This window comes from Cryptomeria japonica, chromosome 3 (genome assembly GCF_030272615.1).
Source record: "Cryptomeria japonica chromosome 3, Sugi_1.0, whole genome shotgun sequence".
Lineage (NCBI taxonomy): Eukaryota > Viridiplantae > Streptophyta > Pinopsida > Cupressales > Cupressaceae > Cryptomeria > Cryptomeria japonica.
Window position 1 is genome coordinate 90407143 of NC_081407.1, and position 72089 is coordinate 90479231.

A 72089-nucleotide genomic window follows, 5' to 3' on the forward strand; every position below is an offset into this window, starting at 1 on the left:
AAGTTACTTGCCCATGGTGCCACCATTCATGTGCTACACCATCAAGATGTAATGATGCATATTTGATTGCTTCATCTTCCAACATAGGATTTAATTGAAAATAGGTGTCAAGTTTTTGCACCCATGCCCTGGTTGTGGTTTTCCCTGACCCATCAAAGTAAGGAATAGACATCTTACCAATTTTCCTCTGTAATTCACTATTATTCCCTCTCTGTCCTCTTGCCCTATGTTTCATTCTGACATCCAAGTATTCTCTAAATGTCATTGTTGATCTAAAATCATCCCCTGATAATAACCAATCATGGTGTATCTCATCCTGTAATTCTCTAATTGTCAGTTCATTTTCTGGTTGCACATTCCTTGCAGTGAAGGTTGGCATAAAGGGTCTGGTTGTTCCTGTTCTTTCCGGCTGATTATTATTAATAGAATGCTCATCTCTACCCCCATTATGTACCCCAACATTTTGATGTTGATTATTATTTTGTGCCATAAATTGGGTCATTAAATTAGTCATTCTGTTGACATTGTCCTGCATATCTTGTTGACTTCTCATTAAAGCTGCTATGAGATCCCTATTGTTTTCAGGTTCCCCCATATTGTTTGTTGCAAAAGTAATCTCTTCGTCAATTTCAGTATGGCTGTCCTCAATTTCAAACTGAATAGAAGAACTACTTTGTGCTAAAGGAAAGTTTTGATATTTTTTTTGTCGGGCCCTAGTATTCCAAAAATTATAATTTCCTTGGTGCATACTCAGCTGTGCATAGATTTTAAATGAATTTTCAACTAGAAAAACACCCTACAGGCTAGCAGGATTCAAAAGCTCTAATACCACTGTAAAATTCCTTAACTGAATTTATTTGCAAGGAAAAGAAATATCATAGGTCAAGCAAAAGATTGCTAATAAAACATACAGATATTGAATCTTTGAATTTCTGAAAATTTCATCACACCGTTCTGTTTTAATTTCATCTTTCCTCTTGCTTAATTCACAACAAATTTATACTTGTTCGATATAATAGGGGAATGATTATTGATCATTTCAAATAATGTTCCTAATTCTGCAAATGAAAGGAAATGAATATGCAGTTTGCAACTGGTAAAGATTTTAATATTTGTGCACCTGAAGCGTTCACAACCAAGTTGGCATTTCGGTGTTGACTCAAATTATAATACTGAAACGGCTCTTTCCGGAAACACCGTCATAGGTCAAGCAAAAGATTGCTAATAAAACAGAAGATATTGAATCTTTGAATTTCTGGAAATTTCATCACACCGTTCTGTTTTAATTGCATCCTTCCTCTTGCTTCGATTCCGCCATGGATATAATAGCAATAGGAAAATCCCAATAGGCCAATTATTTTTGACGAAAGGAATACTTTGTATTTCTTATCGGAAACTACAGAGATGTATATGTATTATGAACTCTCTTCCAGTTATTAAATCTAATGATATTTTCCGCTGCGCCCTTTCCAACAGTGCCTCCATTTAAAAATGAATTTAGAAAGGAATCCGTTCCGTCCCGAAACTGTTTGGAAACCAACCCGAAACTTATTCCATTTCAAAAATGAACAATAGTTTATTGGCTTATTAATTAGTTTATATTAGTGAAGAAATACTAATATAAAATAATTAACCCGAGAATAATTTATTTAATTATTAATTAATTTATATTAATGAAATAGATAATTAATATAAAATAATTAATATAATATTCTAGTTGAATTTAAACTAGAATTTATTAGGTGACATTACACTGATGTGGAACTTCCTTGATTGGTAGAGATAGTGACTAAAATGTTGACTAGGACGCCACCTTTAACTTGCACTTTTATGCTTGATAGATCATCATGAAGGAATATTTCTTGATACTCAACATTATCCAGCTTCCGTGATGATGATGATGATCTTCTAACTTTGATTAACTCTTCTGAAAGTATGCTTTTGAGGACTTCAATCTTAGATGGCAAGGTGTGGATCTTGGTTTTGAAGTATTGATGTACTTCTAATGTCACCACTGTCCCTCTCCTTTGGAATTCCTTCTCTTGCGACTCCCTTCATGTCGTTGATGTTGTAGATCAAGTGAATGCTTCTTGTGTGATCTCCTTATTTCTTTCTTCATCTCCTGCAAAACAAACAAGCAAGTATCAAATACACTTGATATATAGGTTTAATAAGAGTATATAAAGAGAATTCGCCCTCATGAAGGGACACTTGGAGTTGTTTTTTCGCTCTTGGAGAGGAGCTCTTGAAGTTTACTCTACCCTTGCTGTTCATTAAGTTGCCCTTGTCTGTGAACTTACTCTCCTTCATTATATGAGCTTAACCCAAAATGACTCTTTCCAAACTTCAAAACAATATAAGGTAGTAATCATGTAACCAATCTTGCACCTTTGCCTTCAGCTAGGAACACATGAAGTAGAGTTCACTCACTTGAAATTCGCTCTTGAAGCTCGATTTGTAAAATTCACTCACGTGTCCTCATTTTTGAAGTTCGCTGATGTAGCTCAATTCCTGAAGTTCACTCATCTCCTCCATTTTGTGAAGTTCGACATGAAGTTCTTGAAGTCTTGGAGATGAAATGAATTTCAAATGAGCTTCTCTTCAATCTTTTTGTTGTTTCATTGATTTAATCCTTACACTTATACATACACTCAAACATAGCTCTTAAGGAAAATTCGCTCATCTCCCTCCAATCATAAAGTTTGCTCATGTAGGTGAGTTTATGAAGTTCAATTCGCTTATGTATGTTAATTCATGAAGTTGAGATTCGCTCATGTAGCTCAATTTGTAAATTTTGCTGATGTAGTCCAATTTGTGAAATTCGCTCATCTTCTTCAGTTCATGAAGTTATCTCCAAATTGGATCAGCTCGAGGTAAATGTTCTTACACCCTTCGCTCTTCCACTTCCAAACATAAAATTCACTTCTCCAAACATGAATTTCACTCCTATCAGCTACCACATGAAGTTCACTCCAACTTGCTCGCTCATGAAGTTCGCTTGTGTTGTTGAGTTTGTGAAGTTCATTTCAAATTGAACCCATTCAAGGTAAGTGCTATCAAACGTCTTTTGCTTCTCTTTGAATTTTGCTCATGTAGCTTTGAAGGTGTAGTTCGCTGATGTGTGCTCATTGATGAAGTTCGCTCCAAATTGTGAAATTATGAAGTTCGCTCCAAATTGTTTGTTCATGAAGTAAGTGTCCTCAAATTTCTTTCATTCCTTTACTTCCCATTTCGCTCATGAAGACTCAAAGGTGAAGTTCGAAGTTCACTGTTCTATCATGAATCTTGAAGTCCACTGCCGTAGGTGAATTCAAGAAATTCGCGAAATTTCGCTCCAATTGCTGAACTCATGAAGTAAGAAATTTCGCTCCAATTTGTCAACTCATGAAGTGCATTTGGAATCGAATCCATTCAAGGTGATTGCTATCAAACATCCTTCATTTCTCCTTCAACTTCGCTCATGTGGACTCGCTTATGTATGCCCATTAATGAAGTCACTCCAAGAGGTGAAGTCATGAAGTCGCTCCAAGAGGTGAAGTCATGAAGTTCGCTCCAAGGTGGCAAGTCATGAAGTTCGCTCCAACATAGCAAGTCATGAGTAGGAAATTCGCTCCAACATGGCAAGTCATGAAGTTGGAAATTCGCTCCAACTGTTGAACTCGTGGAGTCGCTCCATTTAACATCTTCATAAAATTCTCTCATCCCTTCCTATTTGTGAAGTGCTGAAGTGCGCTCATCTGTTTCCTCAATCACTAAATAACCTAACTTTGCTTCTGTTTTCGTTGGACCTTGATCAGATTGGTGGCATCTCAGGTTGAGTGCGAATTTGGGTTTAGTCTGTTAGAAATTAGGAGGAAATAGGTGGAGGACCATTGGCCAAGGAAGCCCTTGCTATGGGCAACGAGTTCATTAGACTTTGCCTTTGTCTTATGACAAGGCAAGTCTGAGTTTAGTGCATGAGAAGAAGGGCAACATCATCATACAAGAACTACTATATGAGACATAGCGATTACCATCGTCGGACATAGAATCAAGGAGGATATCAGCACACAAGCAATCTGCTAGAAGAAGAGTTGGGATCATTCCAGAACAAAAATTGCATCTGGAAATGATATTGCTTGCACTTGGGAACACAAGCAATAATTGAGATCGTGGCCCTCTAGTCCTACTAGGAACACCGAATGCACTCTGATCTGTATGTTATGGTCACTGTCAAATTCGAATAGACATTTAATTTTATAATCTGATTTCCATCCTGTTTATGAGCGAAGTTGACTCTTAATACATTCTATAATTGAAATCAGAATTATTACTATTAGTTATGAAGTGAATGCATAGCCCTAATGTCATGAAAATTAGTTTTGATTCTGTTACAATACATTCTACATAAGTGGGTTTCTTTTAGTGGTATCAGAGCCTTAGCTCTGCCAACCTGAGGGATTGTTGATGAGCGAAAGGGAACAAAGGTACCCACAGAGAGAGAAGGGTACGAATGTGGGAGACAAAGACGATGACCCCGCTAAAGCCTTTTAATAGGTTTGAGGAGTTCCATATTAACATGTCGGAGACGATGAGGGAAATGGTCCAATTGCTGAGAGGTCATAATCAGCATCAGAATTTTGATAAGCCCGCATTTGACAGGAGTGAAGGCAGCAACTCTAATGGGGAGAAGTATACTGCAAAAGGTGAAAAAACATCAGTAATACCAAGTCATTCAGGGCCAAGTTCTTGTCAAAAGAGGATGTAGGTGTCTTGCTAATGAAATGGACTGACTCCACGCTGAATACGATGCCTTGAGTGAAGCAGTTTGTAATGACATCACTTTCACTAAATATTACAGATTGAAAACAAAAGGAGGGCTTAGGAGGAAGGTGTATGATAAAAGAAAGGATATCCAGCATCGTTTGGGGAAAATTACAATCCCCAATTTTGATGGGGCAAGCAGTATTACAGAAATATCACGGCTACAAAAACTCGATACATATTTCTCCTTGAATCCAATGCGCGAAGAGGAAGCTATTAAATTCGCCACTTTGCATTTGGAGGGAGCAGCTCATGAATGGTGGTATCAGGGTATGGTAACCCAGGGGCATGATTCTATCACCTCTATAGAAGATTTCAGTCAAAGATTGATGAAGAGATTTTATAGGACAGACCCAGAGATCCATTTCAGGGATCTAGCACAACTGAAATAAGAGAGCAAGGTGGAAAGATTTTTGTAGCAGAGTTTCCAAAACTTGTTGTAATGGTGCCCGATGTGACAGAAAGGAGATTCATAGTGCTCTTTGTTGAAGGATTAGCCGAGCCTCTTAAAAGGTTACTTAAAGGCTTTCAATCCTATAGCACTACAAGAAACCATCACAAGAGCTCTCAATTTAGAAGATTCAGTGGCTAGGGACAACTTCAGGAGCAAGAGAACAACACCTCCTATGCTGCCTAGAAGGCCTTTCCATAAGAATGCAATGTTTCCTAAGACACCAATAGCCAAGTCCAAGCAAGTAGATGTCTCTAAAACTGAACTATGAGGAAAGTTATGTTTTTCATGTCGAGAGCCTTGGCAGCCAAGACATTGATGTTTGGGAAAAGGGCAAATACATTATATTGAGGTGGTCTCTGATGAAAATGTGGAAAGAGCTGAAATTGGATCTGAGAAAGAAAAAATGTAGAGCCCATACACCAAGGAGAAGGACCTTCGAGAGGTACCCTTGCAGCCCTTACAGGAGCACCATGTTATAATGCCTTCACCTAAGAGGAGTCTTAAAGGGATAAAAGGTAAACATTCTTATCGATAGTGGAGCCACTTATAATTATGTTGATGAGGAATTGGTGAGGAGACTTGTATTGAATACAGAAGAAATTGAAGGGTTTGATGTGAAGGTTGCTAGTGGAACAATTCTTTCATGTACAAGGAAGGTGCCCCAAATGGAGTTGACAATGTGAGAATACAAATTGAAGGACGTTTTTTATGTGATCAGCATGGATGTGGAAGTTGTTTTGGGGGTCCAATGGCTGCATGCAATTTATAAATTTGAAACAAGCCATCAAACCATGGAGATCTCTTTCGAACACAATGGAAAGAAGATAGTCCTTCATGGGCTTTCTAGTAAAGGACTTACGGAAGTTTCTTCTAAGAGGATGGAATGAGTTTTTTGCAAGGGACAAGTAGCATAGGCAGTCGAATGTTTCATCACCTATACACACCCTACTGTAAAAGAGTGAGTCAACAATGTGCAAATCTAGTCTATTTTAGATAAGCATGGTAAGTTTTTCACATATATTCCTCTAGGACTTGTTGATGTGTTTTTTATGCAGTGCGAACGCAGAATAAAATACCAAGGTATCTTATCCTCTCTTGAACAAAGTTATTCGTATGCTGAAGATTTGCCTAAGGATCAATTGAAATAACTCCAAGGTTCTTATATGTAGGGTCTCTACGTGTGGATAAGCACAGTTGGTTTGATGTGATTATGCTGGAATCACAAGGGGACTTACATTCGAATGCCTGAATGTTTGATTTGTTGGAACTTGATCATCCGATATTTCAATTGGGCGATGCTCTTTGTCCTAGACTAACTTGAATTGAAAAAATGGCAAAGGATGAAGGGTTGAGAGATTCTATTCTAATCCTAAGAATGTAGGAAGATGAGTGAATGATTAGATGGAATCCTATTGAGCGAGGTCTCACCATCAAAATGAACAATTTGACACAAGCTCAGTGCAATCTTTTAAGGACGTTTCAAAGATGTTCAAACCATTACCACCAAACATTGATCACCATTCAAGTTAATGCATAAACAATGAGTGTAGGATGATTCGAGGTTAGGCTCATATCAATCTAGTTGACCACACAAGGCACACTCACAATCAGTAAGAGGCTAGTGGTATGGACTAAATGATTCCACACAAGTACATTCAACAATTTTTTCCATTCAATTTAATTATCTACCATCTAATATGAAGATCTAATAAGAAACCATTCGTATTGCAAGAAACGACACATTTCACCATAACCTCAATGAAAAATGAAGTTTAATTACAATTTTAGGCAACAATCTCTTGCCTTCTCTTCCTACTCTACTCTAATTGCTATCTAAGCTTCTATTCTTCTATCCTATTCACAAACTATTCACTATTAACCTTTTACAAATGAAGAGCCAGAGCTTTATATAGAGAGCTCTTTACATTTCAATGGCTCTGATTAATTTACAATCAATGGCTAGGATTTCAAGATGAAAACTCTAATTAGGGTTTGTTACAACAAAACCTTTTAGCCAATGAGAAAATTACATTCAATGCATGAGAACCAATAGGAAACGGGGGTAGGTATGTCGGAGTTTGTGCCTTCATGCATGAGCCTAGTTCACCGAATCTGGACATGCCGATGTGGACCTTCTCGATTGGAGGAATAGTGACTAGGATGCCACCTTGTCTAGTACTTGCCTTGGTCCATCCTCCATCATCCTTGATGTGCTTGAGGAACGATGTACCTTTCCTTGGCTTCCTTGTGTTTGATGAGGCTTCTTCACAATCAAGTCATTCCTTCTTCTTTGGAAGCTCATCTCGCCTTGAAATGTTTGGATGATCCTTCTTCTGATATCTTGTGATTTCTCTATGTGATATAATGAGGTCCTTGAGGATGGCTAGCTCCATTGCTTGCAATTGTTGATCATTCGAAGTCCTTTCACCCCAGTAGCACCTTGGGTCCTCTCTCATGTATCTAAGGCGTCCTTGATGATGATGAAGCTTGAAGAGGTCCTCCTTGTCCTTGATATACTTGATGAAACGTGTACCTTTCCTTGACTGCCTTGTGTTTGCCTATGAGATCCTCTTGAAGAGGTCTTCCTTTGACCTTGATGTTGAAATATTCATCTTGAGATCCTCGTTCCAATCTCCCTCCAACCTGGTCTTTCTGATTTCTTTCTTTTCCTGCTGCAAAACAAACAAATGAACATCAAACACATGATATATAGCTTATACAATCTCTTAACTTGATATAATCTCTGATTTTATGTGATTTGCAGGTCTCATAGGTGCAGGTTTAGGGGAGATTGTCCTTTGCTTGAGCAAATTTGCTCTTGCTATGATGAATTCTGTCCTTCCTTTGTTGAATTTTGCTGCTGTTAGGATGTACTCTGTGCCTTAAAGTGACTGATCTCTATAATACCTGAAACTTGCCTCCTCAATCACCAATCTGTCTAATGAAATCTACTTTTGAAATTTGCCTTGATGAATTCAGTTGCTCCTCAAATTCGCTCTTGTTGAATTCGGCTTGTGAAGATTGTTGACAAATCTGGAATTTGCTTCTTAACTGCTCAAGGATTCCGCTTTTTGAAGAAGAATGTTTGAAATGAATGATGAATAATTTAAGAATCAACCTCCCTTATATAGGCGCCTTTATGGGAGAGTGCACTTCTTTGATGAAAGCCGACTTTGTTTGGATGAATAAATCAATTGTATTTCCCTTTAGCTGGCTGACTTCTATTTAAAAATTTATATTTGCTTTTGCTGCCAAAGTGAGATTGGTTTATTAATGCATCAAATGTTTCTAGGTTGACTTGCACTTAGCCTTCTCTTGATCTTTTCAGTATTTTACCATAATGCAATTGCCTTTAATAGAATTTCGCCTTGGTACCTTAGAGAGGGACATGAGCGAGCTAGGATATAAGTCAAATTTTCATCAATATTTGATGAAGGCAAGCTTAGTTTTCACGATCTGCATGAAGTTTAGGATGCTTGAACACTTGAAACCACCATGAAGAAGACTTACAACACACCATCATTAGCATATAACTCATCCTCAATGCATTTTGCTCCTGTATCTTTGGAAGGTACCTGAGCGAACTAAGGGTTGATCTTAGTTTTCTCACTCACATACTCAATTTTCATTATCATTAGAAGGCTCATGCTGCAACAAAGGCTTAAATTACCTTCAAGAAGGCTTGTCTTGATATCTTGATTAACAAAACATTCTTCTTCAAGAGATTTCGCTCATGTACCTTTGGAAGGTACATGAGCGAATTTCTTCCTCTTGACTCAATTCACGCTTCATTCCTATCACTTCGCCTTAGACTTGACTTTCCAAATTCTCTTCTCATTGTGCTCAAGTCAATTTGCTCCCAACTTTGCTTAAAACAAGATCTTAGTGTTTTAGGTGAGATAGGAGGTCCTTCCAAGAGATTTCGCTTGTGTTCCTTAGAGAGGTACGGGACCCTTAGGAAAATTCGCTCTTGTACCTTTGAAAGGGTCAGGAGCGAAGTTTGCTTGATAGCTCAAATCCTTAACCTTTTGCCATTCAACCTCATTTCAATGTACTTCAAAGGCATAAAAGAATCATCTCCCCTTCACTCAAGGCCTAAAAGCATGAATTTGATCCAAATGAGAAGGAAGAGGGGAGGTCTAGTAAAATTCGCTCTTGTACCTTTGGAAGGGTTAGGAGCGAAATTGACAATGTTGCTCACATCATCGTTCAACTTGGTTTGAATTCTCTTTTAAAGGCACGCATAACTCAACTCTCTTTTAATCAAGCCCCAAAGGCGTGAGTTTGGATCCAAGTAAGGAGCAAGAAGGTGTTTTTAAGAAAATTCGCTCCTGTACCTTTGGAAGGGTCAGGAGTGAATTTTATGCTTGTGCTCAAATTCTTAACTTCTCCAAATTTCTAAGTTCAAGCTTGTTTAAATTCCTCCCCAAAGGTAAGTTCAATTTGATTCCTCTCCAATCAACACTCTAAAGTGAGATTTCCATCCAAATTAGAAGCACAAAGAGAGCCTAAAAAGAATTCGCTCCTGTACCTTTGGAAGGGTCAGGAGCGAATTTGATGCTCTAGCATAAATTCTCATCTCTTTCTTCAAATCTTCACGTCTAAACCTCATGACCTTGCTCCTCAAAGGGAAATGAATGGAATTCGTATCAAACAAAGCCTTAAAGTGAAGTCTTCGATCCAAATAGTGGGGCAAAGGGAGCCTAAAGAGAATTCGCTCCTGTACCCTTGGAAGGGACATGAGCAAAATTTGATACTCTAGCCCAGGGTCTCCAATTTTCTCCAATTTTACATGCTTAAGTCTCAAGAAAACCGGTGATTTTGTCCTCATTTGCACAAGCAATTGTGCTTAATGAAATTGTCCTAGATTGTGTTGAATTCACTTCTTCCTTGTAAAATTCAGGTTTCCTTTTCCCATAAATCTGTCACTTTCAGATTGATGAAATCCAACCTGAATCTAATATGGACCAGGTCTGTTGAAATACCCCCAATCTGCCCTTCTTTATTCAAATTAAGATCCTTCTGCCTCAACCTTGAATTAAGCACAGAATTAGGCTTCAAACAAGTTGCTTTTGCTTCATCTCAAGCAGAAATTGACCTCAAATCAGGTCTGATTGTAAATTTAGTGTTGGATGATAATGATGGCTTGCATCTAATTAGGTCTGCTCCTTTTGAATCCTGCTTCCTGAATTCATTTAGGTCTGATTTGCTCTGATTTGCCCGAGTCTTTTATTTTTTCACCTGAAAGTAAAAAAACGACAATTTCAATTAAGAAAAATCAAACAAAACTTAACAACATTATTAGCTTTATCAATCTGGAAATGAATTATCTCTCGGTACTACTGTTGAAATCCAATATTCTTCACCTTCCATCAGATTGGACTCTGAAAGATGACACTTGGTGAAATTCACGTCAACATGATTGAGATTACCTTCAAAATAAGTCTAATTCACCTTTCCCCCATGCTGGAAGTTAACTACCTTTATCTCTGCCTTGTTCAAATTGAGAGTTTTATGCTCTTCTACTGTAGATCATATTCGGGCCTGCCCTGCTCTTCTTATGATTTGATTTTGAATTTAAACCCCCCCCCAATGTTTTGTTTATGTGACACATCTTCCACTTTAGAGGCCAGCTTGTTTATATCCCAAGTTCCACACCTTACATTGTGTTTCATCGTGGCATGTGTTGGGAATATTAGGAGCCAAATAAAATGATGAGGTGACTGCTTTCCTTTTAAACAAATAAAAATAAAAAATGTCTTAAAAACTTTTTCCTTCACCTTAGAGTTTGGTGGGGCCCAATCTCTGCTCCTGCTTCTAGGTAAACTGGATCAACAACCGGAATAGGAGCTGCTTATGCCTTTGTCTCTACTACGAGAAAGTATGGGTATGGGTAAACAACAGAATCAACTGCTGCTGCATCACTTACTAAGGCTGGTGCATTGTATATATATATATATATAATGCGCATCTGTCTCTGCGTCTGCATCTGGTAAGGTGGGGCCCAATCAAGGCTACGGTGGTAAAGGAAGTCAAAAGAAATACTATGCCTTAAAACAAGCTTTTAAAATCTCCATTTCAGATTGTGTGGGGCCCAAGCAATATGTGGCATGGTAATTAAAAACACTTAAAATCCCCAGGCTAAAGCTCGGTGGGTCCCAGCAAGGAAGGTCCTAAAAAATCATATTTGATTCTCCATTTTTGAGTGTGTGGGGCCCAAAAGGATGATATGATACGGTGGAGAGAAATATGAGGGGGGAGTGGTAGGAAATGTTAAGGGTAGCTGCTACGTGGAGAAAGAGGGGGGAATGGGATGTCGGAGGAAAGGGGACATAAGGGATATAAATGATGGAAGTAGGAGATACGTGGGGGGGAATGAGGTTTAGGATGTGGGAGGTAAAAGGGGTTGGAGCTAGGATATGCTGGGGAATAAAGTGGAGTGGGAGGTATAAGGGGGTAATGGAAGGGTATAAGAGGATGTAGGCTAGGATGGGGGTAGGTGATAAGGTGGAAAGGTGTGGGTAGGAAGAAGGTAATTAGGAATAAAGGTGGGGAATGGGAATAATTAAGTAGGTAAGGAGGTTAGGATGTGGTAGGCTAAGGGGTATAGAGATAGGAGGGTGGAAGATGTAGGTGTGGGCAAAGGTAGGTGTAAATGTAGATGAAGGGTAGTAGATGAGTATACTAGGATGGGGAGAGGGTTAGGTAGGTAAAGGTATAGGTTAGAAGATGGGATGTAAGGTACGGGTCATGGAAGTGGTAGATATGTAGAGATGTGAAGGAGGTTAAGGAATGGGGTAGGAAAGGTGGATGGAGGATAGAGGATAGGAACGTAGGTGAGCTAGAAGGTATGGTAAATGGAAGTGAAGAGTGTTAGGGGAGGTGGAAATGGAAGGAAATGGAAATGGGATTGATTGGGTTTGGGTACTGTTGATGTGTTTTTTATGCACATAACAATACAGAATAAATTACCAAAGTAATTTACCCTCTCTTGAACAAAATCACCTCAGATGCTAAGAATGAGATCAACTAAAATGATTCCAAGGTTTCTACATGTCAGGTCTTGACGAGTGGGTAAGTTCAGTGGTTGATGTGAATTGTTGTGTTTCACTTTGGGGACTTACGCAAATGTTTGGATTATCATGAATGATGCGGAATAGGTGTGCTGACAACTTAAGATTTATCAATAAGGCTCTAGATTTACTTCTTACTAAAAAAGGGGGAAAAAGAATAGGGTTCAGGAAATCTATTCTAATCCTAGGAATGTAGGAAATGATGAATGGATCTAGTGGAATCAAACCAGGCAAGGTCTCACAATCAAGTATTGACACAAGCTTAGTGCAATCATCTAAGGTATACTTAATTATTTTCAGACTATTACCATCAAACATAGACACCATCCAAGTTGATGCTTGTCAACGGACGCATAATAGTTGAAGTTATGCTTACTCAAACTCCAGTTGACCACACAAGGTGCACTTACCAGTGGCAAGAGGCTAGTGGTATGGATTAAGGATTCCACACAAATGAATTCAACAAATCTTTCACTCAATCTAACATACATGAAAATAAATTCTAATCTAAATTCTAATCTAACTTGGAGGAATTGAGAACCATGAATGCAAATACAACACTTGAAGAGCAAAATCACCAACAATTGAACAATGATTAGGATTCAAATAGCTGTAGCATATACCAACAATTCTACAAAAACTCTCTCTTACAAATGAGAGACAAAGGGGCATATATAGAGTCTCTTACAAAATGGATGGCCCAGATTGATCTAAGATCAACGGTCGAGATCATGCCAACAAAACCCTAGAATTGCCCTAATTAGGATTACATAAAAAATGGCGCCACCAACATATGGCCCAATGAAAAGATACCTAGTCATCATATAGGGAATCTTCTAGAAGATTCCTCCCTGCATCTCTCTCTCTCCTAGCATACTCCAAGAATCGAGCCAATACTGAATCTAACTCTTCCATGGAAATGCTAGGCAAGGTATCCTGCTGTAAATCAATCACATCCAATGAATCCGAGCAAGCATTCAAAGTGTTATCCCATTCTGGCATAAGCTTCTGCGAATTATGAACATGAATCAACAAAGAGACCAAGTCATCAATCTGACTCTTCTTCAAAGAGTCCAACTGGCAAAAATACATGAATTTCATCTTGTCTCTTAATTCGGCTAAGTGTAAACCACTAGCATCACTAACATCAACACCCAATAATTCCTCAATCGAGGCAAGGATTTTCATCTGAATGTCCTGAATTAATCCTTCCATCTTCATACAACTCAATTGGGCGTTCTCATAAGCTGATTTCTTCAAAGCTAGTGCACAATACCAACTATGGAAATTATATATGTCTCCACTATGCACAATGTTCTCGTTGACCAAGGTGGAATTAGGAACCTTCTTCAATGCCAGGAGGCGTGGAATAGTCCTCTCTTGGATAGGCCGAAATTCTTCCCAAACTCCCTCCAAATACTAGATTCTAAATACGAGCGTTGTTGTCTTATCATATGCTTGGACAAACTGAGTAAGGAAATCATCTGCCTGCTTCCTTGTGCTTTCAATCCACTTTTCCACCTCTGAGTGTGTACCTCTCGCTACCTCGCAGTGTGAATGTATTCCATGGTCAACTGCAATAGGGGAAATAAGGGTGGGATTATCACGCCTTGTCCCTGCAATATACTCTCTGAGTCTAATATTTTTTTCTTTGTACCTTTCATTCTCTGCAATCATTGTATCTAACTTTGCATTGATTTCTTGGAGGTTGTCACCAATCTCCTGGAATTCCTGCCCTGCGGATGGACGACCAAGGGCGACTGAAGTGATCTGGAAATCCATGGGAGTAGCAGTGTCCGTTGTCACGCCGGCTCTAGGAACAACAATCTGCGCAATCCGCATTCCTGTCTCATTTCTAGCTATGTGCGACAAAATCTCCACTCTCTTGGGCTCCTTCTTCTTAGCACTCCTAGCTAGGTAGTCATCAATATCATCAATAGGCTGAACCTCTATCATTTGTTTACTTTTTTCCATACTCTTCTTCAACCATTCAAGAATAGTAGTCATCTCCATACCATCATCGAGACATATTTCTCGATCAAGGTCCTTCAGTGCTGAGATAACTTCATCATTATCATCAGGATTATTCCTAGTCCAATCATATACATCTTTTCCCAAACTAACTTCCAAAAGGACAGTAGGGGATCCCGGCTGGTCATCATTCTCATCAGGAGGTGCAGATGTTGCTGTGGCATGAAATTCCTGAGTATTCTCTGGTAGAATCATTGTGTTGGAACACTGCTGAGTCTCCTTATTCTGTTTTGTTACTTCGATCACTTCGATTGATGAGACACTGGGAGGGGGTGAAGGAATGATAAGTGGAGGAATGATAGTCTTCTGTTTCTTCTTCACTTCCTCAATCTTCTTCCCTCTAGCCTTGACTTCTCCAGGCATGTTCTTCCTTCTCTTGGGAGCTTGACTCTCTTCGTTTGCATGAATCCTGACATCACTAACAGTCCTCTGATCATCCTCGGAAGTAGACTCTTCCGGCTTCATCCTTTCATAAGTGAAGGGAACACCCATGTCAACTAATCTGTTCATCTGTATATCTACCCATGTGCGGGAGAAATTCAAGACTTCTCTCATCAATACATTCAGGTCAATCTCTTCTGACTCTGACCAATTTGGCAATAAGATTGCCTTCTTCATTTCATTCTCATAATGTGGGTGTGTATTATCTCTATCATCTAATACTTGATCAGGGATGAGGAAAAATCCACACTTCCTCATGAAATCCACTGACATTCTGGACCACATTCTTCTCTTCACTGCTTGTTCATCCATTAAGTTAGCCCAATAATCCTCTATGTCAACCTTATGAGTGAACTTCTCTCCTCTGATCCTTCCGACCTTCTTGTCTAGATTGAACCTTTCTCTTTTCTTGTATGTTGCAAATCTGTAGAATGCAATCTCCTCACTTGCAGTGCTGGCAGCTATGGTGGATTGGCAAACCTCTGACGTCTTCCCAATTGAAATAGGGAATGTCATTCCTGTCTTGTGCTTCTCTCTCTGGATAACATCGAACTCTTAGAAGTTGTCTTACCACTTCCAACAATATCATTCTGTCAGTTGGATAGCTAGGAAGTCTGTAGGGTTCAGATTGAAACCCATGAATCCTGAGGTATGTGAAAGTGGGAAACTGTATATACCACGATCCATATTTTTCTATTAACTCTGTTGCCTCCTTGGACAATCTTCTGTGGATTCTGCCCTGCAGCATCCGTGTGATGTACATAGTGAGTGCATCATTCACTCTCTTATAGTCTTCAATTCTGTGCATACTCAACTGGGGGTAGCATTCATAACTCTTAAATTGTCCTTGCCCATTCCCGACTTCACCTTTGCATATTAGTCCTCTGTATGAAATAAATCGTGCAAGCAGGTACACCAGGTAAGAAGTCATGGCGAATGACTTGGACCGCTCTACATTCCTCAACTGGAAATCCAGGTTGTCACTTATGATCTTGGACCAATTCATTAGTGTTCCTCTAAGACAATCCTAGATGAAGTAGAACATCCATCCATGAAATATTGCTCCCTACGGCATTCCCATCACTCTATTGAGTAGGGATATCAAATCACTATATTCCTCCTTAAAATCTACGCACATAAGTGTCTTGGGAGCCTTGGAATGATGATTCCTAGGTTCAATCATCCACTCTTTATTAATTAAACTCTTGCATACACCCATCTTCGTGTATCTGTCTGCATAATCCTCCTTGGTCACATCCTTCATGTTTGTACTGCGTGGAATTCCGAACACCTCAGCAATGGCATCCTCAGCAAGGTAGGCGATGACAACGCCCTTCGGACTCTTGATCATTCTTGTGAGTGGATCGTAACATCGTGCACACTCCAGGATCAACTCACTGCACTGTATGGATTGTGGAAACCCAACGGCGTGGAAAATGCCACTCTTCATAATATTCGCATATGCTGGAGAAGGAACCTGATCTTTGGATCCGAACATCCGACGCTACATCTGGTCGAAGTCCAGGAAATGCATGTTGGTATCAGTGATTTCCTTCCATCTGGATGAAATCTTAAACTTTGGATAAAATCCAGTCTCCAACGTCTTCAACAGCTCTTTCATTTCCTGTATCCTGATTTTGACATCGCACCTTTATGAAGCTGGAAGTTAGTCCTAGGATAAAAATAAATACTTGTAATAAAATTCCCGACTTTCTAGAGATTTAGCTAGTTTAGAGCATGGAGTCAGGAAAATGATCCATACACTTGGTAAATTTTAGCAATTACGCTCAACGTGTGACAACACTAAGGCATGGAAGCCTTCCATAAAATTCATTTATACCTCCTTATGCTTAGAAAATATGCAAGCAAAGAATGCAAAGGAGTCTACCGGATTGATGATGACTTAGGAAAGGTGTGAAAGGTTGTGTTTTCACACAATGAATGTCTGAAGACACCTTCCGCAGTCAACAATGGAGGTCAAAATTCTGAAGACAACCAGCAAAATTCAGACTTTCAAAACATGTTGTAATCTTCAAAATGTGCATGAAAACAATAAAAATCAGTTTTATTGATGAAAACAATCATTTTCTGGAATGTAAGTATGGCTGGTAAAATTTAGTTTTCTAAGGACAAGTCTGAAAATCGAACACTTGAGACTTACCAGCACCTTGCAAAGTGGTTTAGATCCCTGAAAATGATGAAAAATTGCTAAGAAAACAACCCCAAGCAAATTCACCAAAATTGGTTAGGTGGCTGGAAATGAAAATTTCTGAGTACAAGTCTGAAAATCGAACACTTCAGACTTACCAGCACCTTGCAAAGTGGTTTAGATCCCTGAAAATGATGAAAAATTGCTAAGGAAACAGCCCTAAGCAAATTCACCAAAATTGGTTAGGTGGCTGGAAATGAAAATTTCTGAGGACAACTGCCTAACAATGGAGTTTCAGACCTGCAACAGCGATAAAACGGTCTAAAAAATGCATAGAAAACTCCATAAAATACCTCCGAATGCTAAATTTTTAAGTTGGAATTGGCTGGGCAATAAAAACTTAAGTCTGAAAATTAATGGCAGCCATTAATGGAGGTCAAAATCTGAAGCAAACCTCAGATCTGAAGCGAATCAGCAGGCTGGAAGTGATGGCAGCCACCAAACATGCATGAAAATCATCAAAATATGGCACCAAAACACCTTCCAAGCAAAATCGAATTTTCCCCAAGTCTAGCGCCAAAATGGAATTCTGAAAATTTGATGTCAATGGCAGCTCTGATCTGCAGCAATGGAGGATGGCAGCACTTTGGAAAAATCGCCCAAGTTGGGGTTGGATACCCCAAACACAAAAAATTTGCCTTAGCAAAAATCAAAATTTTCAAAATTCTGAAAATTGTTGTTAATGGCAGCAATCTGCAGTAATGAAGGTCTGAACAGCAATAAAAATGGTGGAGGAAAAATCGCCCAAGTCTCCAATCATGATTTTGCCAACTTTTACCACAAATTGCTAAATTGGAAAAAATCGCCAAACTTAGTAAAATCGAAAATCTGAAATTGGTCTTTAATGGCAGCCAAAGAGGATAGATCAACAAGCTGGAAAAAATGGAGGAAAATAAATCCTCAATCCCACACTTCACAAAAATGCCTTGCTAAAAAAATTGCCCAAGTTGGAGAAAAATCGCTTTCATGGAGACACCTGACATAAATAATAATAAAATAATGTTGAAGTTCCTCTCATATACTTGCTTTCATCTTTCACGTTCACCACACAAGCAATGTGGGATTAAAAACACTTGTATAAATACTTGCTTGGTGAAACCCTAACTTGCTTCTAGAAGGTTCAAACATTTAATAATTATTGCAAGTTATTAAATTTGCTTTTAAATTTTAAATAATCATTTAATAATTATTTAAAAGCAATCAAAATGGGCTTTTTATTAAAATATTTCAATTTAAATCCAAAATAAAGCCTCTAGGGGAAAATCGCTATAGGTTGGGATTAAAAAATCCCTTCAAAAATCACTTAAGTGTCAAAATTTGCCCCATAGGGGAAATTCGACCCATGCTTGGACAAAAATCCATGCTCAATTTCATCAAAATGCACATAAAAACCATCCCAGGGGAAAATCGATATGAGTTTGGACAAAAATCCAAACAAAAATGCACTCATTTTGCAAAAATCACTCCTCAGGGGAAATTCGATGGGTGTCTGGACAAAAATCCACACTCAAAACTCACTTAACTTGACAAAATACCTCCCTGGTGGAAAATCGGCCTTAGTTTGGACAAAAATCCGGACTCAAAACTCTTCATAATGTTCCCAGTGGAAAATCGATCCCTGTCTGGATAAAAATCCGAACAAAAATCCTTACAAAAATGCTCAGGGGAAAATTGATCCCTGTCTGGATAAAAATCCGAACAAAAATCTTCACTTAGTTGTCACAAAAATCCTGGTGGAAAATAGACCCAAGCATGGAATTATCCTTGCACTTCCAGTCCGCACTCCAGTCCGCACTCCCAGGGGAAATTCGATGGCAGTCTGGATAAATCCTGACACTTAGCCAAATTTTAGCACTTATAGGGGAAAATCGCTCCAGGTGTGGATAAACAGTGGGGGAAATTAGTGGCCAATATGGATTCCAGGGGAAAACCATGTGTAGTATGGATTTTGAGTGGGGGAATGGGTTGGGTAGTCTGGAATGTGAGGGGAAAATCACCTCTAGCATGGATTTTGACCCTTTAACCCTTGGAATAAGGATTTCCCTTAGGATTTTATCATTTTAACCACTCAAAATCACTCAGCGACTTTAAATTTGACTGGACTTATACTAATTTTCCAAAAATATGAACGAAACACTAGGAAAATATTGGAATAAAGTGCGAAACCAACTTAAATATTACCTTAGGAGCGAGAAAACAACTCCAAAAGGTCTGTGAATATCTCGGCACTTTAAAATCATTGATGCGCGTGTTTAAAAACACGTTAACGTTCAATATGTCTATACTTAGCAAAACTTAGGATCATTAAAAAATATCAACTTTTGCAACTTGATCCTAACACTTCAAAAACCCTAGACGGCACTAGGCATGATCAAAATTCCGAGACGAGGGCACGGGAAATGCAAAATTGCCCACTAAGCAACCAAAATCCTAACCTAACAACGCAGGAAGCCGACAAAGAGGGGGTCCCTGTTAGCAATGGGGCGATGTGTGAAAAGGTCACAATAGGTACCCACTGACAGGATTGAGAGAAGTGGAAGGGATTATGCCTTAGCTGGGCAAAGGGAATTTTAAACCTCACTTCATCTCCAAAAGAGAAAGACTTGGCCAGCTCCTAAGCAACTACGACCAAAAGGTTAATAGCAAAGACTCGACAACAACTAACTAAGCTAAGACAACTAACCTAGAAAGAGAAAAAGTGGGGTCCCCATTTGCAATGGGGCGATGTGTGAATACATCACAACAGGACTGCCCCTTGATAGAGGTTTCCAACATATAATTGAGCTTGAAGAAGGAGCAAAACCACTAATGACCACACCCTATTGTCATCCAAAGGTGTATAAGGAGGAAATCAAAAAAGAAATCAAAGAACTCCTGGATGTGGGGCATATAAGACCTAGCTCCAGCCCTTTTGCATCATCCATAGTGCTGGTCAAGAGAAATGATGGAACTATAACAATGTGTATCGACTACCGAGCACTAAACAAAAGAACCATTAAGAACCATTACCCGATACCAAGGATTGGTGAGATAATTGATGAGCTACATGGAGCGAGGTATTTCTCCAAGATTGATTTGCATTCAGGGTACCATCAAATCAAGGTGAGAGAGGAGGATGCGCACAAGACAGCATTTAGATGTCATCATGGGCATAATGTGTTTTTGGTGATGCCATTTGGCGTAACCAATTCACCAACAACTTTTCAATCTTGTATGAATCAGGTATTCATTCTACAATTGAGGAAATTTGTTTTGGTCTTCTTTGATGATATCTTGATTTATAGTAAAATGTGTGAAGATCATTTGAAGCACTTAAATGAAGTGTTGAGCAACAGCATTCCTTCTATGATAAAGCTTCCAAATGTGATTGGGTTGACAGAAATTTTGTATTTGGGGCTCAAAATTGGTGCACAAGGAGTTAGTGTGGATGAAGAGAAGCTCAAAGCTATCCAAAATTGGCGTAGACCAAGCAATCTAACTCAGCTAAGGGGATTTGTTGGGCTGTGCAGCGACTATAGAAGATTTGTAAGGGTTTTTTCACAACTTGCTGACCCCCTAACAAATCAATTAAAGAAGGGAGCATTCGTATGGACTCCAACAGTTCAACAAGATTTCGATAAGCTCAAGGAGGTAATGAGTTCATACCCCGTCTTGGCAATTCCAGATTTTTCACACCCTTTTGTTTTGGAATGTGATGCTTCAGGTAAATAGGGTCTATTTTGATGCAAAATAAACACCCTATAACATATGAGTAGAAAACTCAAGGAAGTTGAGCCTAAGTTCTCAATTCATGATAAGGAAATGCTGGCCATAATGCATGCTTCAACCAAGTTTAGGCAATACTTGGTTTGTGGTAAGTTTTTGGTTAAAATTGATCATAACAGCTTGAAGTACTTCCTTAACCAAAGATATTTGAGTGATAGGCAGCAAAAATGGGTAAGAAAAATTCAGGCCTATGACTTTGATATTGAATATGTAAAGGGGAATAACAATGTAGTGGCTGATGCCCTATCTAGAAAACTTCATTTACATTCGATTACTGATTTATTTGCTTATTGGAGGTCATTAATTACAATTGAGTACATCAAGGATTCATTTGCTGATGATATTTTGGAAGATAAAGCATATGATGACAAGTTTGAGGTGGTAAATGAGTTGATCATCTTTAAGGGACGTGTGTATCTTACACCTAAATCTAAGATGAAGGGAAAGATTTTGCAAGCTTACCACAATACACCCCTTGCCGACCTTCCACGATTATACAAAACATACAAGCAAGGCAACGATTTTCTTGGAAAGGATTGAAAAGGGATGTAAGGCGACATGTGAGAGTGTAGAGTGTCAACAAAATAATGTAGAGCATGTGCTTTTAGCAAGGTTGTGTTGATGGGTGTTTTGTGACCACACCAACACAAAATAAAGTTTTTCAGACGGTCACTTTATCCTCTCTTGATCAAAATCAAATGTATGCTAAGATTGCAGGAAGATCATACATTGACTCCAAGGTTCCAACTACGTACTAGCGACTTTTTGATGGATATAGATTTGTTTGGTGGATGTTGCTGGTAATCCAAGTGGACTTACGTTTGAATCGTTTTTCACTTCGTTTGCAATGCTAGCTGGAACTTCTTTATTAGGTATTGCAATTTTGTGATGCTTCTGCTTCGAACGAATTGAATTGGAATGGACTGAAATTTAAAGTGGAAAGTGTTTAGGAAGACTAAGCTAAATCTAAGAACTCAATAGATAGCAATGCTTCGGATGAGATCAACCACACTTCACTTCGCCACTAGAAGACAACTACATGAAGCGAGTGCAATCTTTAGAGGTTGTGTTTGAAGGAATTTTAAACCAGAGATGAACACCATCAGAGAACAATGTTCATCTAATAATTTAGATTAAGCACGCACATACTAAAGCTCAGTCCAACCTTGCACTGTCAATAGAAATCATCTATTAACAAAAGGTATGAGCAAGCGATCTTCACCTTAAAACATTGCAATCAACTTTGTTCATCTAACTGCTTGGAAAATAAAATTCTACTCTAAGTGAGGAAGGTGAAACCATGCAAGGTGAGAAATAAGACATATGAACACCATCAGAGAACAATGTATCACTGTTTATTACTTCAATAACTTATCGCAACGATTTCATACAAATCTCCTTCCCTTTACAAATGAAGGGGTAAACCCCTTTTATAGGCCTCCAGGAGGAAAATGGACAACCTTGATTACAAACCGATCAATGGCTAAGATTCAACATGCAAACCCTAATTAGGGTTTGACCAAAAGATTCCAAGTTCATGACGCCACATAGTGGGAATAAAAATTAATGAAGCATCATATCCACTATCAAATAATTCCTTTATGCCAAAAAAGGCATCCATTGTGCATTAAATGCACCACTCCCTTCAAACTCACCCTAGCTCCATGCTAAAAATCACCCATTATGTCTTGAATGCTCCATCATCTCCAAAATCCGCTACATGCAATAAATGCTCCATTATTTCCTTAAGTATGATGATTGCCATGCATTGAATTAGTTCCACTTGGTCAAACATTCCCTAACAATAAATGCACCACCACGCCATCATGTAGTCAAAATATTCTCGTCCAAAATGGACAACCATTATCTCGTTTATTTATGGCAAATGCAACGAATCTGGCAATGATGGCCTCCAGCTCTCCTACGGAGACACTTGGCACCGTTTTCATTTTGAATTCCAGCAATGAAATGTCCTCTTCACACTTGGAGAAAAAATTCTCTCGTCTTGATGTTGCTTCGGAAGAATTTTAACAATTTTGTCCACTTTTGAAGGAATCCTGTATGTCTAGAATTCTAGGAGAGAGAAAATCCCTTGTAGAGAGATTTTTGTCTTGAAGGAAAATTTTTGTGTTCTCGTGCATGCTTCATCTTGTAGGGAAATTTTTTCATCAACTAACCATTTTTTCCATGTTTGGGGAATTTTATCCTGTTCAAATTCCTAGAGATAGAAAATTCTCACACAACCAATTTTTCTCGTGCTTTGAAAATCTTCACCTTGGACGCATTTCTTCCCTAAGTAAGGAATTTTTTATAAATTTTGAAATTTTCCTCAGCCTTGAATTCCACGTTCTATTTTGTCCTTGGGCACATTTTGAAGGTGGTGAAGGATTTCTTTAGAATTGACATTTTCCTTCTTGACCATGTTTCTGCATTTTCTACTTGTCCTGGAGCGCATTTGCTAAGGAGTGGAGGAATTATGGAAGATTAGACTTTTCTTCCTTGATGTCACTTTGGCGTCCATTCCTTTCCTAGAACACATTTTCTCCATGGTGAAGGAATTTTTTATGTGAGGAAAATTCCTCCTTAACCTCATTTTGGTGCCCAACCTTGACCTTGATTCTATTTGCCTCGAAAGAAGGAAATTTTTCATGCCTAGCCAATTGTTTTACTATTTCCAAGGATTTTGTCTTGAAGGAAGGAATTTCTAACACATTGTCAATTTCTCACTTTCTTGGAATTTATTCATCTTGGGTGCAATGTTCTCCTTGGGAAGAAATTTTGAAATCTTGAAATTTTCCTCCTTGGCCATGAATTCTTTTCTCATTTCTGTTCTTGGGTGCTATTTCCACTTGATAAATGAATTCATTCTAACTTTGAATTTTCCTTCTACACCCACTTCAACTGTCTTTGTTAGGGGCGCATTTCACCTTGGAGGAGGAATTTGCATTTTGTAAGAAATTCCTCCTAGACTCCTGTTTGGCGCTCATCCTCATCCTAGAGCGCCTTTCACTATGATGCAGGAAAATTCCTTGGAGGGAGAAAATCCTCCTCAGCCTCACTTTAGTGCTCTACACCTGATAGGGCGGATTTCTCATGTGGAGCAAGAAAATCATGCTTAGGAAGAAATTCCTCCTACACCACTGTCTAGCGCAAGCTCTTCAGTTTGGGCGTTGATTCCTTGTGAAGGAGGATTTTGAGTTTTGGACGGAATTCCTCCATGCCACTTTGGCGCCCTCTTCCAAATTTGGGCACTATTTGCCTAGGGAACAAATACTGTTAGTTATGAAGTGAATGCTTAGCCCTTATGTCATGAAAATCAGTTTTGATTCTGTTACAATACATTTTGCATAAGTGGGTTTCTTTCATATGCAGATCTGATCAATGCCAAAACAAGCTTTAGGTGCAAGGGGTTGATCTGCTATAAACAGCAACACTACTATACAACCCAATATTTAAAGAAAGATCTATCCAAAATGACTCCGATTATTACTGCAACAAACAGTATAACATTAATAAAGAAGTGCAACCCTCTCAAAGCTCCAAAAATCACTTCTAAATTCAAGCCAGAATTTGGGACAGTAAACACCAATAAAACTTGCATGCTAAAATCTCTCAAAAACACAAAAATCTCCAATATCAATAACAAATTGGAAAAACTCAGCATTCAAAACAGTGGTGATTTTTGAATGAAATCACTCAGCGATCTAGGAGGGTTTTTGTCCTAGAAATTGGACTCACGAAAAGCAAATGAAATGAATAAGAAGTAACCCTTCTTCTCAAGACCCAACCTCTTTTTATAACCTTTTTGGGTTTTTTTTTTAAAGTTTTTTCTTAAATTTTTTTTTTTACTTTTTTGTTACATTTTTGAATTTTTTTGTTTTTTTCATTGCTTTTTTGAAAAAATAAACTTTTTTGTTTTTATTAATTTTTGAAAAATGTAATACGTGCCCCTTATTTTTTTTTTGAAAGTTGTTTGCTGATTGAATGATAGCAAAAAAAGGAAAGTGCACAGTTTGCTGATTGTTCTTTGGTTTTCAGATTTCATTCATGTTTCTCATTGCAAGTACAATTAAAAACATACATCACATAGCATATTGAAAGTGAAAGGGCATAGAACCATCAAAGTATCTTTTGTCTCATCAAAATCACATTACATAATACAAAAAAGAGATTGATTTCAGTTATAGCAGACCTGTAGAATGCAGATTAAATTCTGATTAGGAACCAGCAACACTCAGAAAGCTTTGGGGTCTAATCTTGCTCTAAACATGGTTCAATTGAGGATATTTCGAGCCTACTCCAGCAATGTATGAACACCATTCTACTTGCAGACTTTAAATCGTTTTCTTCAATGCTTATTTGTTAATCCCACTTTCTGACAATGTCACTAAATACCCTGCTACAGCAACCTGGGTGCCAAAATCATGAAGGGTGATTCACATAAAATGGTATCAATCACTTCCCTTGACCTCAAATTGGTCTGAAACTCTTTCAGAACTATTTTGGAACTCTAGATGCCTCAAACAATAATAATTCAGCAGTCCTCAAAGGCAGATATACCTCTGCAAGCTTCCCATGTGCCAACCACAACCTAGGTGCTACCTGCTGAGGGGGCAATTTCATTAATGAATTCAAATGGGCAGCAAACCAAGCAAATAACATATTGAAAAGCATTTCCCAGCAGCTAGGAATCAATTGAGTCAATACCCACAAGCTGGAAATAACTCCTTAAGTTATGTGCAAAATAGTGATTCTCTGTGTAGCTGAAATAGTACAGCCAGACCTGGATATTCAAACAAAAATCACCACAAATTGAACAGCACTCCAAAGACTAACAAAATCACTCTAAATACGTAGAAGGCAACTCAAAAAAACACACAAATCTTGATCTTCACCAATACCCACCTTGCCAAAACTCAAAAAATCGAAGTATCCTTTGATTGAGATCCAACAACCAGCTAGGTTGGATATTTCACTACCAAAACCAAACCAGTTGCAGAGGGTTTCGTCCTCAACAATCCCAAGAATAACTCTCCAGTTTCATTTCAACAGCATCTTGTTATGTGTGCAAAATCAAAATGAGAGAATGAGAGCCAAAATGCAAATATATAGACTTGGAGGGAGAAATTAGGGCAAATTTGGATATTCAAATATAATATCTCCTCATAAAAGGCCCCCATATGACTTTTTAAACACAACCTATGTCTCCCAAGCCTAGGTGCCCCTTTTGAAGACACACTTTACAAAATAATAAATATCAATCACTTAAGTTATAATATTAAAGTCACTTTTTCAAACACTTAGTGAGAAATATAAAATATTATTTTCATCACCTTAGAAACTTTGCCACAACACTAAAAAGAGAACACTTCACATAGAAGTGTAGTTGGAACCAAAACCAAGGCCAAGTGCCCAAAATGGCATTTACTAAAAATAGCATATGCCAAAAATAGAAATGCTATTGAAACCCACTGTAACTAAGAACTGAGCTAACCAAGAACATTGAAGCCCTCCCAGCACATTAAGAAATCTACAAAAAACCCTAAAAGCTGGACAAGGCTCACAAACAAGATGGCATAAAAACAGGGACATTACAAAAAACCAATTTTTCTTAATAAAATAATATGAAGTGTCCTTATGACCACTTTTCAGCACCTTGAGCTTAGCGACACTTATCAACACACTTAAAACACCTTTTTAAATAATTAAATATAAATTATTTACTTCTACTTTTTCGACAACTTTAATATTTAACCATTTATTGACTGAATTATTTTCCGCACAACCACCAAAGTTCAGAAAAATAATTAAGTAGCCCAAAATATGAATTTTGACCACATCACCAATATCTTAAATGCTTGTGATATTAGTCTGTATGAAAGGTGGCACTCTTTCAAGATGATGGATTTCTCCAATAAGTGTGGAGTGCTCCCATGTTGGATCTACACATGGAAAGAACGGTTGCTCTCATATTGGCATTGTTAGAATTTCTTTCCAAGAAAGTTGACCCTCTCCAAGAAAGTTGAGTTCCCAAGAATGTTGAAATGTATCAAAAAAGGGGACATAACACGTTTCTTTGTACATATCTAAAACCTTGATCTCATATAGCTAAATGAATCCTTTTGTTTTTTGCAATTGGGTGATAAAGGGGTTGGCATACAAAATGAATATTGCTGATCTTTGAGATAATGAGCTTGTATACACAAAAATCAGCACACACTAATATGAACTGATGGTTGGTTGTTTATGGTTTTAAGGAACTTGCAAGACAAATACAGACAATGCACATAGATACATGCAAAAAAGAGAGCAACAAATGCTTTATATTATCTTTGCAGCGCCACTTCAAGGGAGCAACCTCTTAATAGAGCACACACTCCAATTATAAATACCCAAGATATCTTCTACTTGGGAAGTTATTACAATGTAAAGAATCTTACGAGAGACATCTTTTGCTATCCCACATGAGTATTTTATTCTACTACAAAGCATATGCACCCAAACTAATACTAGATAATAACGATTACCTTACAATGTAAAGAATATTTTGAGAGACATTTTCTCTACCCACGTGTGTATTTTATTCTAATTAACAAGTGGGATGACTTACAAAGCATATGCACCTAAACTAATACTAGCTAATAACAATTACATTTACCAAAATGGGGTTGTTAACGTTGCTTCCTATTTCCAAAAGTTGTTTCCTCGAAGCTTGTAATTAGGAAACTTGAAGAGGATGCTAACTAGCTCCCATGTTGCATCTTCAAGATGTAGACCTTTCCACTGGACTAAAAGCTTGTCATTAGAATGAGTGTGAAAGTTCTTGGTACATTTGTCCACCATAACCTTTGGTTCTAAAAGGTTGGATGCATCTTCTTCTAGTATTGGGTAATTCTATTGGTCCTCTTTTGGAGCTCCCAATCAGTTTATTAAGGCAAGAGACATGAAAATCTAGACAAATTTTAGAAGAGCGTGGGGGTGTGAATTTGTGCTTTGTTGGTCGTAAAATGGGCTTTGTACTACTTGTTAAGCTACGTTGGTTAAGTATGTTAGTGTCGTCGAGGATAGTTGTCCATTGCACGACGGTTCCCCACGGGTGGTAACTGCAACCCTCGACCGTGTCTTTATATATGCTTTTGTACTTGTTGTTGGATACACGGATGCAGAGAATGAAACATCTGGCACCGTTTACTAGACATACTCGGGAAAGGAAGGAGCGGATGGCGTACGAACACGATGGGCCTACCCATTGGTGAGATTAACCCAGAGGCCGATGATGCACAAACGAAGCTCTACAACGAAGAAGACACTACAACGAGGGAATTCTCAATCCTGCTTCAGGCAGCCATCGAGACCTACGTTCGAGGGGAGGCCACGAAGGCTGAAGTCCCAACAAGTGCCGTGTGTACCGCACTGGAAGTTAGCCCCGCAGTGAATCTGTTGATGAACCACCTCCCCCGGTTGCTTGCACAGGCATCACTGGCACAACGAACCCACCTGGAGGAGATTGCCCGTGAGGCACAATAATGAGCATCCTTAGTTAAGTTGCTAACAATGACTAAAATGACTTGGTTACTACTTGATTTTGGAAGCCTAAAATGAAGTCCATAGAAATATTTTCCCAAGCCATATCTAGAATAGGAAGGGACTATAGAGACCTTGGCAATTTGATGGTCTCCCTTTTATTATGAAAGGAAAGAAAAGGTGCAGAATATGCTTCTTACACTAATCTATGAGAGGAGGTATGTGCAAAAATTGAACTAATCATACAATTACAAGGAAATAAATACAAAAACAATGTACTGTAACACGGTGATTTACATGGGGAAGACCCCACCCTTTAAAGCAACTTAATGTATTATTTAGCAATCAGTTGTTTCAATACACTTGGGCATTCAGCTTTTATAGGAGTATTATCAACAAGAGATTTGGAGCAATTTTGGTAGAATAGCAATACCTACAATATTCATTATAAAATTCTCCATCTCAAACACTTAAGTAATTAGAGAAGCCATGTATGAAACTATCAAATGATAATTAGGAAATTATGAGTTAAAACCTCCCAAAATGTGGCGCCCAACCCTTAGTTAAAAATTCAATGCCAAAATCGTAAGATGAATGTATAGGCTAAAAATAACATATTCCTTCCACCTACTATAAGTTTGTCATAATTCATTCACCAACTTTGGTGCTCCATTTTGGCTATATTATCTCTAATCAAAGATTCCTTACAACATGGCATGACACAATCATAAGTTAGTCAACAAGTGTACGTTCTTAGAACTCTTTTATGTGTCATAGATGTTCCTACAATTCCAATGTGGGAGGTGCAACTTCTAGATGCCATAACTTTTGATTTGGGAAGATGATTGAACCTATTTTTGTTTAAATTATAAAGCTTGAAGAGATCTATTTTCCCATTATTTGTGAATTGACGAGGACCTATCCAAATTTTTTTCTAGGGCCAAAAACAACCTCTATAGCCCAAAAATTGTTTTTTTCTCTTCTATAGCCCAAACATTGCTATCTTTGTGTTCTTAACATTAGGATGCAAATTTGAGATATCTTTTTTAACATTCTCTCACTTGTCAAACAACTTGCAAGAGCAAAGAGAATCCCAACAATATGAACTAATGCTAAGGGCCAAGAGGCCCATACACTCACAAGTTGAACCTCTTTGTGCTCACTAGCTTCGTCAATGCACATGCAAATTGTTAACTTTTTTCAGCATCTTCCTTCCATCATCTAGCATGTCATGAAAGAAATGGTACTGAACATCAATGTGCTTAGATCCCCCATGAAAAGTTGAGTTCTTTGCTAGACATTTGGTACCTTGACTATCACATAGAATTGTAATAGCTTTCCAACTTAGTCCCACATCTAAACAAAATCTCCTAAGCTAGATGGCTTCTTTATAGGAATGAGTAGCTACCATTTACTCAACTTCTATAGTGGACAAAGTGACCATAGCTTGCCCTTGCTTATCCAACTAATAGCATTATTGAATAAATTTAACAAATATTCTCTAGTGGATCATCTGCTATTGACATCTCTTGTCCAATTTGAATTCACGGCCCATGAATATCCATTGATTGTTGGTCCCTTGTGAATAACCATGATAGCAAACATACTACTTGAAGGCACCTCAAATTTTTGAAGACCCTCTTAACTACATTTGAATGATCTTGTTCAAATTAACGATAAAGTGACTCAAGGCTTCCATTGCTTAGGCATTGCCTTGTCTAGTATAGACCATAGCATATATCACACTCCCAACAACACTAGCATAAGGCATTTGAGCAATGCCCTTCATCTCATTGGGTGAAGTCAAACATTTCTTTATAGATAATTTGGATCGAAATAGGAGAACACAATGGTTTGCAAGTTGTCATGTTGAATCTCTCTCTCCAATATTGAATTCACATACGTGATTTGGCCTGAGTAGAGTTTTATATTTTCTTTATCACTTCTGATCTTCATATCCAAGATATGTCATGCCTCCACCAAAATGCTAGATCGTAACCAATTAAAATTATAAAAAAGGTAGCGCTAGCAATCATAAGGGAATGCTAAAAAAATAATTAATTAAAATTAAATTATGTTTTCCAAGACAGCGATGGTTGGAAAGGTGGTGACTCTTCCACCAACAAGGTATATTGAAGAAATCATTTCAATGTGAAGATTAATCAATTGAGAATGAGTATTGTGGGACTTTGCTAGTACATATTATAGCCAAAGAGGATGAAAACCTTCCAAGGAAATTAAGAGACTTAAGGATGAAAACCTTTACTTCTATCAAGTTATTGGACAAAAACCCATAACTTGTCAAGATATCAAGGAAAAATAGCTGCAATTAGGAAGGAGAATTATAGTAGAAAATTGAGAGAAGTCTATATTCAGAATTATGTCAAAGTGATAAATATGAATATTATAATAAAATTCATAATTTTGTATTAAATTATATTTATAAATATAAATACAATTGTCGTTTTGAGTTAGAAATATTGTTTAGAGGCAAAAAGATAGGAAATGTTCTAGAAAGGGACATTACAAATGGTATCAAAGCTTTGATCCTACCAACCTATGGGGTAAAGCTAAAATGTTGGATACATTCCAGTTAAACGCTTGAAGGTCTACAAAAAAAGGAAGAAACGTGGATCTTATGCAAGAATTATTGTATAAAGGCCCCCAAAATTATTAATTGATATCAAAGTTTGGCAGATCATGCAAAAGCTTGTGTTCCCTTTGTTGAATAGTTGGAGCCTGGAGGCACTCAAGTACTAGTTTCCCAACAAAAGAGGTCTATATGAATATGCAAGAAAATTGGCTAAGGAGATCAAGGAGCATGATCCAATAGAATCATTAATTAAAACAAATGAAAACTTAAAATCAGAATCACAAGAAGTTGCTAAAACTAAAGAAGATGAAGAGCCAATATTGTAGGTTGAAGAAGTGTCAATAATTGCAAGTGATGTCCAAGAAACATCAATCCAATTTTTAGGTATGGGAGTAATTGATCCATGTAAAAATGATTTGCAAGGCATGGAAATGTTTGAGCACGTAATGATGACGTGCAAAATATTAGTTATGATATTCTAAGGAATGATTTGCAATATTGCTGGTGATATTTGTAATGAAATGTCTCCATGACAATTTGTTTATTTTTAGAGAGTTCTCTTAGTTGCAACTAGGGTTTCATCTTCACCATATTTGCTAGCATGAGTGCATTATTGGATTTTATGAATGTAACAACATTCTAATGCATTGCAAACCTTGTAATGGTCTCACTTTCACATTGTACATGGATTAATCCAATTTTGCAAAAGATAATTAAGCATGTTTTGTTATTAATATTGTTTACTTGCATATTCTACTGTAATAGGTTTGCAGAGTTACAATGCATAATAATATAAATTACAAGGAACATTTCACGAAAGATATAGCTTTATTATCAATTGTCAGATATGCAATAAGTACAAAATATCATGAGAGCAGTCCTTGACTATGAACAAGAAGTACACATATATAGTAGACCGATGTTGGTTAAGGCTACCAACCATCAGTATCTACTAACTAACTACTAGGAACCAGGCAGGGACTAACACCTATACATACAAAACACAGTTATTTATTTCATAGCCGACTATAATATGTTTACTTTATTCTTTGTTGACTACATCACCTCCCCAAAAGGAAAGTCATCTTCTAGATGACACAAACAAAATTGGGAAGCTGTACACAACAAAACTGAAGAAATTATTACTGAGGAGGGAGAATGAGAAGATGTTCCTTGATGTACTGAGGATATAAGTGTGGATGTCGGAGAGGGCTGTTGGTGAAGTTGCTAAAGATGCTAATTAGCCACCAGCTCATGCTCTCGAGTTGCCTTCACCATGTGAGCAACCTCCATCAAGTGGTTCTTTGTCTTCTCTAACTCTTGGTCCCTCTCTTGTAACTTGCACTTTGTCTTCTCCAACTCTTGCTACTCCTATAACTTGCCTTATCGCTCAGCTATCTGTCCATCCCATTCTACTAGTTGTATGTCTCTCTCAGCTAGCTATTTGTCTCTCTCAACCAACTGCCTATTTCGCTCAGTCATGGCTTCCGCCTGGACTGTCACCTTTGCATTCTCTATTTCCATAACTTGAGCAAACTGCTCCTAAGACTTCTAGATATGATTGGGCACCTCAGCTTGAGAAGTCTCAGCCTGTCAAAGGGTTCAATCTCTCAGCTGTGTGGCCTCCTCAATCGAAGACATCTATTGGTGCAAACAGAGAAAGATGTCTCTGTAGCTGATCTTCATTCCATGAAGCGCTGAGAGCACTCACCTGTGTCTACCTCGAACTATGGGTCTGCATGGATGCCAATTGGCCAACATCTCAACTGTCTCCACTCCCAGCCATCCATGTGAAATAAAACATCTGAAAACTCTCCCACACCCAATGTGGATAAATGCCAGAATCCTCTCTGCCTTATTTGCTACCAACGGGTCATGGTCGATGTCAAGCTGTCAAGAATCTCCCCGACCTTATGCATAACCTTGGCCATAGACTGAAGCTCTCTGATATAGTGTTGCATTGTGCCAATGGTGCTGTATGCATTTGGTTGGCCAATCTCTATGAAAATCCCCTCTAACTCAGGAATGGTGCCAAATGTTTACTTGCCTATTCTACTTTAACAAGTTTACAAAGTAAATGAAATTACAAAGTTATGTAATATAATAATATAAATTACTTGCAACATTTCCTGAAAGATATAGATTTATTATAGACTGTCAAATATGCAATAAGTACAGAATATCACGAGAGCATTCCCTGACTATGAACAACAGGTACACATATGTAGTAGACCGATGTTGGTTAAGGCTACCAACTGTTGGTAACTACTAACCAACAACTAGCAACCTGTTAGGGACTAATGCCCATAAATACAAGAAATTATTGGTTATTACATAGCTGACTATAACATATTTACTTTATTCTTTACCGACTACAAATATCATAATCTTTGGTGTATGTAAATGCATTGTTCTCTATCCCTTATGATTTCGCCTTGTTTTCCTTTGATATATTGTGACTTTGTTGCCCAATGGATAGGCATCAGTCTTGGAAATATTTGGCCAATTAAATTCTTTAAAACTAGCAAATCAGTCACTAGTAGATTATGATTAGAAGTCGGTTCTTGCACAAGTCATGATTCAACAAGTTTAAATGGGGAGATATCATTTATGAACCTTATCAACTAATCCATTTTAGTGAATCATGTCCTTGCAAGCCCATTTTCCATTTCTAGCAATGATGTTCTCATCAACTATATAAGGTGCAGTTTTGGTTTAGTGATGGCCTTTGGGATCAAAACTTGCATTTGGGTATCATTGGTATCATTGTAATTTGTTTATTACATGTTTATATTCAGTTGTAACAAAAAACCTTATTCTAGGTCACCTCTGGGAATACCCTCCTAGGTTTAGCTAATCCTAAAGTGCAGGAAAGTTTACCTACTCTCATTTATTGGCCTTTAATCATCTTCAGTTTGTTGATGAACCCATGTTTTACTTTCTTGATGACATCCCTTGGCCTTGAAGGTGGAATAGTAGTTCTATGATTGTGGAGCAACGTCTTTGAGACTCAGTACTATTCTTATTAGACAAAGGAGTAAACAATCAATCCCCATAAGCCAGTTACTGCTAGAGTGGATCATCCTTCTAGGAGCAGAACTGAACCCTAGAGTTACACTCTTTTTTTGCCGTCCTCCTCGAGAAGACAGTTGACAAAGAAACCAAAGAGATAAGGTTTGGACATTTCCAGCTTACCATTCTTGTGGGTGACCTTTAAAGTGTTAACAAGTATTGTCAAATATTCTTAGAATATTGTCAGATCTTTCTAATGGAAGACTACCACAATTGCTTTCCCAAAGAAATGAAACTTTTCTTGCAAGCATAGAACTAAAAGCTACTAATCCTCATTATCCTTAATTTCCAGTAGAAGATCATGGAGATTCTTTGCTTGAATGGGTTTGGACTCCTCCATATTTCTAGTTTGCTTCTAAAATCATTTGCAATAGAAGCTCACAACTGATCGACACCAATATTCTCCAACACGTGATTTGAGAATATATTTGATGAATTATAGAGCTTCTAATTGAGAGGGGAAAAGGCATTAGTCAAATGCTTGTCCAATATAGCTCCCCTACAAAAAGATCACAAATACTCTTTGAAAGACAACTCTTGGCCATCATTGCAACACCCATTTCCTCATAACTTGCTAAGAGGAAAACATAGAAGAATTCATGTGGCACCAAATGTTGAGCTTTCAAAAACATTATGATCGGAAAAGGCCATGTAAACCAAATTAATGAGGCAACCATTCACACAAATCAAAGTAATAATAACCATCCCATTCAAGTGATCCTTGCAGATCAGAGAGAAAAATTGCACAAATCTTTGGCAAAGCAAATAATCAAATTTCTAAAAACATAGGAGGAGGTGTGTGTGAACAAGATGAGCCATTGTAAAGCAAGAAAGGGGCTAAGCCCTTCTCAGCTTCTACTTGGTCATTAACTTTGGCCAAAAGGGGGCATTTTTTATGCTAAAATTAATGAGAAAGTCGGCTACTTTATTACATGCTCTATAACAATGTGAAAAGAAAATATCTTTGCAAAGTTTGCAGAGGCCAAGAGCCACATTTGAAAAGCTACAAAACTTCTAGCTCTGGGAAACCACTTATTTAATACAATATTCACAACTGAAGAGTCACCTTCCTCACCTTCCTGCTTCCAACTGAAATGACACAGTTCAAACTTTCCACCACCGCCAGCCACTTTACCTCATGATTAGATTAATACCAAGAAAGAAGAAACCACCTTTTACCACCTCCCACCTAGAGTCTCACAAAACACAGCTCGCTTCTCAAGTGCAGGATTCCTTTGAGATGCTCCATCAAGATTGAGTTTGAGAAACCCCTCAGAGGGTTTCAACCACATCTAATTGTTTTGAGGCAAGAATTTTGTTGATTCCCATGAATGGATTTTATCATATGAATATTATGACAGCAAATATACCTGCAAAAGCATAACTCAAAAGATATTTATATTAACCTTAGTCTGTTTAAAAGTGAATGCTTTATCCATGATAATAGTATAACAGAGATATTATATTAAGTAGATGTACTTTTGGAACTATATAGCGTGAAGATGTTTATCTTTTTGTCTCTGTTGGGTGATTTTCTGGTTAATGCTATTGCATAATTCGGTTGTTACTTTTTGTAAAGTTAAAATTTTGATTGGTGCCAAGGATAATTGTATATTTGGGTTTCGTTGTTGAGCATATAGAAGAAAGTCAGAAATAAAATAATTGTGGATAAGGAAAACTGTGTTATGCACAAATGCATCAGAACAGGGTTACAAAACTTAATTTTATTGCTCATATTGTATTTACAAATATAATTTTTAACTTTCATTGTAATATATTTGCCACATTTGTACCTGCAAAAGCTATTTTCCTTAAAAAATGTGTGGGTAAGCTCAGAGTTATCAATTGCCTCAATGAATGGGGGGCCATTGTCCGTATTAATATTACACAACTCAAATGTTTCGAAAATGTCAATTGATAAAGAAACAACTATTCTGATGAATGGATTTTATCATATGAATATTATGACAGCAAATATACCTGCAAAAGCATAACTCAAAAGATATTTATATTAACCTTAGTCAGTTTAAAAGTGAATTAATATTTTGGAGATCTTGCTTTCTTCCAAAATCTTTATGGACCATTATGAGGATTGTTTGATTTGGAGGGAAACTTCTGATGGGAAATATTCTGTGTCTTCAGCGGTGTCTATCCATTACAAAGTTCTGGAAGAGATCCCTTTGTGGGCTAAAGTGTGGATAAAGAAGTTGACGCCCAAAATTAATATCTTATTTTGGATTTTTTTATCCAAAATAAGGTGCTAACTCTTGATAATCTCCATAAGCGTAGAATTGTTTTTCCTAACAGGTGTTCTCTTTGCTGCAGGGAGGAGGAGTCTGCTTGTCATATCCTCTACAATGCAATTTTAGTCAGGAAATTTGGAATATTATTTTTAGTAGGTGGAAGTTGAGTTGGGTTTTCCCGAACTCTGTGGAAGAGTTTTGACAGCAATGGTATTGCCCTAGTTCCAATTTTAAGAATGTTGAGCTTTGGAAACTAACTCTCCCTATTGTCATATGGAACATCTGGAAGGAGTGTAACAACAAGATATTTAGGGAAGAAAGTGGAAATTGGGAAATGGGAGAATTATTAGATTCTGGGAGGATAGATGGCTAACGGATAAACCGCAGGAGGAAATCCCCATTCTTAAGGAATGGAAAGACTGGTTCAAAAGCAGGTATGGAGATTTTGTTAGAGACTACTGGAGAAATGGGAAGTGGATTGAGTTCAGCCAGCTTTGTCCGGGATTAAAATTTTTGGAGATCTTGCTTTCTTCCAAAATCTTTATGGACCATTCTGAGGATTGTTTGATTTGGAAGGAAACTTCTAATGGGAAATATTCTGTGTCTTCAGCGGTGTCTATCCATTACAAAGTTCTAGAAGAGATCCTTTTGTGGGCTAAAGTGTGGGTAAAGAAGTTGACGCCCAAAATTAATATCTTCTTTTGGATTTTTATCCAAAATAAGGTGCTAACTCTTGATTATCTCCATAAGCGTGGATTTGTTTTTCCTAACAAGTGTTCTCTTTGTTGCAGGGAGGAGGAGTCTGCTTGTCATATCCTCTACCAGTTCAATTTTTAGTCAGGAAATTTGGAATATTATTTTTAGTAGGTGGAAGTTGAGTTGGGTTTTTCCAAACTCTCTGGAAGAGTTTTGGCAGCAATGGTATTGCCCTAGTTCCAATTCTAAGAATGTTGAGCTTTGGAAACTAACTCTCCCTATTGTCATATGGAACATCTAGAAGGAGCGTAACAACATGATTTTTAGGGAAAAAAGTGCGAACCCCGAAGTGGTGGTGGATAAAATCTATAGAGAGATCTATGAATGTTTATATGGAATTGATAATGGTTTAGCTGCTAAAGAAGACTTTAATGAAAGTTGGAACTTCTCCAATAACAGAAACAGTAAGGATAAGGGTAGGGATGGTCTTTTATGGTGCTTTCCTTCCCAGGGATGGATTAAAGCCAACTTTGATGGGGCTTCTAAGGGAAATCCTGGGAAAGCTGGTTATGGGGGCATTGTCAGGAATTTTGCTGGAAGTTGCCTTGTGGTTGTTGCTGGCCCTTTGGGTAACCAAACTAGTCATTATGTTGAAGCCTCGACGGCACTAAATACTTTGATTATAGCTAAAAATCTCAATCATTATAATCTATGGTTGGAGGGAGACTCTCTTAACATTATTAAATGCCTTAAGGGAGAAGTTGAGCCTTCGTGGACTATAGAAAATATTATTTTTAAAGCTAAATAAATTATTTCAAGCTTTAAATCAATTATTATAGAACATGCTTTCAGGGAAAAAAATGTCGTAGCGGACGACCTTTTTAACCTTGGAGTTAAATCTGAAACTCAAAGTATATGGAATGGGGAAGTTAATATTGATTTTAATATTAAAGAACTCATTAGAAAGGACAGATTTATGAGGAAAGAAGGATCGCACGTTAATCATGGAAGTATTAATGATTAATCATCAAATTTTTAGAAATGTTATGATGGCACACCAAAAGGGCAGAGTCCTAAACAAGAATATTAAATTTTTGCACGCTTTGTGGGTGTGCATTTTCAAAAAGCCGAGTGTCATTTGGAAGAAAGCTCTAAAGTTGTATAAGCAGAGAAATTGTAAAACGAATTCTAAAATGGGGGGAGATCTAAGAAGAGAGGAACCTGATAATATTTCCAGATGGCAGGAGATGCCTAAGGTATGGACAAAGCTGGAGAAGGGATTCATGGCGCATTTCATGGAAAAATTGGTAGACTATGATAAAAGCAGAGTAAACCTAGCGGTTACGAAAGTTACTGAAAATTGGAAAAATGGCTCCTTCAAAATTCATGGTGTTAGATTCAAGCTGGATGCAGACCTCATTTCGACGGTCACAGGTATGCCCCATTTTGGTCTTAATTTCTTTAGGAACATGAAAGTGTCTAATAATGCAGTAAAACTTTTTCCGCGTAAAGAGGAGAGAGTGAAATTAGGAAAAGCTTCGGGGGGGTATTATGATGCTTCTAATATAAAGAAAATCTAGGGCTATGTGCTTAATGCAATTATGGAATATATTACTGTGGAGAGTCGTTTCACCAGAGCCCATACCTACCATTTTGTGCTTCTAAATCACTGTAGACATGAGAAGAGGATTATGCTGCCCTATTACCTTTTCAGGTCTCTATCGCGGTCTCTGAACAAGCATAGCAAGAACCCTTCTTCTTCTGTGCTTCATTACGACCTTATTTTGCTCATTTATGAGCATTGTAAGATTTTGGCTATTCAAGAAAACAAAAGGTTGTCGGTGTTGCCGGGGAAAGGAAAGAGGAAAATTGAGGAATGTGGGCCCAGTAAGGATGAGTTGATACAGAGCAAAAAGGTTAAAAAAGCCACTATGGAGAAAATTCAAGAGGACATGGGTAAACAAAAAGATACATAGGTTGATTATGAGGACATGGGAAAAGATGGAAGTGAGATGGAGACCGATGAATCTGACGGAGAGGAGAGCTGGAAAGAAGAGGAAGTGGAGGAAGAGGAAGTAGGAGCAGAGGATGTTTTTGATCAGAATAGCCCTACCCACAACATGAGTATTGGTAATGTTAACAACCAGCCTATGGAGGAGCAGGATAATCAGATTAATAAGGAGGAAAGGGAAATGGAAACTGAGCAAGAGAAGGATAAGGAGGAAACGAGCAGGGAACATGATAAAGCTGGAGATGGAATTATTCTGGATAAACTCAAAAACCAATATGAGGATCGAATGGGTTTTGATAGGTGGGTATATGAAAGAATCAAGAATTTGGAAAAAATTGATAAGCAGCAGGAAGAGCAGGGAAAGAAAGATGAAAGTAACCAGGAGCAGTGGAAAAATGTTATGGAGGAAAAAGTGGAGAAGCTGGAAGCTCAGATTAGTAAGCTGGAGGAAGGAAAAACAACCATGAAGAACTTTTTGGTTATGATTCCGGATATCCTTACCTCTGTGACCAGGAATATGGAGGAAATTGCTAAGTTCCTGGATGGCTCCAGCACTTCCAAACCTGTTGTGGACCTAGATGTTGATGAGGATGCTATTGAGGCAGGGAACGTGGAAAGTGCTCTTGGTGTCACGGCAAAAAGGACTAGGGCGAGTATGAAAAAAGCTGCTTTGGCCTCTTCCAAGGAAATTTTGTCTTTTTTCTGTTATGGTTGGATGTTGTTGGTTTTGTTGGGCTTTTATGTTGGTTTTTGCCCAGAACTTTGCTGGGTTTTTTGTAGGATGTCTTTTCTTGTTTCTTAATGCTCTTATCTTTTAAGGATCTATTGTGAAGGGTTTCGGGATCCCTTCAAAACCTGTTTTTACCGTAATCAAAAACTAAAAACCAAAAAATATTCAACATTTCTAGGAAGTTTAAGTTGCTTAAGATTATTATATCATATTACCATGAATATAGACAGAGACACACCAAAACATATTGGACAAAATTTCCGCTCCACCTCATCCGACTAATGCAATACTCTTCCAAAAGGATTTGTTGTAGCTGAAGTTACAGTTGTTCTCAGGATGTTAAGGATGAAAGTATAGCTTTCAGTTGAGTTTCAAAATTCTATCCTAAAAAAATTGTCAGTTCATCCATTCTTTCATGAATATTGTGTTAGTAGTTCTATTTTAAAAACAAATGAAATCGGACAACATAGAGTCATAGAGAATTGAAGGTTCTATTTATTTATGCAATCAGAGTAAATAATGTCATAGCTAGAGAATTGCTTGTGAATATGATTTCAAAGGTTCTTGATGGTTGTTTATCCATGAAGAAAGAAGACTGCCTTTGTTCTTGTTAAAAAGATGGCGAATAACCTCATTTTGATGATGGAAGCTTTGCATATGGCAAGTTAGAATAAGAATTGGTAATAATCAAAGAAGATGGTGGCTAATATCATCATTGCACTAATTTAGATGGTTGATAATTGTTATCACAAAAGCTTGCACCCTTGCTGAGTTATCAACTCAGCAACCTTGTGAAACATGGAAACAACCTTGAAGTGTGGGACCTTGTGCAAGGGGGTTGAATCTCTGGAGAAGACCGACTTGCTTCTCACTCTAGGTGCAGATGTTGAACCAACTCAACACTTCAAAACTTACTCCTAAACCTATCCTAACAACTTGCAGAGGAAAAGAGGAGAGAAATGCTTAAAACAAAAGAAGGTGATGTACCAAGAAGAGATTGTTTTTCTTCTTACCTGAAATGACACAAAGAATCAACTGAAATACCCAGGAGATGCGCAAACTTCAGTTGTATGAGTGACCCTAATGCATGTATGGAGGTTAGAATTCGCTGAATGTCAAGAGGGGAGAAGATTTCCCACAAGTCACACTCAGAAATAATTAACACAACATATATGAGAGGAGAACCACAAAACATACACCTATGATGCAAGTAAGGAAACATACACAACATACATAAGTTGAAGGAAGGCAAGAATGGTGATTTCAATTCATTATAAGTGTATGTTTTGTGGTTCTCCTCTCATATATGTTGTGTTAAATTATTTCTGAATGTGACTTGTGGGAAACCTTCTCCCCTCTTGACATTCAACGAATTCTAACCTCCATACATGCATTGGGGTCACTCATACAATTGAAGTTTGTGCATCTCTTGGGTATTTCAGTTGATTCTTTGTGTCATTTTGGGTAGGGAGAGAAACAATCTCTTCTTGGTGCATCACCTCCTTTTGTTTTAAGCATTTCTCTCTTCCCTTTTCCTTTGCAAGTTGTTAGGACAGGCTTAGGAGTAAGTTTTGAAGTGTTGAGTTGGTTCAACACCTGCACTTGGAGTGAGAAGGAAGCCAACCTTCTTCGGAGATTCAACCCCCTTGCGCAAGGTCCCACACTTTGGGGTTTTTTCCATGTTTCACAAGGTTCCTGAGTTGATAGTTCAACAAGGGTGCAAGTTTTTGTGATAACAATTTTTGGCACGCCCGGTGGGACTTACTTTTGATCTTTATGTTAAGGATTCAGTGTTGTTCTTAGTGTTTTAGCCTTTAGAGGCAATCACCTTTCAAGCACTTGGTGACTCTGCTCAAATTCCAGTCCTTGTTCATATGAAGTTCATAACTCTGGGACCTCCGAAACCCCCAGATTTTGAAGCTCGCTACCCTGGAGGTCCGGAACCCCCAGGTTTCGAAGTGCTTAAGTCCGGAACCCCGAGGTTCCGAAGTCTCTGCTCAATAGGTCCACTGCTTGCTCATGACTTGTTGCAACTCTAGATTTCATGCCCAAAATTCATACAAGGATGTCTTCTAGAGGTAGTTTCCAGTTTGAAGAACTCTCATCTTCAGGCTCTAGAAGGCGGAGAGGTAGACCTTCATTATCACTAGTTAGGGAAGTCAGGGTTGTAAGCACTCCATCTCCCAGGTCTCATTCTACCCCTCCATTCACAAGACCATTACTATCAAGGGCTCTCAGCACTCATATCAAGAGACCATTGTTTCACATGGCAAGAAATTAGGTTTTTGTTACCTTCAATGTGGGGAGTCCCCTTATTTTGACTCAATGGAATGATACATCAGTGGCTGCGTTGAAGAGTATACCATACTTCACTGGTGAAACAACAACTACCCCCATTGAGCACATTCGCGACATCACAAACATCTGCCCCATCCATAATATCACTTAGGATGATATTGTTGTCAGACTCTTAGCCACATCTTTGAAAGGCAAAGCTTTGCAGTGGTATAGAGGGTTGTCGTCTAGCTCCATTCACAATTGGGATGAATTGGGGGAGAGGTTGTGCAACCATTTCAAAGACAAAAGTGATCACCTATCACTTGTGGAGCAGTTGACTACAATCAAGAGGGCACCTCATGAATTCATGGGAGATTTCAATTTCAAATTCCATAAGACATGGAATAGATTTCCTACTCTAGTGAAGCCATCTCCAAATGATGCCTTCTTGTATTATCTTAGAGCTCTCAACAATGACATAGCTATCATTGTACAATCAATGGGTGGAGCCTCTTTATCGGGTGCTTATGATGTAGCCATAAGGGCAAAAAATTGTCTGATTCAGTCTGAGAAGATAGCTTCAAGGCCTCCAATGCCTCTCTTCCCAGAAGCTCCTACTCAACAACCCACCTTGGCTCCTATCCCCATGGCGCCTGTAGGTCAACCATCCACACCCTCTACATCCTCCAATGAGCTCCATGAGCTCAAGGCTCTATTGCAAAATTTTAGCAATGAGTTGGTGACACTAAAGAGGCAACAAGCCCAGCATAGTAGACCTTATCAAGCACAAAATCAAAACTATCAACAGAATAGACCACCCTTTCAAGTGCAAAACCAATGGAGCAACACTAGGCCTTTGAATAGTGTGAACCCCACACTTGCAAGCAACTCAAAAACGATAGTTCCAATGCAAATTAACCATGCAATCAACCACACAACCAACATTAGCCCAAGCTTCAACGCCCAACGTAGCCATCTATGATACAAGCCAAAGTACCTTGCAAGGGAGAAAGAGGCAGGAAGAGGCCCAAGTCGTCCAAAGAGCCAAAGTAGACCTTGTAGCCTCAAAGGGGCCTCTAAAATTAGCTGGTGTCCCTTTAAACATAGTTGATCAGATGAAGAAGGCCAACCTCAACGTCACTATGTGGGAGGCCCTTTCCATCCCATCTCAAAGGGATTTGCTTAAGGAGGCACTAAAGGACGTCAATCAGTCAGGTGATGAGGAAACAGTCAACAGAAAGGCTGTCTCCACCGGTTTGGTGCAACCCAAGGAGGAAGAAGATTCAAGCGAGATCAGCAAGCCTCCCCCCTTCTATCTCTCCTTAATCATAGGAGATAGCTTGGTTCACAACTGCATGATAGATTCGGGAGCTAGTAGCTCAGTCATGCCTGAGAAGGTAGCTGATCTTCTTGGCATAGATTATGAACCTATGACTAAAGGGGTGGTCCGATTGGATGACATTTCTATTAAGACAGTTGGAGTTGTTAAAAGTTTGAAGTTAACCTTGCATGCATGCCCTGGTTGCACTGTCTTGCAAGACGTATCAATCATTGACCTCCCTGCCTTCTTTGCCATCTGTTTGTCTAGAGACTTCACCGCAAAGATAGGTGGGTACCTATCTTCTGATTGGTTCCACATGCTATTTCGAACAAGGTATGGTACCAAGGTTACCATAAGGGCAAAGCCCATTGCCCAAAACCACATTGAGCCCTACACCCCCAGCCCTACAAACATGAATTGCATTTTGCATGAAGAGGGGGAGGAGTGTATTTTTCGTGAGCCTGGTACTCTTTTGCAAGGCAAGGTTAGTCTGCAAAGGGTATGCACGTGAAGAAAGTGAGGATTATGGAGAGACCTTTACACTGGTTGCTAGATTAGGAGTGAGAATGCTGCTAGCATTTGCTGCATATAAGGGATTCAAAGTTTATCAAATGGATGTCAAATCAACCTTTTTGAATGGGATTCTAGAAGAAGAAGTCTACATTGAACAACCAGATGGATTTTCTCTATCTGATGATAAAGACATGGTATGTAAATTGCATAAAGCACTATATGGTCTAAAGCAGGCACCGAGAGCATGGTATGAGAGATTACATGCACATCTAATCAAAATTGGATTCCAACGTACCAGTGAGGACATCAACATTTATTTGAAGACTGATGGAGACAAGATGCTGATAGCAGAAGTGTTTGTAGATGACATAATTTTTGGTGGAAATAATGATGTGTATGGATTTTGTTGATGTAATGAAAAAGGAATTTGAAATGTCTCTAATCGGTGAAATAAAGTTCTTTATTGGGTTATAGGTCCAACAACTGGATGGTGGTATCTTTATTTGTCAGAGCAAGTATGTCAAAGAGGTGTTGAAGACATTCGGCATGGAAGACTGCAAACCGGTAGGAACATCGATGATAACAGGTTGCAAGTTGTCCAAACAAGATGATTCTCCTACTGTTTGTGAAAAAGAGTACATGTCTATGATTGGTAAGTTGCACTATGTTGTTCATAGTAGGCTGGACATTGCTCATGTTGTTGGAATAGTTGTCAGATTTTAGAAAGAGCCTAAGGAGACACATTTAGTGGCAGTGAAGAGAATTTTATGGTATCTCAAAGGCACCATAGACTATGGTTTATGGTATCCCTATAAAGGAGATTTTACTTTGGATGTCTTTACTGATGCAGATTGGGCAAGTAATGTGGATGACCGGAAAAGAACAACCGATGGAGCCTTTCTTCTTGGTGGAAGATTAGTGGCATGGACGAGCAAGAAACAAACATGTGTTTTTCAATCTACAACTAAAGCAGAGTATGTTGCTGCATCCATGAATTGCATGCAGGCAATATGGATGAGACGTGTGCTAGAAGGATTCAAAATAGATATGTCTGAATCGGTGACTATCTATTGTGATAATACAAGTGCAATAATTATCTCTAAGAATCTTGTACCTCATGCTAGAACCAAGCACATTAAATTGAAGGATCATTTTCTAAGGGAAAGAGTTCAAGAAAAACAGGCCAAGATGGAATATGTGAAGAGTAAAGATAAGATAGTTGATATCTTTACTAAGCCCTTACCGAAGACTACCTTTGAGTTTCTTAGAGGTAAACTAGGGGTTAGACCCCTACACTGGAAGAACTAGAATGATGGAGATGCATCAATCATGTGGATCTAATGTTTATTCTTCACTAAAGATTGATGAGGTGCAAGCTACTTCATAGGGGGAGCAACTCGATATAAAGCTCTGATTTAATGATCTGATATAATGATTGGATATAATGTTCTAATTTGGTTAGTGGAGATGATGATGACAGAAGCAACAATAAAGAAGATCGGTGATGCACATACACCTTTGACATTGTTGTCAAAGGGGGAGAAGAACAAGATCATAGATTTGGGAGAAGAACAAGATCACCGATTTGGGAAAAGAGCAAGATCAGATTTGAGAGAAGAAAAGGATCAGAGAAGTTGGAGAAGTATTGGTTTAGGGGGAGAAGACAAAAGAAGGAGATCGGCAGCAAGTAGCAGCGATGGTGTTGCAATCTGATTGGTATATCTAATTGGTGTTGCCATCAATGCTAAAGGGGGAGAATATTGACATGATTGGCATAACTGATGCAAATGAGGTGATGCAGTTGAAGATTGATGGCTGAACCAGTAGAGGATAGAAGACTATTTGTGATGAAGAGATTGAGATTTTGTGATTAGATGAGTTGATTAGTTATTTGTGTTGTCATTGATGGCAACTGATGTTAAATGATGTTATCTGATGTTTGGTTTGTCATCTAAGTGATTTAGTCTACTAGAGACAGGGTGTATCGACAATATACAGAAGACTGTGAAATAGGACTTTAACCGGTATATGCAGAGATGTTTTACATGAAGCAGATGATTGGTAATGATTGGTGATTTGCGGTTTGGAATGTAAGCTTTTATCATAGAAATGGGTATCTAATCGGAACCGCATCTTGTGATGATTATCAGGAGGCATGTTTCTAATTTCTGATGAAGTTTTGCCAATGTTTTAGTAGGGTTTTAGAACCGGTGAAGAAATCATCAAACCGATAATGATTTTTGGTATGGCAGTGATCGTGGTAACACAACACAATCCGCGTGAATGATTTGTTTACTGTTTTGGCACGATTTATGGAAGAATTTCTTGGGAAACAACGAAACGCCTAGAAGAGTGTTTTAAGGCTTTGACTTTGTTACAGATCGAGATTTTTGTGATGGGTTACGATCAATCAACGATTGATATTGCATTGTAATTTGCTGTAATGATCTGGATATTGATAAGATATGATCTTTGATGAACTGTATTGTAATTCATGATGTAATTTAGGGTTTATTGGCCAACCTAGTGGAAAGCATTATTTATGTTGGCTTAGTTGATGTTCATTGTGTCGGTGGTCTTAGAGAAGAGTGTGAAGCTGTACTAGAGAAGAGTGAGATCTGCTTGAGAGTTGCAGATAGTAGAGCATAACTGGACCTGATTTAGCAAGCTGAGAAGTGCAAGGAATAGATCACTTTTTCACTTTTGTTTCCTAACTGTTGTAGCAGATTAAATCCCTTTACTGGGTAGGTCCTAACAAGCCTTAATCTTGTAAATCCCCTAACAGAGTAGCTCTCAAAAAGAGTGGTAAATCCTCTCACGAGGTTGACCCTAACAAGTCATTAAGCTCCTAACCGAGCTATACATCCAAATCCCTTAACCGGGCGACTCCTAACAAGGTCTACTCCTAACAGGGTGTATTGCAAGCTCCTTACAGGGCGTACTTCAAAAGAGTACAAATCTTTGTGGGTACTAACTCCCATCATAGTTTTTTCCGTATTTGGGTTTCCACGTCAAAAAATATGGTGTTCATGTGTGGAATGATTTTCATGTGATGTTATTGATTATCTTTAGTCTATTCATTATTTTTGAATACATCAGTTATAGCAGTTTATCAGAGATTTATTAGTGATTATCGGTACTGTTTAATGAGTTGGCATATGTGGTAATTAAAGTTGGATTTGTTGTCAGTTAGATTTGGGTTTAAAGTTTCAAATTGTTGTTAATACTGATTGACCCCCCCTCTCAGTATTAACTGGATCCTCATAGAATTAACAGACTTACTCAAGTCCCACACCGTAAACAAAGAGTTGATAACATTGGCAGTAGATGTATTGGAGAAAATTTTGTCATCCTTTAAACCAGATATAGCTGATACTCCCTCCGGTAAGCTTAGAAGTATGTTGAATGTTGTAGAATCTCATTTTGTGTCTTTAGCGAAGGTAGCAAATGCTAGAGTTTTGACTCAGTTTAATGCTATGAGAGTGAAAACATTTTTGAAGATGATTGAGGGAGATAGGGTAAGTTTGATAATTGCTATGAAGAACATTCAAGATGCATTAGATGAAGGCGACCAGCTATACAAGTCATGCCTAATTCTATCAAAGTTTACCATTGACATTGACAAGAAAATAAAAGAGTGTGAAGGGCAGCTTGCTAGCATATCTTAGTCTTATGCACCTCAATCAGTCCCGACTAGCAATTTTGAAGCTCAAGTTATGAGTATATTGGATAAGATTAAGAGTTTAAATATGGAAAATGACACAATTTTGGGCAGAGTGGGAGAAGTCAGAAGTCTTATCACTCCCTAGATAGATTCACTAATTAGCAGTATGCAAGATGCAACAAATGCTTTGAATCAGAGTGTTCCAGTAGATAGAAGAGGAGCAGAGATGCATGCCTATCTTTTATGTGGTATGATCAGTATTTTGGAGAGTTCGAAGAAGGCATGGGATAACCACCTGTTGTCCCTAAAAACAATTTTTGCAGATATTTTCAAATTTTTGTAAGCAGCTGTATATATCCTTGTATATAAATTTTGGCAGATTCCTATCTTTGGCATTGTTGTCAAAGGGGTAGAGAGAAAAGTGAAAAATTGTGAAAATTCTCAAGGGGAGCTTGTTAAACTTGTAGAGTTTTGGAGATTTTTGAAGTCTTCAAGTTTTTGCAATCTTGAGTGTACAGTGTCATTTTTCACAGTGTTGCCATCAATGCCAAATGGGGAGATTGTTGGCAAGAGACACTGTTCTGGTGAAGATTCATGCATCATAAATGCTTAGGAGTTGTCATTGATGGAAACTTAGTTCATAAATCATATCCGGTACATGTAGATTTGATTTATTGAAAGTTGCATTGTTCATGAGGCATAAGTCTGTAAGGTGGAATACAGTAACCGACAGAGTATGAGTACAATGTGCATATCTTGATCTTGGTTGCATAACTATTGGTTGTGGTGATAGAGATAGATGATTCATGGTTCAAGACAGATTATTTTGTAATCTTGATATCTGATGTTGATTCATGAGCTAGATTGAAGGTTCGGTATCCTATAATCCAAGAAGAACATAGCTATTTTGGTGTAATGTGTGATGTGAAATCTTTGGGATGATTTCGGTGATTAGTTTCGAGTTCGAGGAGATTGGGTCGACTTGTGTGAATCTTGTTATCATTTTGTTTAGGTCCACATATGGATTTGTGGATGGATTGAGCCGACTTGTTGGATACATGTTTCATGTTGCATGTTATGTGGTTTTTGGAAGCCAGCATGAGAATTGATTTGTTTTGATGATGCGGATATATAAGATCAATTTGGTTGAGCATTTTGAGAGAAGTTGTTAGTGTGAGAAGTTTGTATGAGCGAATGTGTGAAGTTTGGTGAATGTGATTGAAGGTTTTAGTGCTCCGGTATATGACAGAGCAACAAAAAAGAGCAGGAAGACATAATAGTTGCAGAAGGCTAATTGAGCTTAACTGAAACTACTATTTGGCATTAGTAGATGCTATTCTTCAGTTCGTTCGTTATTGTAATCAATTGTAATCATTTGTAAGGAAGTGAGCCTTCCTCTGGGTTGTAGCCCTCTTTTGTATTTGAGCAATGAGCTCTAGGCAGTGTGCCTGAATGCAAGTGCGTTACCCTTTTTGTAATATTATCATACTTCTGGCCAAAGTATAATTATATTGTGGGTTCAAATCCCACCGTGGTTTTTCCCTTTCCGAGTTTCCACGTAAAATTTTCGGTGTTATGGTTTTGTGCTTGATTGGTTTAAGTTTCTGCACTTTACTTTCATTCTTATGAATTTGGTGGTTTAAGAATTAGTTTAATAAATTTGTCATTTGGAAAATACTGATTCACCCCCTCGTCTTAGTGTACTTTGATTCCAACACTATGCTCTCCTTGTGGGCAACAACAATGAAGGAAAACTAAGAGGGGGAGGGGGGATGTGAATCCAATTTCACTGGATTAAACAATTCAAGTACAACTCCAATTCTGATCAACTGCAACAAGAGTAAAGATAAGCACAATAACAACAAAACAGATAACACCAAGATTTTTTACGTAGAAAATATGGTTAAGGGAAAAACCACAGTGGGAACCTACTCACAATAAGATGATACTTTACAATAGTATGTGTGAATATTACAATGGGGAATGCACATGCATTTAGGCACACTACCTAGAGCTCACTACTCAAAATACAATGACCCGAAAGACTACAACCCTCAGGCAAGGTTCACTACCTTACAATAACATTTGGACTACAATCTGGCTTAAAGGAGCTGAAAGAATAGCATCTCCAAATGCCCGATGACAGTTCTGGTTAAGCACAATTGTCTGCCTTGCAACACTCTCTGCTCAACACTTCACAATGAAAGATGAATTCACTTATTCACACATGCACCACTCTTTGATAATGCAAATACATCACCATCAAACACCGATCTCTCAATTATATGAATATTGTTAGACAATTCAAATAACCGGAAGACAACTGAGAGGGAGGGGGGTGAATCAGTTGTCACAGATTACCAGGACCATTAGCATTTTAAACTTTAATACCGGAACCCAAAACATTAATACCAGAATAGCAGTTAAACCAATTAAGCATAAGCAATAATCACAAAATGAAAGTCATCTGCATAACACCAAGATTTATACGTGGAAAACCCGATAAGGGGAAAAACCATGGTGGGAAGCCTACCCACAGTCAGATAATACTTTTGTAGTAAGTACATGAATTACAATTGAGGGGTCTACACTTGCAGGAAGGCCAATAGCCTAGAGCGCATTGCTCATCACAAAAGGAGCCTCACTAACTACATATAAATCTAGACTACAATCCGGAGAAGTGTTGAACTGCAAAAGATAGCATCTCCTATGCCCGAGTATAGTTCCGATTAAGCTCAATATTGGAGGACTAAATCCTTTTACATACACCCAATTCGATCTCCAATGATCGACCAAATCCTCTGCCTGAATTATATTACATTATTTGCACATTACATTCCTTGACCATGACTTCTAACATAACCATGATTATCTACAATGAGATCTTACATCTATATATACAAACCCTCGACCATAAACAATTAGGTCGGCCACCAGACAATAAACCAATTACATAATTACAAACCATGTCGGCCTTAGACCAAACAAATAATATCCAACACATAAGACATCCCAGAAATACATCGAGAGGTCCAATCCACACATTACATAAGCTGATCCATAACCTAGATCAACCAGGACCCAATATAAGTCCACACGCTACAACAATGATCTCCATCCGCCAAGTCTTGAACATGATCACCAACAACATCTTGAAACTCCACTAGAAACTGCACCAACACCACTTATGCAATTCATCAAGGATCTTCATCAAAAAGCTCTACCGGTGAAACCCTTGCCGGACTCAGAAACCAAGCTTCTAAGAAAGAAGGATAGCATCTAATCACCAGACCAAAACCAACTGATCAAATATGAGCATGAATATCATGAACAAGCCAATTCCATCACCAAACTATACCAGAGGCTACTGGATCATGTCGGATCCAAGTCAAGTAGAAACCACTCAACCTACTAGGACTAGAAGGGTGTCGGTAAAGCATCCAAACAGCTAGTGTTGGCATCAATGACAAACATCAATGCAACACATAATCAATTCCACTCAACCCTTAACACCTAATTATAAAATTACATCACACGATACATAAATCAACCACCATACCAATACAATGTCAATCAAAAATATCGCCAAGATCAACCGCAACACGCTACACCACCGAAAATACTGCATAACATGAAGAACATCACCGGACCCATAAGATCTTCAATAACATGCACAATGATCAATGTGGACCACCAAAATGAATAGGACATGATTAGGAAACACCAAGAAGCACGTTAGAACCATTTGCAATAGCTACACCACCACTTAATCAAATCTTCATCGATCAACACACTATTACTCAAGAACATTCAACAACAACAACCAGGACAAGAAAGATAACTTGCAGAGCACCAAATCACGAACCATCTGAATTGAAGATACACACGAACATCCCAAACACTCTCCCAAATCCACAACCAAGGATATAATCATACTAGAGCACAATGGATCGAACACCTACTTAACTCTCTGCAATACTAGAATACCAAAACACAAGGATATGTTGACATCAATGACAACAACATATTCTAGCAGCAACAATATCCAACAATCTCCCCCTTTGGCATTGATGGAAACATGTGATTGTGAAAAACAATCAATGCAAAGAAAGAAATGAACACCAGCAATTTCCAACAGTTTCCCCCTTTAAGATCATGCACATAAAGCTTCAAGGATAAGGCATTTTTTCACATGCTTGTCTCCTCCTTTGACAACAATGCCAAAGACAAAATACAAATAATTATTCTTTCAGGCCCTTTACCAGATAATCTCTCCCCCTAGGAACAATCTCTCACAAATACAATCCTCTGAACCACATACTGACTACTCCGATTGAGTAGCAACACCAACTCATCAATCTAGATAAGGAGATAAGACTTTGAAGTCCACCAGATTGATGCATCTCAATGCATCTAGTTCTCATCAGGAGGGGCAGAGACCCCTAATTTGTCTCTTAGATATATAAATGTATCTACAGGAAAAGGCTTGGCAAAAATATCTGCAATCTAATCCTTTGTAGATACATACTTGATGCAGAGCATCTACACACTCGACCAACTAAGGGGGATCTTTCTCCCAACTCACCTTTTCAATTAGGTGCCAACCCTTCTCTGACTCACAAGACCCCTCATAGGTTCACTAGTTACTCACAAGGCTTCCATATCCCAAAACACATCCATGCCACTCAACACACCTGCAACCCTTGTCATACGCTCAACTAGGGCAAGATAACATGATTAGACTTCAATCCAACTTCCAACTTTCAATCACCACCAACACCCTTTATAGCCACTTGCTCACCACCATTCCCTTACTAGGTCTCCAATCACAACTAACACCCTTTCACAACATGTAATCAATACTCCCAAGCAGATTTACCCCTTTTGACATCCCTATAAAGGTTTCTTAATGTTCTCAAACAAGGTTCAGTACCCTCCCAACCACCCAAGAGGTCTTAACAATGTTTATTGCAGACACTGTTTTTAGGATAGTTATACTAAGTGTAGGGACACTCATGTTTGTATGGATTCTTCACACTTCATGGGGCTTCCAAACACTACAACCAGTTTACAAGAACCCCCTAAGCCTCTTAAAGGCCTCACACATACACACCAATCCTTCATCAACACTTGATCAATACTTGCATTGGAAGAAAAATGTCTCAATTCACTGTTAGAGTATGACAGTCATGAACTTCTTGAGGACAGTCACTTATATTTGCAATTTGATGGATATTATGCCCCTCACCACTTGGAACATGTGTGTTATACCCCTACACACTCAACCAAACCTTTAGTTGCCTCCTCACAACCAAACTTGGCATTCTCATACCCCCATACCTTCTTTCATTCTCAATTTTAACAATCTGAGACTAATGTTTCAATCTTTCCTTCATGATTTGCACATGTAAATGTCAGCATGGTGGCCCTACAAAATAATATAAAAAAAAATACAAATACAAGGACTCCATCCACCACAAGGGTTTTCATTAATGAACATGGAATGTCCCTAAACTCATTATTTCCCCCCCTCAGGTTACCCTAGTGAGGGTTTTTGACAGATTTTTCAAAAATCCCTATATCTCTCTCAAAATAAAATGAAATCAAATGCCACAAAAAGGAAATTAAAGTGCATTCATCCTTTAAAAATGTCCAATGAATTTGAAAAGAAGATGAATGAGTTTCAATAAAGAAAAATATGTTAAATCAGATTGTCACGTGGTGATTCTCAGGGAAAATGCATAAATCTCCAAACTTTTATTGATTTTCTTCCCTAATACATGGCATCCAAACTCACATGGCTCGAGAATAGGAGCATTTAAAGGCCATTCAAACCTTCCCAATGGTTACAACCACCTTTTAAATTTGTTTTGACAATCAACACCTAATTACCCCTATAAACACAAAAGTTGCTTATGACAATGTTGACAATATTTAACAACTTTGTCAAAATTTGATCCTAGACTCAACCTGAAAACTCCATGACTCAAAACTTATTTAAATAGGTCCAAATAGATTTAAAAGGCCCTTACATATCATCAAACAACATATTTAGCCTATTGAGACATATTTGCATTATAGTGACAATTTTGGACCATTGTTGTCAATATGACTCCTCAAAGACTCAAGACACTACGTAACGGTCTCAATGACCTTTATTACATCATATATGGTCCTTCAAGACCTTATTTACAAATTTAACTCTTCAAAATACAAAGGTTTCATAATTTTTCTCATAGAGGTTTGAGGACAACTTAGGTTCTCCTACACCAATACTCCAATTTGACTTCTTCAACACTGACTTTCTCGCTCAAGAAATGATACTTAATTGATATATGCTTTGTTTTAGAGTGTAATACCAGATTCTTGGAAATATTAATAGCACTTGAATTATCACAATATATAACAATAGGATCATCATACACAACTCTAATGTCCTTCAACATCTGCTTCATCCAAACTACCTGAGTACATTTGCTAGCAGCAACAATGTATTCAACTTCTACAGTAGATAGAGATATAGCATCTTGCTTCTTACTAGACCATGAAACCAACTTCTTTCCCAAAAAGATTGCTCCACTGGTAGTGCTCTTCCAGTCATCAACATCAGTATAAGAACATAACATGAAATCATTATTCTTCGGATACCATAGACCATAGTCAACTATCCCCTTCAAGTATCTGAATATCCTCTTCACAACAGTAACATGACTTTCTTTAGGATCCACTTGAAATTTTGTACAAACACAAACAACATGCACAATATTTGGTCTAGTCTGAGTCAAGTATAACATTCCACCAACCATAGATCTATACAAAGTCTGACTAAATTTCCGAGATTCATCATGCTTAGACAACTTGCATCTAGTCACCATAAGAGTTCTAACAAGTTTAGAATCATCTAACCCAAAAATTTTCAACAATTCCTTCACATACTTAGATTGAGAAATGAAAATGCCTTTATCAGTCTATGTAACCTGCAATCCTAAAAATAATTTCATCTCACCTATCATAGACATCTCAAATTCCTTTTGCATGTCATCAACAAATTTCTTACTCAAATCATCATCTCCTCCAAAAATAATTTCATCAACAAAGACTTCAGTAATCAAAATGTTATCATTATTAACCTTAAAGTATAAATTACTATCAACAATACCTTTATAAATACCAACTTCATCAAATACCTATCCAATCAAGCATACTAGACTCTAGGGACTTGCTTAAGTCCATACAATGCTTTCTTCAATTTGCATACCATGTCTCCTTGATTTGATAATGAAAAGCCATCTTGTTGCTCAATGTAGACTTCTTCAAAATCACCATTCAAAAAGCTTGACTTCACATCCATCTGATATACCTTGAAATTCTTGTAAGCAACATAGGCAAGAAGTAATCTAACAACTTCAATTTTAGCTACCGGAGTAAAAGTCTCCTCATAATCAATTCCTTCCATCTGATAACACCCTTTGCATACTAGTCTTGCTTTGTTTCTAACCACTTCACCAACTTCATTCAATTTATTTAGGAACACCCATTTAGTTCCAATCACATTCTTGTCTTTAGGCCTCAGAACAAGCACCCATGTGTTACTCTTCTCAATCCGATTCCACTCTTCTTCCATAGCTTCTGTCCAATTCTCATCTTTACATGCTTCCACAACATCTTTAGGTTCAATATTAGAAATCAAACATATCTCTTCAACAACAATCCTTCTCCTAGTCATCACATCTTTATTCTTATCACCAATAATCTAATTTTCTGAATGTTTCAGTTTCACATACCTCAGATTCTTTTGATTGTTTTGATTCACAACTTTCTTGAACTTCTTCACTGCCAACAACAAAATACGGATTAACTATCTCTACTGGATCATTCTACTTCAAGATCTCAGTCTGCACATGCTTTGAAATAACATATTGATCATCAAACTCATATTTGCATGCTTTGATATGCTTTCCATGGCATTCATCAACCTTCACATTTGCACTTTCCACTATCTTCTTCAATCTCTTATTGTAACACCAGTAGGTCTTTCTCTTTATAGAATAACCCAAGAAGATTCCTTCATCACATCTTGTATCAAACTTTCCTATATCAACATCTCTTTTGATATAACATTTACTTCCAAAAACTCTAAAATATTTAAATGTAGGAACATGACCAAACCATAACTCATAAGGAGTCTTACTAGAATCACCTTTTATATGCACCTGGTTGAATGTGTAAACAACAGTGCTAACAACTTCTCTTGAAAAGGTCTATGAAACATTTCCTTCAATCAACATAGTTCTAGAAACATCCAAAATAGTTATGTTCTTCCTTTCAACAACTCCATTCTGTTGAGGGGTTCTAGGAGTAGATAATCGTCTTGTAATTCCATTCCTCTTACAAAATGAATCAAACTCACAAGATGTGGATTCTCCTCCTCTGTCAGATCTCAGGCACTTGAGCTTCAACCCTGTCTCTGTCTCCACCTTAGCTTTGAATATCTTGAATTTCTCCAATGCTTTTGATTTCTTCGTTAGAAAAGTAACCCATATCATTCTAGAATAGCCATCAATCAACAACATGAAATATATGTCACCTTGCATGCTTCTCACTCTTGTAGGATCACACAAGTCCGTATGCACAAGATCCAATAAACCATTAAATGTATATAGCTTACTTTTGAATGAAATTATTGTTTTCTTTCCTAACTGACATTCTTTACATACATGATTAGAAGGTTACACAATTTTAGGCATATCTCTAACAACTTGAGTATAACTTATCTTAATCATGCAATCAAAATTAACATGACATGTCCTTCTATGCCAGAACCAACTTTCATCTATCTAAGAAATCAAACAACTTTTCTCACTGGCATTCAAGTGAAAGATATTACCTTTAATCTTAGTTCTTGATGCAATCTCTCTACCAGAGGCATTTAGAATCTTGCATTTACCATTCTTGAATTGCAAATCATATCCCTTATCAACCATCTGTCCAACACTCAAAAGATTATGCTTTAAACCTTCAACATATAAGACATCATCAGTATTATGCTTACCATCAAAGAAAATAGAACCTCTGCCACAAATCACATAAGCTTTATCATCTCCAAATCTCACTATACCACCATCATACCTCTCCATATTCACCAATTTTCTTTTATCATTTGTCATATGATGTGAACAACTGCTCTCAATTACCTATTCATATTTCTCTTCAATCTTAGTAGTCGAAGCATTCTCCTCAACCATTCAGCTTGTAGAATTCACTAGTATCAGATCATCTTCCTTGATAGAAATAAATACAAATTCATCTTTTGAATTCTCATTCTTAGATTCATCTATCACACCTTCATCAACAACGTAATAACATCTCTTATGATATCTATACTTCCTGTTAGGCTTATAGGGCTTATCATACTTATCATACTTCTCATATGTATTTTGCTTATCAAATCTATCATGTTTATCATACCTAGACATTCTTTTAGGACACCTAGAAGCAAAATGTTCTAACTTATTACAAGAGAAACATTTCAAAGGTAACTTTCCATCATACTTATCGGCTCCCTTAGGAAATCTTTGAGCAATAAGTGATTCAAGCTCATCCAAATCTCTTTCCTATTCTTCCATTTATCTCATCTCTCTTTCATATCTAGAAACCCTAGATGAACTCTCTCCTAGATCATACTTCTACTTTCCAAATACAGAGGCTTTAAATGTAGTCTCAGATTTACCATGTGATTCTCCAAACTCACTCAACTCAAATGCAACAAGCTTACCAAACATCATGTCTCTTGTCATAGTAGTCACAATCCAGATCTCATCAATACCATCAACTTTAGATTTGTAAGGAGGCAAAGATCTCAACACTTTAGCAACAATCTCATCTTCTTCAAGAGTTCCACCAACACATCTGATGTTCATGACAAGTTCATTCACTAGCCATAAAGGATGATATGTTCTCATCTTCTCCCATCTTCAACATCTCATTCTTTCCTATCAAACTCTGCAACTTAGCAACTTTAACATGTTTATCTCCTTCATCAATGTCTCTAACTTTTCCCAAATCTCATGTGTAGTCTATAGACCCATTACATTAGTCATCTTTGAATCGGTCGAGGCACTCAAAAATGTTTCTTTAGCTCTTATGTTATGTTCAACATCCTCGATCTCAACAATAGTAACCAAACCATTTTGAGGAACATTGTAGGTATTCTTTGTAATCTTCCAACAATCTTCTCCAAGACATTTCAAATGACACTCCATCCGGTCCTTCCATTTAGTGTAATTGTTTCATTCAAATCGACTCTCTTTCTTGAAAACATAGGTTGTCATCTCGATTCTCTTCAATCGGTCAAGCTTCTTCCAGAGGATCTAGCTCTGATACCAATTGTTGGCAATAACAATAAAGGAAAACTAAGAAGGGGGGGTGGGGGTGAATTAGTTTTCACCAAATTAAACAATTTAAATACAACTACAATTCTGATCAAGTGCAACAAGAGTAAAGATAAGCACAATAACAACAACACACATAACACCAAGATTTTTGACATGGAAAACCCGGTTAAGGGAAAAACCACAGTGGGAACCTACCCACAATAAAATGATACTCTACAGTAGTATGCATAAATATTACAATGGGGAATGCACATGTATTTAGGCACACTTCCTAGAGCTCACTGCTCAAAATACAATGACCTGGAAGGTTGCAACCCTCAGTAAAGGTTCACTATCATACAATAACATTCGAACTACAATCCAGTTTAGATAAACTAAAAGAATAGCATCTCCAAATGCTTGATAACAGTTCTGGTTAAACACAATTGTCTGCCCTGCTACACTCTCTGCTCAACACTTCATACTGAAAGATGAAGTCACTTATTCACACATACACCACTCTCCGATAATGTAAACACACCACCATCAACCACCGATCTCTCAATTATATGAATATACCACCTATTTATACAAATCATCAACCTTGACTACAAGGTTAGATCAACCCTTAACGCCTAATTACAAAATTGCATCACATGATACATAAATCAACCACCAGACCAATGCAATGGCATAGATGACATAGCATGGACCCAAATCAAATCCTCGAACACGCAACACCACTATAAATCTCGCTAAGATCAACCACAACACGCTAGATCTTCAATAACATGCACAATGATCAATGCAGACCACCAAAACAAATTGGACACGATTAGGAAACACCAACAAGCACGTTAGAACCATCCACAATAGCTGCACCAACACCACTTAATCAAATCTTTATCAATCAACACACTATTACTCAAGAACATTCAACAGCATCAACTAGGACAAGAAAGATAAATTGCAAAGCACCAAATCCTGAACCATCTGAATTGAAGATACACATGAACATCCCAAACACTCTCCCAAATCTACAACCAAGGATATAATCATACCGAAACACAATGGATCAAACACCAACTAAACTCTCTGCAATACCAAAACACCAAAACACATGAATATGTTGACATCAATGACAACAACATATCCTAGCAGCAACAATATCCAACACTCCTCTCACATTTTGAGACTTTCAAACAATATTCTATGTGTTTAAAGTTTTGCATTTTTAACCTTCTCATCTCCTTCATATGCATTATGAAATTTTCCCCCCATATCTTGAGTTGAATCACAATGTATGACTTGAACAAACTCTGACTTTGACAACCCACATAAAATTGCATTCATAGCTTTGACATTATTTTCAAAGGCTTTCTTTCCGTCAGCATTTGTGGGTGGGTTAGAAGGATGTGTGTATCCATTAACAAGACTCATATAGACATCAAAACCTAGAGACATGATATATTTTCATACGAACACTCCAAAATGCATAGTTTTACCCATCAAACAAGGGAGCTATGTTAGTTGCTAGACCTTCTAGGGCATTCATTTTAAACTATCAGGATCAAATCTTTAGGCTTTCAAGCTTTGACAAAAGATGACCCGCTCTGATACCAATTGAGAAATAACTCAAAAATACTGAGAGGGCAAGGTGAATAAATATTTCATAGAAAATTACAACTAAAAACTCACTGAAATGAAGGGCAAAATATTTAGAGAGAGAACATAATATTTATCTCGTGGAAAACCCTTTTGGGAAAAAAACCACGACATGAATATCTTCCATTAAAATGAATAGCCTCCGACCCAAAATTTCAACAAACCATCAACTCTTAAATGAGCACCTACTCAAACACCAGAGTCTCCAACCTCTATCTGAGCTTCAAATCAATAAGAAATATTTCCAAATTTTTAAAGTATTACAAAATTTATCACTGATTTATACAGCAGTGTATAAAACCAATAAGATGCAATACACAACATATCAACTCTCATCACTTACATTATAAAGAACACACTGAAAAAATATTCTCTAGTAAATTACCTTGACTCTCAAATGTAGCACTCACACCTAGCAACACAAACCTTTTCACAATTCAAATTCTTCTCAAACCTTTGCTCAACACATCAAGGTCATCTCTCTTTTCAAACAGTCTTCTTATACACAACCTAAGTTCACATCTCTATTTTTCACTACAACATACCTTCACAAAACCATTTCTATACTATAGCACACATCTCACTTAGAAGAATAATTCTTTCATTTTTAGAACCAGTTCCACTCAACATGTAGTCACTCCCAGCTGAAAAAAATGAGTATATTTTTTTCGTTACAACCGAAAATACATCATTGCACCTTTTTTTATTTTCTTTTTTAGACATTCTCATGTAACAGATAAAGGACAGAAAACATCCAATAAGATGTTACACTCCAAAAAAATGATACACTTCCCACCACTAATAATACAGAACTTTGAACTTGTCGTAAAGCCAATACAACACAATAAAAAAAATGTTCCATTGCATAACCATGTTGTAGTGTATATCTAAATGGAATCATGTCGACCCTAGATAAAATTTTGGCCCAATAAAAAATATGCACAAAGTAATAAAGAACCTGCATTTTAATAGCACGATATACCCAAGTTCAGGAGATTGTCCTTTTTAAAAAACCAATAGACCAGTTGAAAATGTTGATGAAGAAAAAACCCAATAAAATTCCCAAAGAACACATAATGATGTCCAAAAAAAATGTAGCATCCAGACATGAATTCTAATCAAGCCTGCACAAAAAAGGACAAGACCACATTATCAAAGAATGTCGTAACTCCCACGGCTTTCACAACACTTAGAAGGTTGAAAAGTTTATTAAAAAAACCTTTTCGTGTGTCGACAACTTAAAATTCCAAAGCACATCCAACAAAGAAAAAATGACCACATACCCAAAAAGGCATTAACACTTGATGTTTTCACTGATGGACTTGAAAAGCACTGAGCGGGGGGGGTGAATCAGTGACACCAAAAATAAAACTACTTCAAACACTAACCGGTAGATGAACTTAACAAAACTTTTAAGCACAATGCATGCAATCCAAAATGATATAACAACATCCACAATAAGTAAAACATCCACCATAACACAAGTGTTTGTACGTGGAAAACCTAAATAGGTAAAAACCACGGTGAGATGGAACTCATAAGTTAACTATCTGCAATAAGAGATAACTGACCGATTAGGGTCTACAAAGTGCTCTGCTAGGAGCGAATCTTGTTAGAGATCCCAAAGCTTGATTAGAAGCTTATACCCTGTGAAAGGTAGTACCCTGTTAGGAGTAACCTTGGTGGATCGGTGGAGGATTTCTGAATCCAAACTAATGGATCACCCTGTTAGAGGATTTGTACAAAGAATCTTGTTAGAGCTTACCCGATTAGGAGATTTTGAATTCTGTTGTGATTGTTAGAGAACAACATGATTGGTTTGATCTGTCTGAGTAGCACAATACTTGCTTGATCAGATCCTTCTAGACATATTCAACACTGCTCTTCTGCATACTCTGCAACTTAACTCTTTTTGTCTCTCGCACACAACATATCACTTTCACTCATATGAAATAATTCATTGTGATGTCAATATATAGACATTAAGATTTCATGTCGGCCTAAAGAAATCATACCACAATTTCCTAGGTGCAGTGTATCTGGTCAAGTGATCATAACATCACAAAACTACCGCCAAAATTTGTCGGTGGGATAACTCATCACGATTTGTGGTAACTCATCACAAAATCAACGAATACCGGTTAGAGTTAAATATATGAACCATTATTCTTGAATCTCTTGATATAATCTCCGCTTGATCTTCATCTTGATGCCGACTAAATGTGTATCCACTAGTTGTCTTCTAAACATATATCGGTTGTCACAAAGTACCGATTAGAGATAAACCTCTTAGTATAACCTCTAGCATACTGGTTGTAGTATAAACAACTTGAAATTACACCGGTAGACAATATAAACATATGTGTGTGTATGTGTTTTATCAATGACAACATATGATGAATATATTACAATCATCATCAAGCCAACAATCTCCCCCTTTGGCATTGATGGCAACACTAGAAATTTTTCAGTAATACCGCAAAGTGTGCATACAACAAAAAATTTACACATAGACACATGCTCCCCCTTAATGCATACATTATACAAAATTTTCAAAAACACACATACATATTTCTACTCCCCCTTTGACAACAATGCTAAATTGAAAAAGAAAAATATATAGAGAGAGAGAGAGAGAAAATTTGTATCAAAGTGTTCAGCATATGCAACAACACAAATTGAATCATGCATTCACCAATCTCATGAAAATAACATTAAAGTTCTGCTTCAAATGTGATAAGGCATTTGTCCATCTCTCTAGCACGTTCTCAGTGTACTCGAGTGTAGACATAAGCTGTGTATGGAACTCTTCCATCGAATCTAGTGTACAGGTTTCTGGAGTTGCTAAGATAGCTTCTACATTTGAGTAGCCTCTTTGTAGTATGTCCACTTGTGATGTGAGTAGACTCTTGAGTTCCTTTAGAGATTGGAGTCTCTTTGTCTTCTCATGATCATAAGTATCCAACCTGTTGTGCAAGTCATCTACAAATTTTCTAAAAGAAAATATAGAGTCCTGAAGTGGGACATATGCATTTCATATCATTTCTAGCTCTTGCTCTATTTCTGTTTGTCTTTTTGTGATATTAGAATAACAAAATGAAACATTAGAGGTAGAAGCAAGATACTTTCCTCCCATTTCAATTACTTTGCTCAACAAATCTTTATTATGTGATAGAGCCATTTTGCGAGTATCAATGTCCTTTGCAAGTTTCTCCCCATACTTCTTCTTGTGACTTTTCTCAGCATAGGTTTGTGCTGCTTCTTCAAGTGACTTGATTTGATCAGATGCGTTAGTAACCAACTGACCAAGTTTGCTAATAGGGGATGTCAGATGTGCTATAGAAGTTTTTGGTAGTAGACTAGATAGAATATCTACTGCATTTTGAATTGTTTCAGCTTCAACCCTTTGTTCTTTAAGTCTCTTCTTATGCGCTCTAGATTGCATAACACTTGCAATCTTCATCATTTCAGATGCGCTCATGTTGTCAACATTGATAGGCTCTGAAATGCCTAATGAAACATCATCATCCTCATCGGTCTGCGGAGTGACTAATGGCTTTGTCGGTTCAGAGGATGTAACCTTAATGATTACTTTCTCTTGATTTTTCTCTGTTTCCTTTTCAGAATTCTGTGTGAGAACATTTTCCATAGACTCCTTCTGAGTATCTTGCAAGACCGGTGGGGATTGGGATTTCTCTAGTTGTTCTATTTCCGGTGGATTGTCCACTTTCAGTTGAGTTGTCGGTTTCTCAACTAAAGTAACATGTATATCAGTTATTTCAGGGGGTTCCATATCTGGTGCAGTGTTGTCTCCAGATAGATCAATTGTATCTTGAACATCATCAACAACATGAATAATGGTGTCATCCTTGACAAGATAGACTTCATCAACTTGTACAATCTCTTATTCATCAATTTCTAGCCAATTAACAACATCTTCCTCACTCTTAGAGGATTGGATGATCTCTTCCATCTATTTGATTTCACAGGCTGTTTGATGCGTCTCAGTCTCAATAATTGCCCTCTTTCCACTAAGTAGCTTCAATCTCCTTACTTTGAAAGCAAATTGTCTTTTGTACTGATCAACTAAAGCACTTATTTCATCCTTAGACAAATTGAGAAAATATTGCACAAATATCTCATCAATAATTTCTTTTTCCAAATTTATAGCTTCCTCCCATTTATTCAAAAGAATAGTGTATAAAGAATTTGAGATATCCTGTTCAAGATCATGTGGTAATCTACTGTAATGACACAAATGATTGATTACCTGTTGAATGATTTGCTTCTTCTCATCTTCAGTGAAGGAATCAAAATGCTCTTTGACATTGTCAAATATGTTCCTCTCTAATGTCTTCATTGTTCTTTCAAAATGGGTATCAGGCTTGAAATTGGAGATATCAATGGGCATAGTTGCCTTTGGCACTTCCTTTACTGACTTTGCTACTCTACCAATAGCTTTCATCTTCCTAGGTTCTTCTTCAGTATTAGTGCCCTCAGATTCTTCTTGGAGAATCAGTTTTCAACCTCTTTTTTTTTATACATTCTCCTACTTTGTATGGACTTTAGGTGCCGGTTCCTTTTTGGTTTGGATACTTCGAGTCACCCTTGTATTCTTCATCACCGGAGGTGCTTCATCAGTTTTCTTTTTCTTTTCTTTTCCACTTATGGCAGGAGCAATACTGGTTTTGGCTTGTGCATCCTGTAATACCACAATATCCAGTTTTGCCTTCTTTTTATCTTTAGGAGATGCTAATAGGTTATTAGCATAACCAACTAGTAAGTCATGGTTCACCTCATAACTCATATCTTCCATTTCTTCTTTTCACGGCTCAATTGCTTGCATCAAACAAAAATCAGTGGTAACTATAAAAACAATGTCTTTTGCAAAATGTCTTACCAAATCTTCAGGCAATCTCATTCTCATGCTCATCTTCTTCTGAAACTCATTGAAATACTTATTCATAGCAGCAGGAAAATTATTATTTACAACCTTGATGTTGTTCTTGATTTGTGTGGATACCGGTAGGTCCTTTGACCATTCAATATCACCTATTCCCGGTAGCAAATTTTTAAAATAAAAGAATAACCTGACCAATAGTTGTCCATAATTGAACTTTAGACTGATGTCCTTCTTGATAGATTGCAGATTTAGAAACAATTGTCTTCTAATAGCCTCACAAAGATCATAATCTGCATTTTCAGCTATCATCTTGTAAGTTGTGTGTACTGCTGCTGATGGAACACTATTTAGTCTACTGGAGTAAAATACCCGATAGTCTATAACCATAGCTGCCAGTTTCACCACTGGGTACTTGATATTGTTAACAGAAAAAACACGTTTATTAGATGTTGAACCAGTTAGAGAGTATACCATCTCTTTTGAAATTCGTCTCAGCTCAGGTACTTCACCGATTGATAGATAACCAATTACAGCCTGAAAGGCTTCCTTGGTAATTGTGTGAGTTTTCTCTAGGTACATGTTCTCACCATGAACCCGACTCAAAATGATTCTAATATTCTCTTCCTCAAAATCTTCTAGAAAATAAGCGTCGTTCTGAAAACCTTTCTCGAAAACCCTAGCATACTGTGTTTGAATCTTTCCATTCTCATCACAGAAGGATTTTAGCTTAGTGTAAATGTATAGTGATCCTAGATCCTCTATCTTACAATCAATATAGCTCAACAAATCTCCTTCTACTAAAACTCCACTAGGAACTTGTGATAATGCATTATACGACACAATTTATTCTGCCTCTACAACTTCCATTGGCTCAGATGTTATCATTAACCTTTCTACAAACTTTGAAGATGATGCCATTTCGGATGAACAAGATTTGAAGCAGGATTTTCAAAGAAATACCTTATTTCACGCATGTTGCCTCGTTTATCGATTGAATGCCCAAGTGCACACCAGTTCAATCTTTTGCAACCTTCAAATCAGCTTAATTGCAAATCACAATGCAACTTCGACAATTATCAGCCAACAATCTTTCTTAGCTCAGCAAGCACTCCAAATGTCTTTCTCGAATGTGTTAGGGTAAAAATAACAAAGTAAAAAATCACTTTTATCCTTTTTACCTACTGCATTAAATGCTCGCCCGTTAGGGTTACAAACCCTAATTCCGCCGCTCAAGGAGAAAACTAGTTGATAACATATTGACTAAAAGTTATCAAAATTTCATGCTTCAAAATTCTCTTACTGCTCATTCATCTCAAGGGGTATGGAGGTGGATTTACCGTTAAGCTCCCCTTAGCCATATTAAAAATCTTAATTCACCGGTGTAGGATTCTCTTCACTGGGTGAAGGAACATTTTCTTCTCCAGGTGAGTCATCACTTTTCTTCTTCCATATCCAATTCATTTCCTCTTTGGTTTCTTCAACATAACTTTCTGCTTTCCTATTTGTTCCTTAGAAGAATTGAACGGTTTTCTATTTTTGGATCTAGAGAATTTTGCTAAGTGCCTCAGTTTGTTACAGTGATAGCAGGCCATACCAGATGATTTCCAAGGTCTTGCATTTCCTCTCCTAGTTCTTCTTCTGCAGTTCATAGCTACATGACCAAAGTTATTACAGATGGTGCAAATGACATTTGTTACCTTTTTCATCTCAAATGGACTAAAGCGGTTGTTGTAGGGTCTTTGCCAGTTCATGTTGACCCGATTGTCAAAATTCCTCATCTAGTTGCCATTTGGTCTTGGATGCATATGTGGTACATGATTATTAGCTCCATATCTGCACTCAATAGATCTATGTCCATACATTCCACATGTGAAGCAATGACCTTCAAATTTCTTAGACACATACCTAGCATTAGTATTGTAGCTTGCATTTCTGTTAGGTTTGTCTTTACAAACATTTGCAGTGTGACCAGGTTTATGGCAAACAAAATAAATAGGTTTAAAGACCTTCTTACGAACAAACTTTTTGGTCTTAGGAGCAGATTTGTTCTTAAGAGTGTTGCTCTTGGTATCAGAGGATTCACCTTTTTTAGATGTATGAAAATCAAGTCTAGAGGTATCACCTTTCATCCTTTGTGATTGAATTTGTTCTTCAAGCAAGGTAGAACTCTTGTTGAACTTTTCCAATTTCTCATTAGCTTCAGCTGTTTGGTGAGATCTTCATTATGCTTTGATAGTTTCTATCTCAAAGATGATGCTAACTCAAGATCTAGTTGTAAGTTCCCCTTTTCTTCTCTTTCTGCAACCAAATGCTCATGCATAGTGACATTTTCCCATTTGATCTTGACAATCACTTGATCTCTTTCCTTGATAAGATCTTTACCAGCTCTTCTGGCTTCCAGTTCTTGACTCATGCGGATAGTGAGACCTTCTAGCTCTCTCCTCAGATTTAGTTTCTCACTGTTTAACTTTTCAACCTCCTCGGCTAAAGCATCAATATTGGCCTCATATGAAGAACTATTATCAGATATCTCTAACAATTGTTCAGTTAGCTCTCTCCTTTTGACTTGTGAAGCTTTCAATTTGACCCTAAGGGTTTCAAGCTCATTTCTGCTAGCTTCTAGCTCTCTAGTCATCTCAAAGTAGCTCATGTCCCCCATGGTGCTTTCAAGGCTCCCTTCAAAGCGATTAGGCTTCAAAGAAGTTAGGCTCTGATACCAATTGATGGACTTGAAAAGCACTGAGAGGGGGGGGTGAATCAGTGACCAAAAATAAAACTACTTCAAACACTAACCGGTAGATGAACTTAACAAAACTTTTAAACACAATGCATGCAATCCAAAATTATATAACATCCACAATAAGTAAAACATCCACCATAACACAAGTGTTTGTACATGGAAAACCCAAATAGATAAAAACCACGGTGAGATGGAACTCACAAGTTAACTATCTACAGTAATAGATAACTGACCGGTTAGGGTCTACAAAGTGCTCTGCTAGGAGCGAATCTTGTTAGAGATCCTAAAGCTTGATTAGAAGCTTATACCTTGTGAAAGGTAGTACCCTGTTAGGAGTAACCTCAGTGGAGGATTTCTGAATCCAAACTAATGGATCACCCTGTTAGAGGATTTGTACAAAGAAGCTTGTTAGAGCTTACCCGGTTAAGGGATTTTGGATTCTACTGTGGTTGTTAAAAAACAACAGGATTGGTTTGATCTGTTTGAGTAGCACAATACTTGCTTGATCAGATCCTTCTAGACATATTCAACACTGCTCTTCTGCATACTCTGCAACTTAATTCTTTTTGTCTCTTGCACACAACATATCACTTTCACTCATATGAAATAATTCATTGTGATGTCAATATATAGACATTAAGATTTCATGTCGGCCTAAAGAAATCATAACACAATTTCCTAGGTGCAGTGTATCTGGTCAAGTGATCATAACTCATCACAAAAATACTGCCAAAATTTGTCAATGGGATAACTCATCATGATTTGTGGTAACTCATCACAAAATCAACGAATACCGGTTGGAATAATCAATACCGGTTAGAGTTAAATATATGAACCATTATCCTTGGATCTCTTGATATAATCTCCGCTTGATCTTCATCTTGATGCCGACTAAATGTGTATCCACTGGTTGTCTTCTAAACATATACCGGTTGTCACAAAGTACCGGTTAGAGATAAACCTCTTAGTATAACCTCTAGCATATCGGTTGTAGTATAAACAACTTGAAGTTACACCAGTAAACAATATAAACATATGTGTGTGTATGTGTTTCATCAATGACAGCATATGATGAATATATAACAATCATCATCATGCCAACATTCACGAACCAAGAGACCTGCTCGAAATTCTTCCAGAAAGAAAAAAATGGCATAATTGGAAGCTAGAACTGTTCACCATCCACATTTCACAAGAAATAGAAAAATACATTTAATACAACACACATTTTGTAGAAATTAGGAAAGATGTTTTATACAACACAAAACTTGCAAAAAATAAAACAACAATGCAACTTTAAAAATGAATTATGTGGAAGCACAAAAAAAACGGACTTCAGATTTTTGCCATGTAAGCACAACTCGAAACAAAATGCCTTTGGACACTAAGAATATACTGAAATCGAATCTGAATCTGCATATGCTTGAATCTAAATCTGACTTGAATCTAAATCTAAATGCACACAAACAAACAATCACATTGGCATATGAAGTGGCAACCACCTAAAATACAATGACACTCAAGAAGTTTCCAAACTCCAGACTCACCATTTTCCACAAAATATTTCACTAGAAAACACATCAATGAAAGAATACTTCTACAAAAGGAAGCTATCTCCACTATTTCTAGTCTATGTAGTGTTGGACCTATTATGATAAAGAGATCAGTAAAAAACAAAGAGGTCGAAACCCTAACTGACGTTATGGAAGATCAAAGGGCATTACTAATTGATACAATCATCGACTTTGTGGTGAGGTATGTTGCTTATGGTGTTTCTTACAAGATTTATTTCTGAAACAGAGAAGGATCAACTTCTACTATAGTTGTGTACATTACACATCAGATGGTAAAAGAAGACAAAGATTTTGATTTGTATGAATTGTTATAGATGCAATTGAAAAAAACATCACTACGACAAAAGATGATGGATATCCTTTCTGTTTTGGTTCCTTAATCTTGTGCTTAATGCTTTATTTCTTAAGATCTTCACCATTAAAGTACAATGTCGTATGGAAGTCAAATCTCCCTATTGGAAAGTCGTTTATAGGTATCTAGGTTGTTTAGCAAACAAAGTTAAGGCATGTAAAAATCATCTCATAAATCTTCAAAAGATGTGGTGTTCTAGTTTGTTTCCTGGTGTTGTCATCACTCTTGAGGAGAGTTCCTATTTCGATAGAAAAAGTTTGAAGAGAAGAGTTGCAGTTTCCTCTCCATAACTGAAGAAGAAGATGAAGAAAAGTGAAGAAAAGAAAGAAATATTTAATCTTGATGATTCAAAACCTCCTAGAGAATCTAAGAAAGATGGCAATAGTTGAAAAACAAGAAGTTAGTATGGATGAAGATGACCCTTGCAAGACAATAAATATTTTAAGTGTGCTTGAAGAAAAAGATGGTATGAGTAAAATTGGAGATATGTGGTTTTCACATCCTTGCTATGATCAGGATAAAATTGAAGAAGTCATAGTTTCTTATCTGCTCTGGAACAACATTACTTTAAACAATCTTGCAAACATTTTATTGGATGCCCTACTTGAATAGATCAAAGATCGTTTGAAGAAAACACCTAAATAAATTATTGAAAAAGATGAAGTACATGAAAATATGGAGAAAAGGTGTGCCAACACACAGAAAATATTATTAGAAAGCATAAAGGAAATGAAAGAATGTGTTGAAGAAGTGACCAGAGTGTATAAGTATTGTCTCTAGTGGCTTGCTGCTATTGAGAATTTCAGAGCTAAAATTTGACTCCATTGAGTCCAAGTTGAACTCCCTTGGTAAAATGTTTGATGTTTTTAGTGATAAAGATGGTTCGCAGAGAAAAAGGATAAACTCTTTATAGTCTGAGCTTATATTCATCTAAAGACAATGAGAAGATATAGTGAATACTTTTTGGAAAGTGAAGGAGATAGTTGAAGCTAGATTGGAACATCTTTCCGGTCTCCTTGTTGAAGCTGAAAAGTGTGAGAAGAATCCCTCCGTACTAGATTCCTTATCTAATGCTATTGACTTGTTGGTGGAGAACAACAGTTTGTGTGTAAACCTCAAAATGATTATGAATTGCTGGAAGACCTTTCTTCCGGAACTTAAAGAGAGATATAAGAGAATTTTCCATGTGAAGCGCAATTGAAACATTTTTTTTGGAGGCATAGTTTTTGGTAACCTTTTTGTTGTTACCCTTTGTCCTTGATGTCAAAGGGAGAGAATATATAGAGATATTGTTGTCGAAAGGGGGAGAGATATAAAGATATTGTCATAGGGAGAGATTAGAGAATAAGTATTTTAGAGAATAGGTGTTTTGCAATCAATAACAAAGGGGGAGATTGTTTGAAATGTATGTTTGGTTGTCATTGATGTCAAACCTGATGATCCCGATTGGTCTGAATGTAGTAAGGTAGTGATCAATGGAAGATAGGTACATGTATGTATGAAGATGTAGATCCTTGTTGTTAGTATTGTAGAGATAGTTGATTGCTTCATAAATGTGTTAACAATATGTTGATATGTTTTTCATGTTGACCAAGTTTTGGACTTGGTTCTGGCAATTAAACTTGTTCTCTAGGTGTATATGCAGTAGTGGTAATGTTGTTTGGTGGTGTACAGTTGACAAGTCTCAGCTTTGCGGAGCTTTACATTTTTGTCTCATTGCATATATGATTGTACAATATTTGGTATGATGGTGGACATAGTTTAAGATTGTTGTTTTCAATTTTTGGTGCTTTGGAAGTTGTGCTCCAGAAGTGTATTCAGTTTTGATTGTATTCGACAATGTTTGCAATGCTCCACATTCCTCGACGTTTTTGGTAATCTATTTCTTATGAACTTAACTTCTTTGTGTCAAGTTGGATTATGTTTTTGTACTTTGAAAACGTTCTTGTGGAAGTTCGAGGATATGATCATTCTGTATCTAGCTGACCTTGAATGTTTTTTTTTATCTGACCATTCAAAGTTTCTTGAAAGAAAACATGTAAAAGATCGATGGAGAAGTAATTTTGGGGAAAGTGTTCATGAGGCCGACTTGGCACATATACCTACTGGTATATATATGTATATATGTGTGTATGTGTGTTATGGTTTAATCAGTATGATAGTATGAGGAAAACAGGGATAGATAGACAGTAAGAGAGAGAGAGAGTTGATAGATGTGTGTGTAGCATAATTGGTGTGATAGTGAATTAGAGCAGGCGGATTGCAAAAGTGTTGCAGAGATTGTTGACCGGATTTGTTGCAAGCAATTGTTTTGTTCTCTGAGCTTATTTGGAACTGAACCTATGCATATGTAGATGCGATTTTATTAGTTCATATTTGTTCCTATCTCTTGGCAGTGAGAGCCTTCTGGTAGTAAGATGTTATAATCTAGGTAGTGAGCCCTCCAAGTAGTGAGTCCTCTAGGAGTGAGCCTTGTAATCTCATATAACTAGTTATATTATCTTGAGAGTTAACCCTCTCTGTGGTTTTTCCCATTAAGGTTTTCCGCATGTAAAATCTAGTGTCTCTCTTATGGATGTGTATCTCTTGCATTTCAATTATGTTGCATGCATTCCTTTTGTGATAAAGTTAATTGAGAGTAAATTAAGTTTCGGAAGTTCAGTTTTTAAAGGGAATATTGATTCATCCCCTCTCTCAGTATTTTGGATTGTTCAACATTTCCCTCCTTGTCCACCTCTCTGCTTACCTCCTTACCCTCTCTCTCTCTCTCTCTCTCTCTCTCTCTCTCTCTCTCTCTCTCTCTCTCTCTATCTCTCTCTCATTTTTTATTCTCTTTCTCCCTCTCCTCTCTACCTCTCCCCTCTCTAGGTCTCTCACTCCCTATATACATCTCCCTCCCTTCCTCCTTACCCCTCTCTTTATATTTGTTCTTCTCTCTAACCTCTTCTCCCTCCCTTCCCTCTCTCCTCATCTATTCCCCCTCTATCTATCTTACCCCTCCCTATCTATGTCTCTCACAGGCTCTCTCCCCCTCTAGGTCTCTCACCTCTCTGTCTATCCCC

General features: G+C 37.5%; 2 protein-coding genes across 2 annotated transcripts; both read left to right on the plus strand.

The window, feature by feature from the left end:
- The first annotated feature begins 20299 nt into the window (after nt 1-20299).
- Nucleotides 20300-20722, plus strand: LOC131078588 (uncharacterized mitochondrial protein AtMg00860-like). Its single transcript, XM_058016330.1, has one exon. It carries the CDS (start codon nt 20300-20302, stop codon nt 20720-20722), a length of 423 nt encoding a protein of 140 aa, XP_057872313.1.
- A 36-nt stretch (nt 20723-20758) lies between these two features.
- On the plus strand, nt 20759-21316 carry LOC131078587 (uncharacterized). The gene has a single exon (XM_058016329.2). It carries the CDS (start codon nt 20759-20761, stop codon nt 21314-21316), a length of 558 nt encoding a protein of 185 aa, XP_057872312.2.
- The last annotated feature ends 50773 nt before the right edge of the window (nt 21317-72089 follow it).

Bases quoted from the DNA above. Each gene is read 5' to 3' on its own strand.
- LOC131078588 (XM_058016330.1), top strand. From the start codon at position 20,300: ATGTGTGAAGATCATTTGAAGCACTTAAATGAAGTGTTGAGCAACAGC.
- LOC131078587 (XM_058016329.2), top strand. From the start codon at position 20,759: ATGAGTAGAAAACTCAAGGAAGTTGAGCCTAAGTTCTCAATTCATGAT.